General features: G+C 41.2%; 2 protein-coding genes across 2 annotated transcripts; one reads left to right on the top strand and one right to left on the bottom strand.

The window, feature by feature from the left end:
- Window positions 1–12,776: 12,776 nt before the first annotated feature.
- On the top strand, window positions 12,777–19,610 carry C1QL3 (complement C1q like 3; the record flags this gene model as incomplete). Its single annotated transcript, XM_082834104.1, has 2 exons — window positions 12,777–13,364; window positions 19,431–19,610. The coding sequence occupies 2 exons, from the start codon at window positions 12,777–12,779 to the stop codon at window positions 19,608–19,610; spliced, it is 768 nt and encodes a 255-aa protein (XP_082690230.1).
- A 3,217-nt stretch (window positions 19,611–22,827) lies between these two features.
- On the bottom strand, window positions 22,828–51,515 carry PTER (phosphotriesterase related; the record flags this gene model as incomplete). Its single annotated transcript, XM_082845124.1, is given in 7 exon segments — window positions 22,828–23,041; window positions 29,389–29,415; window positions 29,417–29,521; window positions 49,346–49,365; window positions 49,367–49,612; window positions 51,082–51,201; window positions 51,204–51,515. Coding segments are annotated over 7 exon segments (1,044 nt in total).
- Between the last annotated feature and the right edge of the window lie 20,574 nt (window positions 51,516–72,089).

Genomic DNA, 72,089 nt, shown 5'->3' with positions numbered 1-72,089 from the left:
GTAGGACAGATAAAAGAACCAAGAGCAGCTCTAACAAGTTTTGCAAGAGGCCTGTGTGGGCCTTTCTTCAGTGGTGCTGTCAATTTCCACGTCTTTCTATTCCACGTCTCAAAAATCAGGAAAGAGAAGCGTTTCAGTGGCCAATTTTGAGACAAGGTTCTGCTCAGCCAGACATGGGTGGTAAAGAGATGGCTCCTTATGGAAAAACATGGTCACATGATGTCCACCCTGGTTTCCTCCCCTTGATCTCAGGGAACAAGGAGTCAGTGTGAGTGGGACCACCACCCCAACCAGGGTCCAGTCCTCTGGATAAACGTATCTCTTTAGTTGTTGATTCAGAACCTTCCGTTGCATAGTAAGCCTTGTATATGCTTTGATCTTTCAGTAAGTCACAACCAGCCAATAAGATGGTTCTCTTTACCTGTTTTGACAAACAATTATCGAAGACTCGCTTGGTACCCAGGTGCTGGTGTGGATGCTATGGGAGATATAAAAGGGAATAGGATATCTTTTGTTAAAAATACATCTAGTCCCTTAATACGAACTCGTCTGTACAAAACTGGGTAATGTGAGAGAACTGAAAGGAGGCAGGTTTCACTGGATTCTTGGTCTCTTACTTCACCAACCTGAAGAAATACTTTTATCCTTTTTTGGCTTCACCAGTATGAAAAATCATACAAAACAAACAGCCTTCAAAGCAAAGGCTCTCCCTTCCAAAGCAACCATCTCATCTACTTTCACTAGCTCACGTTGCCAAGATCAGCTGTAATGACATCTTGCCAAAGCCCAACATTTTATGTGAGTGAGAAAAATCCTGTAATTTTCCATTTTCATGAATAGTTTACTCCAGAAGAGTTTTCTGACTTGAATCCTGTATGTTTTATTTAAGTCATCGTATATATATCCCCCAACCATCCTGCAACGCTGAGCTCTATCATTGAAGCTAAATTCCACACAAAGATTTCAAACCCCTTTAAAATATGCTTTCTACCATCAAGAGGCCCCTTCATTTTGAAGAACTCAGTTGAGATTGAATTCTCTCCTACTTGAAATTAAAAAGCGTCACACGAATGAATCATTACAACAATTGCGTTTGTAGTTGAAAAATTAAATCACTAATGAGCCCAAAATTAATAATCAGCAAACAAAGGGAGGAGTATATGGAGTTGATGACAGCAAAAATGAATCTCCTGGCCAACAAAACAGGGGAGATTTTAATCTGGAGTTGCCCACACCCAGCTGTCAAGTCCCTGATGAATGTGAGGGACCACAGTTTATCACGAGGGCAGAGTGCCAAGCGCATCAACGGATTTTGACTTGGTAAAGGAAATAACAGACACCTGTATGGCGAATCTCCACCGTTCCTGACTCCTCTCTATTCCTTATTTCCGGTTGCACTGATAAATACCGTAATTGTCTTTTCCCAAGGGTTCCCAGTTCTTTGGAAACGCTCACATTGCTTCAAAGCTTTCCATGACCACGACGAAAGGTAAACGCGGAACTTAACCGTGCTGCCATATTTGAAACTTGAGTTATTTGAAGAAAGCTTGGTTTGTAAAGCCCTCCAAGAAAGAAAGCCAGCAAGTGATTTTTCTCTCTTGTTCAGATTCTCCTTTACTAGTTTAAACCACCTGTATTTATTCTGTCATTTTTATCTCCCTGGCTCCATTCCCTTTTGTGTTGTGGAAGAGTATTTACTCTCCCCCTTTGTATTACATAGTGTTTATTGCTTTGTAAGAGCAGTTTGCCTTTTGCCTTTTATCTTTTGCTGATGGGAGAATGTTGCCTTCTGAGTGGTTTCTGAACCCCGGGTATTAAAGCACTCAGCACAGGGCTGGCTTTACCATCCACTGAACCCATTTCAAGTTCATTTGCATTGCCCGCTATGTATTTCTATATTTGTGTGTGGATCTAAGAGGAGCTGAAAATCATTAACATTCACACTCTACTGCATGCTCAAAAATCTTCAGAAAATTCATTGGCTGTCTCAGGAGTACTGGCATGCTTTTACCTTGCATACACTTGTCCATATTTTAGAGATTGTGAGTAAACATCCAGTGACTTACTCTAGGCTAAATAAAGGAGTTGTTGGGATTGAAATAAATACGCTTACGTATAAATGACCAGTTGAATGTGAAGGGAGAAAAGTGAGTTTTTCATCTGCAGCAAGTAGATCAGTGTTTGCAGTTCACGAGTGCATACAGTTGTTAATTTTTTATATGGGTAGTTCCTGGTGTTCATGAATATCATTATCAAATAGTATATGCAAGCGTTTTCTATTTACAGAGTTGGAGATTTACGTGTGATTCAGTCAAATTCCTATCTGCTCAAAGTTGTTTTTATAATACGAGTAACACTTTTATATCTGTCATAATTCACAGGTCAAAATATTGTAGTCATGACTTGGGAACAACTCTGCCAAATGGTTTAACTTTTTTTTTTTCTGTAGCTAATCACATTTGACTGATCTTTTCAAATGACATACTAAAAGGAAACAGAAATGTAGAATTTATTTGCGTTTGTTTTCGCTGAGTTTTGTCACTCCAGGGATAACGTTTACTGCACTTTTGATTTTTATTTGAAAATAAGTCGTCACCTCTTTTGGTTGAAACTCCACTCTCTGCTCTTTCTCCCATTCATTCTGTTCTTGCTAATTACGTGTTTTCTGGGAGCAGTACTTGCCTCTTATTCAATATGTCAGCTTTCTTTGAATGAATTTCAAGATGTTCTAGTAAGCTGAATAAGATTTGGGCTACTTTAGTTCCTCTTTGGGGAATAGTTCTTCAACCACCTTGACTGTTATCTCTCATATTAGTTCATACCCCCTTCTTGATAAACTCTTCTTAGAATTCTGTGAGAGGAAACATTCTCTTTCTCCTGAAAGACTGATGTTTCTTTTAACAAATCATGAACTAAAGGTAACTCATGGTGTTTCCCTTTTTGCCTTGGCTATTGGGGAACACAGAAGTATTTGATTTTCTATAGAGCAGCTACCGTCCTGGATGTAATACTTATGCTGCAATTTTTTTCTCCCTTGCCTAGCCCTTCTTTCAATCACGTAGCTCTAGTTCTCATATTTTTATTGTAAAGGAACTATTTTATATGTCTTTTTTTTTTTTCCTTGTCAGAAACCTCAAATACTTCTTTGGAAACAGTTGAAGTTTAAAAGAATTGATATGATCATCTGTATTTTAGAAGAAATATATTGTCTCTTTTTAAAAAAATTTTATTGTAGTGTAGTTGACTTACATTGTTGTGTTAGTTTCTGCTGTACAGCAAAGTGAATCAGTTACACATATACACATATCCACTCGTTTTTAGATTCTTTTCCCTATGCATAGGCCATTACGGAGTATTGAGTACTGTGCTATACAGTGGGTCCTTATTACCTATCTATTTTATATATAGTAGTGTGTATATGTCAATCCCAATCTCCCAATTTATTCCCCCTGCTTTTCCCCCCCCGGTAACTGTAAGTTTGTTTTCTACGTCCGTTGAGCCTATGTCTGTTTTGTAAATAAGTTCATCTGTACCATTTTTTTAGATGCCGCATATAAGCGATATCATATGATTTGTCTCTGTCTGACTGCCTTCATTCAGATTGACCATCTCTAGGTCCATCCAGCTTGCTGCAAATGGCATTATTTTGTTCTTTTGTGTGTCTCTATTTGTTGACAGCAAACAGGGTACAGGCAGAAAATGTTTCAACACATCTTAAAGAAAGGAGGGGATGAACCCCATAAAAGATACACTGGAGGGGCTTCCCTGGTGGCACAGTGGTTGAGAGTCCGCCTGCCGATGCAGGGGACGCAGGTTCGTGCCCCGGTCTGGGAGGATCCCACATGCCGCGGAGCGGCTGGGCCCGTGAGCCGTGGCCGCCGAGCCTGCGCGTCCGGAGCCTGTGCTCCGCAACGGGAGAGGCCACAGCAGTGAGAGGCCCGCGTACCGCAAAAAAAAAAAAAAAGATACACTGGAGGATTTAGCATAGGTGATTCATATGGCCATGCTCTCAGACAGAAATCCCTGGGGAATGCATGTTCCCCTTCGGTAATCACAGGAGAATTTTTGCTCCCACCATACACATGTTATAAAGTGTTTTGAAAATACGATGGTTAAACAAACCTAATAGTGTTTTTAAACTGTTGGGACTGGTGCCAGGTATCAGTGAGTCCACCATTATCACTTCCTGCAGAGAAAACACACATTAGGTCTGACATCTAAGGCCCTAATGAGTTTCGAATCCCAATTCTTGTACAGATTATTTCCCAGTTCTGTCGTTTCTTTTTTTTAAATAATGGATACTAATCTGGTTCTTAATATAACATTTTGGGCGGTTTAAAGAATGTTCAGTCCTTGGAAATGTCTCATTTCCAGTCCAGGCGTGTTCGGTACATCCAGATTTCCTCAGTCTTAGAAAGTTCTTTTGCAAACCCTGCTGCTGATTCCCAATTCAGCAATTCACATCAACAGACATGTATTTAGCCCCTAGTAAATGTGTCTGTGGTGCATGTGGGTAGGGGGAGGGGAGGGGTGGGAGGCCGAAGATGAAAGACCTGGACTTTCTCGCAGTCACGGGAGAAAGGACACGGGCCTTTGGCAAAGCAGAATGAGATCAGCGCTGTAAGAAGAAGGAGACTCACGGAGCTTGGGAGAATGATGGGGCAGGAGGGGAGGTGGGTGGTGGAGCCATTGGGAGGACAGAGGCGGCCCTGCAGTGGGGTCCGCGGCGGGTGCTGGAGGAAGGTGCCTGCAAATGCTGCCCGTGAAGCACTTTGCAGGTGGGAGAGGCTGGAGGCGTAGGGAGGGGACAGCCGAGGCCGGCTCTCTTCTGGCCTGTTTTCAATTAGATTAAATTGAATTAAATGGAACACGTTAATGAGAAGATAATAGAAGCGGCTTATCCAGAGACTTCCTTCTAGCTAGTACCATCAAACGCCAGATAAAACATTAGATCGGCCCCTTCTGAGCTTGCTCCGAATTTCTGAGGAAAAAGTTAATTACGTAGCTTAGACCCAATGCATGATTTTCTCTGAAAGACCACACTTGTCCTAAAATTCCTTCTAATTAGCTCCTACTGTTTTCTTCTTCTCTTTTCTGCCCAAGGCCTTTGTAAAAAAGGACCAGGTGGATGCCTCCTTCAACCCTGAGGGAAATGGGTAAAGAGGTCCAACCAGTGGTCTGTGTAATACAAGGACAAATGCTCATGTGTCCCGGGGTGTCAAGGTCATGTTCTGGGGCTTTCAACAAAGAGAAACCACCATGGGTGGTCCATAGCTAGCTCTCATTATCTGACCATGAAGACCTTCTGCCCACCCACGAAAACAATTCCTTAAGAGTAAACGTAGGGCTTCCCTGGTGGCGCAGTGGTTGGGAGTCCGCCTGCCGATGCAGGGGACACGGGTTCGCGCCCCGGTCCGGGAGGATCCCACATGCCGCGGAGCGGCTGGGCCCGTGAGCCGTGGCCGCCGAGCCTGCGCGTCCGGAGCCTGTGCTCCGCAACGGGAGAGGCCACAGCAGTGAGAGGCCCGCGTACCGCAAAAAAAAAAAAAAAAAAAAAAAGAGTAAATGTAAAAAAATCATATATATATATATATTTACATACACACAAATATATTGATATATAAATCATATATATATACGTATATGTATTATGTATATATATAATATATGTACTGCATTACGATAATATAATAAACGTGCCATATTTAATATATATAATTGCGATTTTATATAGAGAGAAATATAAATACATAATGGCATCTATTGGATAATAGACATTTTCAGTTAATCCCTCTAATTCAGCCAATAATTTTAAATTTTCCGCCACGAAAATTTACCAGAAATTCACAAAAGCAGCCGTTGGTAGTAAAATGAACAATCTTGTCTGTGTTCCCACCTCTGTGAAGTTGCTGGCTTTCTGGAATGGTCCCAACAAGGCAGCAGTGGGCAATAAACGGCTAACACACCCAGAATGATTAACATCACACTCAGAATCTGCCTGCCTGCTGGTGTGTGTCAGAAGGGCCTGACTGAAACCAGAGAGCCTTTGTGGATACAGGAAAAAGAAAATCACAAAACCCTGGTCTAAGTAGGATCGACTTTTGCTGACTTTTTCCACTTTCCAGAGCTAAAGATAAAGTAATTAATTGCATTAGGAATCATTACAGGTTCTTTCAATGGGAAATATTGGCGTATTCACCTACTTATATTGAACACGCAGCTACCTCCGATAGGTTAATTTTGGTTTTTCTTCCTTCCAGCTTATTACAAATCTAAACTACCTTCACAATTTATTTTTAGGGTTACGGTTTGAAATTCTATTTTTACACCGTTTAAAACTATTCCCAAGAGGTTGCCTGCATTAAGGAAAAGCTGATATGTCTGTTCACGTACAGCTACCCAAGGGACACAGTATTTCTTCATAGGACACATTGTTCATATTTGAAGGTCAGTTGCCCTGGGAGGAGTAGCAGGGGGCAGTGGGCCCAAGTGCAGCCTCACTTGATGATCACGCCCCCTGCAGCCTAATTACTCTTAGAGCTCGTTTCTGGAATACTGGCTGCTCTCGGCAGGGTCTGGTTCCATCCGAAGCTCTCTGTAACCTCTCCTCTCAGAATGCGTGATGCTGTAGTTTTTTAAAACAAAACAGCAAGACTGCCTCAATTCTTATCACTGCCTGACCAGTTCATCTGTCTGGCGCACAGCTTCTGAGCTGTGTCCCTAGGATGTATCTTCTGCTGGAAAGTTCCCCGCAGTCTAACGGCAGCCACTTTTCGTTTTTTTCTTAAAAATTTTACTGGAGTCTAGTTGATTTACAATGTTCTGTTAGTTTCAGGTGTACGGCAAAGTGATTCAGTTATACGTATACATATATTCATTCTGTTTCAGATTCTTTTCTCATATAGGCTATCACAGAATACTGAGTAGAGTTCCCTGTGCTCTACAGTAGGTCCTTGTTGGTTATCCATCTTATAAATAATAGTGTGTGAATGTTCATCCCAAGCTCCTAATTTATCCCTCCCCCCTCCACGTTTCCCCTTCGGTAACCGTAAGTTTGTTTTCGGTATCTGTAAGTCTGTTTCTGTTTTGTAAACAAGTGCTATTAGTTTCTTGAGTTCACTCATCTACCTTGTATGACTGAGTTGTCCTGAGCATAGCTTAGGAGGACTTGCTGATCTCTTAGATCTCATTCTTTGTAACATTTCAATTCTACATTAAGTAGAGTCATAGGGACCATAATATTTGACCCATGGCAAGTCGAAAATATCATATCCATACTAGAGATTTCATCCTTCTATGCAATGATATAGCAAGAAGTGGAGACCAAGTTGAAGCCGTATATTGTAACGGAGTCTTACGTCATGTGCTGGTTACCTCCCATTTTCTGACAGTAGATCTGCCAAGCTAGCTGTGCAGCTCACCATCTTCAGTGGAGAGTTTTGCGTTGAGAATTCTCTCCTGAGTATGTTTATGACTTAGGTCCCCAGCAGTGTGATCGCTCTTCTGGCTGCCTGTACAAAGCCGCCCTCTCCGGTACGTTTGCTTTGTTGAGAGTCATCTTCCAGAGGCTCGGGTCCTGAATAACTACCTCAGTGATTTTTAAATACACTTGCCACTTGGGATTTGGAGAACTTTCCAGAGGACAAAAAGCACGTTCTAGTGCTTCCCTACTAGGTTCTAAGTCTAAAACCTTGGTCTAGTAGACTGCCGTGAATTCAAATAACCTGGCTATGAAACGTTGTCTTCCTTTGGAGAAGGGTAAAGTGATCTTTATTTTGAGTTGTGTCTTGCTTTGTTTTAGAACACAGAAGGCTGCTCTCCTGGAGAACTTCTGTGTGCTTTCTCGTTCTGTCTAAGTCTGTAATACTTATTGCCCATTGGATGTCATTTGTTTCAAGTCTGACTCTTTGCTTTAACTTCCTTGAGAGCCTTGTGTTCTACCATCAAGTTCATAGACATACACACACTACTCAGTAGACCTACGGTATACTAAGATGAAAGCTGACATTTACTGGGCTTTTCTTGGGCATTGAGTATCATTGTAATTATATGCATTAACTCAGTCTTCGCAACAATCCTGATTTAGGTATTTCACAGAAAAGGAAACTAAGCCTCAGGAAGTTTACAAGTAACTTCCCCAGCTACTAAATGTGGAAGCTAAGATTCAAGTTAAGACTCCTCTGATTCCAAAGCTTCCCTACATAACTCCAAGCAGACCCTGTATGGCTGGAAACCTCCAATTCTTCAGTCAAACGAGTGTGTGTCCTGAAATACAATTTTGAGACCCAGAAATTAAAGATAGCTGATCCGGCCCCCATTTTTTTTTTTTTTTTTTACATTCTTAATATCTATTTCTTTAGATAGCCCTTGGGTCTGTGAATTCATTATTTTTTTTCCTGTTATAAGAAATGCTATTTCTGTTGAAGTGCTGCTGGATTTGGAAATCATTCTCATGACTAAATATTTGTTTGCCTTGGAAGAGCCCGGTGTAGGGCTGTGCTGCCAGTGGGTGCTCAATAAAGATTAATGGGTGGCCACGCACGTCTGTGTGGAAGTCGCGTGTTTAGGATCTGCTCAGTTCTGCGAAAGAGACAGAAATGATGTGGGAGAGGTGAAAATCACAGGGGCATCACCCAACCCAGATCATGCGTTTCTGTTTTTTTTTTTTTTAGTTAAATTTATTTATTTTTATTTATTTATTTTTGGCTGTGTTGGGTCTTCGTTGCTGCGCGCGGGCTTTCTCTAGTTGCAGTGAGTGGGGGCTACTCTTCGTTGTGGTGCGCGGGCTTCTCATTGCGGTGGCTTCTCTTGTTGTGGAGCACGGGCTCTAGGCGCACAGGCTTCAGCAGTTGCAGCACGCGGGCTTCAGTAGTTGTGGCTCGCAGGCTCTAGAGCACAGGCTCAGTAGCTGTGGTGCACGGGCTTAGCTGCTCCGCAGCATGTGGGATCTTCCCGGACCAGGGCTCCAACCCGTGTCCCCTGCGTTGGCAGGCGGATTCTTAACCACTGCGGGAAACCCAGGGAAACCCCTGGGTTTCTGTATTTGACTTTATTATTTAATTGTCCCAAAGGCCCAGGGGCAGAAGGAATGGGAAGATGGAGCCTGGTGTTTTCTTGAGAAATGATTGGGAAGTCCTGTGAAAATTAGATTCCAGGGCCTGCTTCCAAAGCTAATATCGACTGTGAGAGAAAACTTGGTCCTCTGATGAGGACTGAAAAGAACCAAATATTTTTTTAATTGACACATTTTCTATTATTATATACATATAAAGATGATGAGTAATATGCCATATCAGATGGTTTATTCAAACTGTCAGAATAAGGGCTGAAGCGTGAGTAACTTTCCAAAGAACCTTCTGGGAAATTCAAGCAGTGAAAAGTGGCAGGAACCAGCCATGAGTTCATCGACAACCCAGGCATCCCTGAAAATCTTGGGGGAGCAAAGGAAGTTTCTCCCAGAGTACAAATACTTGGTGGGACATTTCTAGAGGAAAGGAAGGAGACGGATCATTTAAACTTCCTCCACTAAAAAGCCAAATGTCCATGCACTGTCGAGGTGTGTACACTCGATGGAAAGACGAGGGTCAGCCATGTGACATGGGGGATGGTGTCCTCACTGTGAAGGAGGACGATTGAGCACCAAGGCCAAATCTCAGCAGAACTTTGAGATGTTAGAGCCCTCACTCGGAAAAATCAGCTCTGCTTTGGCATTAGAGAAAGTAGAAGGAGGAAAGCCTGAATTACTAGGAACAGTACCGCAGGTCTTGGGCTGGGCTGGGCTGCGGTGTACTGATACTGTGTTGTAGAGGAAGGTGTACCAGCAAGCGCATGGGATGACCCTGATTCTACTCGAGGCTTATGGGTCTCAGTCTCACCATCTGCCAAGCGAGCAGGTAGAGACTTGCTTTCCAGGGTCCATTCGAACTCAACTCTTTCAGCCTTGATGGGTTCCTTTATGAGCTGAGGCTTCGTCCATGTATCTTGAGGGTTTTGATGAGAATTTATTTATCCAATTCTACCTTTAAGAAACCTTTCCTTTTATCCCCACTCAACTCTCCTTAGCAATAGAGAAGTCTTATGACATTTGATCATTTGGTGTATCAGGGAAGAGCCTGTTTCATTAATATATTACCCTCCACTGCTGACACCATGTGTTACCATTTTGTACCCCCCTAAAGAAAGGTGACTTTGAGAAGCAGCCCGGAAGAGATTTTAGGAAAACAGGTGTTGTAGCCAGGAGAGAACTTATTATGTGTTTGCTGCTTAAACACATGAAAATGATGCAGCTCGTGTGAACAAAAATAGTGTGAAATATACGTGTCATTATGCCCAAGGTAAAGACACATGTTTATAAAAGCACCCCCCTCAAATAAAAGTTAAAGGTTTGAGAAGTGAGAAGGACTGTGTCCCAGTAGCAGGAGCAGGGCCTGTGTCAGCATCCAGAGAGAGGGAGAATGGAGACGGGGGAGACCAGGGCTGGGCTGGGCCTCACAGCCCAACGCCTCAGTGGTGATTCTCCCAGGAAAGACCTGACGAGCTGCTGACATTTCTCTTAGAAGAATCAATGAATCTTTGTTTCCTTCTGCCTCCTCATTTGACCTTATTTTGTTCTGAAACAGAGAAGGAGGAAAGAAAGGACTGAACTGGTGGGTTGGGGATAAGGGGTGTAGGCCGAAGGCTGAGCGTAGGGGACGTCCGTCCGTGCTGTGGAGCCCACGGACCAGACCACAGGCCCCTGATCGGCGCCGGGGATGTTATTGTTTGCTTACTGTGTAGTCTTATTTGTTTCTGCTTCTCATTTCAATTCTCGCCCTGGTGTGTAATAAGTCACCATCTTCCCAGCCATCATCCCCGTATTGACAAGCAAATGTCACCCACATTTGAGTGACATCCGTTGCTCCTGCATATGCAAAAGTATGATGTACGAATCAATTCTACTTGCTTATTGAAAGCCCTTCTTGTGTGTCTTATATATTTGTTGGTGGGATACCTTGCCTCACGGCTACTCCGGGGGCTTTCCGTTAATATTATAAATCTTCCTGTTTGCCACTGGCAGATGGGAGCTCTCCTCTCTCATACTTTGCTTCTATTCCCCCTCCCCCAAGACACACGCACGCGGGAGATATGCTCCGAAACTTACAGGACTCTTTCTATACCTTAGAAGGCATCTTGACAAGTGCCTATTTCTCATGCCTGTGGCACCTTTAAGTGAATGCAGCTTAGGTCAGTGGCTGAATCTCCTGAAAGGCTGCTAGAATTGTAAGCCTGTAAATAAGTGTTCGTATGTATACACCCACCATCTGCAGCGTTAGTAGAAAGAAGCAGCCCTTCCCCGCTTTGATGCGGTGGGCACGTTCATTTAAATCATTGAGAAGCGGCCTTTGTCTCTTCAACACACCTTACTGTTCTCTGGGAAACATCTTATTTCATTTTGGAAGGCTGGTGAGGAAAACCATAAGGTTAAAAAAAAAAAAATCACATCTACCATCTGGAAAATTCTAGAGGGCTCTCCTTATGTTAAAAGTGGCGTTTTGAACAAACACCTGAAACGCTGATGGTGGGTGAGCCATTAGAGAAATGCTGTCGACCCAGCCACCCTCCTTTCAACCTTCAACTGCACCCTCCGACTGGGGCTGCAGGCAGTGGGGAAACAGGGGACTTAGGTGTGACTCTTGAGTGCTGAAGGCTACAGCACGTCTGTCTCACTCCCCACCCCCATCTGTCCAGCGAGAGCGCCGCCATCGGCTGGGCTCAGCAAGGGAGTATTCAGAATCTCACTGTTCATCCATGTGCAGAGGGTGGGGGGAGAAGAGAGGCCGAGGGGGGGAAAAATCCCACATTGTCAGAGTAATGCCAAACTCCCTTTGAGTGGGATGAGAAGAGCAGATGCCGCAATGAGATGCCAAAGCGGCTCCCCTTCCTCTGCGCCTTGGGTGCCTATAAATTGCTCCGGCGCGCGTTTGTCAGCCTCCTCTTCTCCTGGCAGGTGGTACCCAGGCAGAATTCTGCGTTCAGTCTCTCTCTCGCTCCGCTCCCGGCGGTGAGGCGCTCGCCGCTGCCCGCCAGCCCCTCCGCTCCAGCCCGGAGCCTCCCCGAGCCGCCGGTGCCCAGCGCCGCCGCTCCGCGCCCCCGGGGGGCGCCTGGCCTGAGCTCGCACGCCCGGCGCGGGGTTTGGGGGATGCGCATCTATTAGAGTTCTGGTGGTTGCCGAGGAGGAGAAGAAGAAAACAAAAACAATAAAGGCAGGAGGAGGGCGATCCCAGCGAGCGAAAGAAGAGGAGGCAGAAAAAAGGCAACTTCAGACGGAAAGTTGGTGCGAACTGGCGCAGTCGGCAAAACCGGCAAAGTCGATCGCGGGCGGCGGCGGAAAAGTGTGAGCGGCCCCGGCGAGCGCGAGGGGCTGCGGCGGCTCTGCCCTCCCGGGGGCCGCGCCGGCGCCGGCGGCAGCCACAGGTGCGAAGGGGCTCGCGGGCGGCGAGAGGGCGCCCCGCGCACCCCACCCCCTGCTCGGGGACTTGCGCGCAAGTCGCCGGGCGTCCGAGCTCCCTCCCCAGCCGCAGCCTCGGCTGGGGGGGAGCGAGAGCAGGCGAGGAGCGGCCGGCGCGCGCGCCCGCCCAGGGGACTCGGGGTTCGCAGGGGGCTGTTTTCGGCTCTGAGGAGGTCCCCGCCCAACCTTCAAAATTTTGTCCAAAAGCAGACAAGAGGATCGCCCCGCGCTGAGCCGGCTGGTGGGCAGCAGGAGGCGCCTGATCGCCGCCGGGGCGCTGGGGGTGGTGATGGTGCTTCTGCTGGTCGTTCTCATCCCGGTGCTGGTGAGCTCGGCCGGCACGTCGGCGCACTACGAGATGCTGGGCACCTGCCGCATGGTCTGCGACCCTTACGGGGGCACCAAGGCTCCCAGCACGGCCGCCACGCCCGACCGCGGCCTCATGCAGTCCCTGCCCACCTTCATCCAGGGCCCCAAAGGCGAGGCAGGCAGGCCCGGGAAGGCGGGCCCGCGGGGGCCCCCCGGTGAGCCCGGGCCGCCGGGCCCCGCGGGCCCGCCGGGCGAGAAGGGCGAGCCCGGCCGCCAAGGCCTGCCGGGCCCTCCCGGGGCGCCCGGCCTGAACGCGGCCGGGGCCATCAGCGCCGCCACCTACAGCACGGTGCCCAAGATCGCCTTCTACGCCGGCCTCAAGCGGCAGCACGAAGGCTACGAGGTGCTCAAGTTCGACGACGTGGTCACCAACCTCGGTAACCACTACGATCCCACCACGGGCAAGTTCACCTGCTCCATCCCGGGCATCTACTTCTTCACCTACCACGTCCTGATGCGCGGAGGGGATGGCACCAGCATGTGGGCCGATCTCTGCAAAAACAACCAGGTGAGCGCGGGCAGGCGGCGGGGAGGGCGGGGAGGGAGCGCGGGAAGGTGCAGGCGAGAGGGAGGAGACCCCGGGCACGGGGGTGGCAGCCCGCGGAGGAAGGGCGCGGCAGCCCCGCTCCCGGGAGCCGAGAGCGAGGGGCAACGCCGTTCTACCCCGGGAAGGCTGGGGTCGTACGCCAAAGAGCGCCCGGCGGCCTGGAGACTGTGGTTCCCGAGCCCGGGACCTGCACTTGGTGCGCGCGACCCCCGAGGGGTGGAATCCGGGGTTCGGTCCCCGGGACAGTTTGTGCACCGCGGGGAGTCCCGGAGCAGCGAGTGACCCCCGGCTGCGGGGTTCTCAGCCGTGCGGGGTCACTGTCAGGCCCTGGCGGGGATGGGAGGGCTGGGGGAGCCAGGAGTGGGCGTGCCAGGGTGACAAACCCGGGGGAGAAAGACCGGGGCCCAAGGGAGAAAGAAGGGGCGCGGAGTGAGTCCGAGCCGGGCGCGTCCAAGGCCGAGGCAGAACCACGGGGCCGGCGGTCGCAAGGTCCCTGCGGCGTCCCAGACCCGGGAAACTCACAGATAGTCAGATTCGAGATGCAAAAACTCTGCTTTAGATTTCAGCTGGAGAAGGGGGAGATGTAATGAGTGCTGCTAACAAAAGGAAAAGTTGAGACTCTGGGTTTGTGCCGTAAAGCACGCTCGCAGACACAGAACCCAAACTCCACTGGCTGGAGGCGGAGGGCGCACGGGCAGGTGGTCGGGAGGCCGGGCGGGAGAGCCCAGCCCCGGGGCTCCGGGCCTCACTGCCAGCGAGCCCCAGGGCGCCTGCGTGAGGGTCTTTCCAACCCAGCCTTTTGCTCACAGGCGGCAGTGGCCTTGGCCTTGGCTGTGAAATAGCCTCAGATCAGCCCTCGGCCAGAGGACCTGCTCTCCTGAGCCGAGATGACCGGCGCTGCCACAAGGGCCACTGGTCTGCAGTGTTATGCTGGGGCCACTTCCCCGTTTGCTTGAGAAATTCGCGGTCATTGCAAAACCAAAGTGTGTCCCATCTCTTCATCGGGGGAGGAAAGTAATATTTGTAATTACCTCAAAGTGTAATCAGACCCTCTGCAGGCGCTGAATCAGCAGCCGCTGGGGGAGACCTTGCAGCCTGCGGTCTGGGTTGAATGCCTGGGCTTCAACTTTGCTTATTGGGTGGTCCAGGGAGTGCCCCCCCCCCCCCTGCCGTGGCCAGCTGTGATTTTACAAGGGCCCTCCGGCTTCAGGTCCCTTCTCCCTCGAATTCAGACCTTTCTAGCTGTAACCCAGGTTTCTATTAGCAACATTCAAAGCAGAATTTATTCCAAAGTCCTAATTCACAGTGTCAGAATTCTTCCAAAGTGAAAGACAAATACCCTAAACGTATAAGAGGAAGGACAAAATATCCTGTCCCTCCCGCTACCTACCACCCCTCACTTCTAAAGGAATTCAGAAGTAAGTAGCTTAAGGGACCCTAAGGTCACATAGAACAAAAAGAGGAAAAATGGCCACCAGGAGGCACTGACAGGGTTGTTTATTATAGTTCTTATACACGAAAATAATATTAAGATAAATAAAAATTATTCACAGAGCAGTGGGATAGTTATAGGTAAATGGCTAAAAAGGCCATGACGCATTGTACCAAAATAGAGCTATTGTGTCACCCTAACAAAATGACTTGTGAACAGCCCCTCAGCAGGCAGTGATGAGGCACCCATTTATTTACAAATTGGCTGTCTTCTGACTCAAAGGTTACGTCTGGCAGATACTGTCAGGCTGGAGAGATTGTTTTCAGAGGTATTAATTCAAATAGAATAAGATTCAAGTTTTATCAGTGTATAAAAACACACTTCTTTAAGTATGTGGAAATTGCAACTGCATGAAAAGCTAGGGAACAGTACGTTTAAATTAGTTTAAATGTTGATGCTGAGGCCCAGGTAAAGATTCCAAGGAAACCATTCCATATACGTGTTCTGTGTGCATTTTGGCTTTTTAAAAATTTTTTCATTGTTTGGAGTGTAGCGTGCGTCTTTGTATCATCCTAGCATGTACATTCTATGAGGATGGAGGGGGAAGGAAAAAAAAAAGGCACAACAGCTGACCTTAAAATGTCTCATGCTTTGCATTGGCATATTAAGCTGATACTTCTACAAAAGGGGAGCAACCAGTTATTCAGAAAAACAAATATAGTAGAAAACGATATATTTTCGAGTTCGGCACGGGCTGTTTTGCAAGATGGTTATTGCAATATTACTGTTAAGGAATTCTATATCTAGAATAGAACTGTTTTGTAAAGTCTGGTCTGCAGGCGTTGCAGATGAGAAATCTTTACAAATCCTTTTTTAATTAATATTAAAGAAAGAGTTTTTCCTTGATTTTCAGTTTTGCTCTTGTCTGATCACTTCTTAGTTGGCAGGCAGTTCCCCCCTCTGAGCTGACCTAATTTGTTTTCATAAAACAGAAACTCAGAGATCCATGTCAGCGTAATGTTCTATGGATTAAGTGGATTTGGGAAGCACAGAAAAATTAAACTGAAAATGCAGTTCACTCTAGGATAGAGGAAATGCCTCTGGACGATAACCACATGAGAACCATTTTATTTATGCTTTGTGTTTGAATGCAGGATCACAGATGGAAACATCAAAGGCCAGTAAATTAACCTGATGCGCCACTTAACCTTTTGTTTATGATTCCACAGAAGTACAATGAGAATGAAATTATGAGAGCATCAGTAGCGATTAATTAAATTAGCAAATGTTACCATAAATATTGTCTCTAATGACAAACCCTCCCTAATAAGATAACGCTAAGGCAGCATAGCCTATTACATTCTCACAAACACAGCACTAAAAGGACCACGGTTCTCAGATTCCCCAGAAAACCATCAACCTAAATTTAATCTTACCATGTCTAAAAAGCCCATGACAGTGCATATTAAAGGCAAAAGTTGGACTCAAATAGCTTTCCATAGAGACTGGAAATATTTTTTTAAATGTTTGTATACATTTAGCAGGAAACCTGAATAAAAAATATTGCTATTTGAATCCAATCACTGTAATACCACTCTAATAAGCCAGTCTAATAAAAACTAAAACTGGCTTAAGGTTAGAACTATAAAATAATTAAAGACTAGTTTTTACTCTAAGAATTTATTAGTTATGGCACCATTGAACATGACATATACTGGAAACAAGACAGTTTGCGGGCTGTTATTCATTTATTAGAAAGATTAATGGAATGTCAAATGAATTATCTTTTTAGGGGCTGTGAAACGTGCACCAAAGATCAGCAGAATCTAAATAGTTAACTTACGAGATGGAAAGGTATTAGAGTACATTTAGGTAGAAATGGGTATATCGGGCTAAGGAACGGATGCATCATATCGTCAGAGAAAAGGCTGAAATCTGTGTACATTTAGGAACCTGAAAATAGCCTCCAGGGTGGACGCATTACTTTCCTCAATAGTCTGATGGCTTAAAGGAAGAATTGTTGGAAGTTACTGGGCTGGATACTACAGCTTGAAATTTCAGGTCCCATTATACCTTTAGAGTGTGATCAGGTGAGCGGGCATGCTAAAATCACGCAAGGTACTCTGCAGTATGGCAGGTATTTTAATTGGGAGAGTCTTATGGTTCAAATCTTAGAGAATCACTTTCATTAAAAAGCAATCACACTGGCTTTATCCAACAAAGGAAGTGAAAACCATAAGGGTAACCTTCCAGTCTGTGGGATCATAGTAATGCATTTGCAGGGTTTTGTGGTAACACCTACTGAATAAAAATGCTAACAATTTTGTGGGCTCGTGGTTATATCCCGCGGGATAAAAATTGCATTTTTTATATATATATATATATATATATATATATATATATATTTATTTATTTATTTATTTATTTATTTAAGACTGTTGTCTCTAAATCAAGTGATTTTAATGAACCCCAGTTCCCAAATGCCCTCATGTAGAAAACAGTGTTAAAGCGTAATACCCATAGAACTTAATACTAAATACCTAAAGCACTAAATAAAAACGTGTGTCTGGTTATTAATCATAGGTGAGAAGTATGTCATAGATTGATAATTAGTTACTATATTACTAATATAGCTAATTAGTATTTTATATTTTAATTTTTCTCACCCATTAAAAATCCACACATTAAAAAAAAAATCAGGTCCTAAGAGTACGGTTCTTTCTCCTTGTAGATTTTTTTTTCCCTGGGAACTAATGACTAGATGAAATTAATGAATCAAAGCATCCAACTCCTATAAACGAGTGATTAATTCCTAGGAAATATTATGACATTAAATTGTATTATTACTTAATGGTCAAAACAGATCAACTCACCAAGTCGGTGTATACATTTAAGTCAGTGCTTGTGAGCGTAATTATATTTTGCTTTCATTTTATGAGTGTCAGCACAATGTTAAGAAATTCTGAATCTTTTAAGCCCTTTTCTCCTTTTGCTATATGATAGCCAGGAATAAATTTTTTACATACTACTCAAATTACGAGTTCAGCAGTGTCAAAGAGTCTTCTCCTTTTTTAACATTTCAGCATTAATGTGAGAACATACCACATGAAAATTTAATTTGAAAACCAGTCATTTAAATTTTGATGTCTCATTTCTCTCATTTTGTGAATGAGATAAAATCTCATTCACATTCAAGTGAATTCACATTCAAGTGATAAAATCTCACATACTGCACCCCAAGTCATGCATTATTACGTAGTGCAGGTTTACAAAACCACTAAATCACTTGCTGTGCTATTCGGAGAAATATCATTACAGTGGAAGAGAAACAAGCCACAAAGTAGATGTTTTACTGAAATAAATCAAGTACACGTCTGCCTACTGAGAGTCAGAATCAAAACAGAGCTAAACGGATATGAAGCCTAATTGGAGTTGAGGATGTGACAGAATGTCCATATTACTTGATATGATGGGTGGGCAATTGGACTGTTTGCAAATGTCTGTCAGCTCACTAATGAGATCACAGGCTCAACCTGAGTGGATTAGAAGCCAACCTCCATCCTCAAAGCAAACCACACATTTAGAACCACCTCAATATAAAAGGGTATTCGATGAGATCATTCAAAAGAATTTAGAAATTTTAGAGACTTCAAATTCTAGAAATGTAGTTCCTTCTATAACTTGTAGATGTGTTGAAATTATGTAGCTTATTTACGTACACACATCACAATTAAGTGATAAAAAGGCACAAAAAATAGAAAAAAGAACTCTGAAGACTTTGAAACCAAAGATGTTTCATTGAGTTAAGCTTTGGGTACAGGGGCTTTTCCTTGAATTAGATTTCGAAAGCCCAAAATCAAAATGATTTTTCTTTTTTTCTTCCTGTATAGCAGAGTTACAGGAGTGGGATTTCTTTGAGTCTGTACGTACTGTGGATCTCAATTTTCTAATAATCATGGGGACCAACAGAAATTTGGATTGAACTTCTGCACTCAAACAGCTGGTTAGGATATCGCTGCCTGGCTTTCATTAAAATGCAAAAAAGTGGCCGTTTCAAGAAGTGATTGGGCACAGAGTCACAAGGAATTAGAAGAAGTCATGATTTAGGAAGAGAATAGAGTGGTATGCATTGCTTACCACATATAGTAAAAAGAGAAACAAAGACTGTTAGAATCACCTTCACGAAAGCACTATTTTCTCCTTTCCAATAACATAGTCGAAACTGTTACAAAGATATCCTCATAAAGCCCCAAGGCCAAGGTGGACCTGGCTGTGCTAAATTCAGTGCCATGGCAGCCAGTCTGCTTATGATGCTGTGTGAATGACAAAAAAAAAAAAAAAGAAAGAAGAGAAAGAAAAGAAAGCCTGAGCTTTGGGACCACCTAGAGGGGTGGGATAGGGAGGGTGGGAGGGAGGGAGACGCAAGAGGGAAGAGATCTGGGGACATATGTATACGTACAGCTGATTCACTTTGTTATACAGCAGAAACTAACACACCATTGTAAAGCAATTATACTCCAATAGAGATATTTTTTAAAAAAAGAAAGCCTGAGAATTCTCTCTTACAAATTCTAATTCTTGTCTGTTTCACGCAGGTGCGTGCTAGCGCGATCGCCCAAGACGCCGATCAGAATTACGACTATGCGAGCAATAGTGTGGTTCTTCATTTGGAGCCAGGAGACGAAGTCTACATCAAATTAGATGGTGGGAAAGCCCACGGAGGAAACAACAACAAATACAGCACATTTTCGGGATTTATTATCTATGCTGACTGATCATGCAAAAACTAAGCTAATTACTCTGAGTTTGGACACTGGATTCGTATGGCTAACGTCAGTGAATCGAGGACCCCAGGGGATGCCGGATGCGGGGCGCCTCAGCTGTGTGTATGTGGGGAATTCAAATGCTACCTGACTCACATCTGTATACTCAGAAACATTATGTAAAAAAAAATATTAAAAGCAAGATAAGCAGATGTTGATCACTACCGCCAAAGCAAATATTCCTATTGTTCGTGTCGATGTGAATGAAGTCCTATATAGATCACAAATTTTTATAGAAAAATCTAAGACACTGAATTATTTCTTCCATATATATGATACTTTGGTGTACTGTGATCTTGCTGCTTTTATCCATATGTCAGCTTTGGTTCTTGTGAGTTTACCTGCTTATTATGATACTCGGGGTCCATTCATAGTGTAGGGAAGAATGATTTTGACCCTGCAGGAGGAGGCCTCATTGACATAATGCTGCTTTGTCCCCAAAGAAATTGTCTGCCTTGTACTCCTGTTAACTTTAGAGCTAGACCTGGGAATGATTCAACTTTAAGCCTTAACCTGGAATTTTCTGGATTTGAGGGAATTCCCAAGCCTGTGATCATGTTTCACATTCTTTTTCTTAGGAATCTTCTTTCCTCTCTTTTCGGGTGATAGTCTTTAAAAGTAGAGATTGAACTTGTATCATAGGATTACCCTCTAAGTGTGTAAATGTGTAATTACGTATGGTATTTAGAAAAATCCCCCTGTGTCCACTTTGTCAATAGAATGCATTTAGGTTTACTTGGAAAGTCAGAGAAATTTATTCTTTGGTGTTAAATCAGACTGAGGCTTTTGCCTTCTTTGGAACAAAAGATTATTCGTAACCCAACGCATATAGGTTTAATTTGCGCTGGTGCATGCGTCACCAAGGGGACACTAAGTAAGGCCTTCAAACAGTTACTACAAGTCATGGCCTGAGGTTATTTCAACGTGAACAATTTCACATATAACCAATACGACAATAAAGTGTATATATTTTATACAAATAACCTGCTACATATATATATGTATGTGTACACATATATATGTTAGATGAAATATATATATGGCTTCAGACCGTAGGCACAATGGCTGTATAGCCCCAAAAATTTAATTTAAAGAAGTGTACGTGTAGGCACACACACAAACGTGTATAAGTTATTTGACTTATCTTGGATTGAAATATATTTTGGAAGACAAAACTATACGAAGTAGCAAAATAATTTAGATGACTTCTAAGACTTATCCAGAAAATTAAATTTTATTAGGTTAAAATGCCCCGGAAATCATGTGTCTGTAAATTAGGTCTGTGGCTTCTTTATTACCATATGCCAATCAATACTTTCACTGCGTTCTGTGGCCGACTGTTACTGTTAGGACTGCAGAGCTGAAGTAGCTGTCCTTTGCAGTGTTTATGAAATATATGCATTTGAATGAGCAATGTTTTTCTTTTTTCTCAGGTGGACCGAAGCTGACAGTAAAGTAGATTTTCAGAGTAGTGCAAATCCTTCCTCTCTGGTTAAAGTACACTGCCAAAAGCCATCTCTTTAATCTAAGAAAAAGATTTAAAATGCATGTTGATACGTCCTAACCATCAGACAGCTTCCACTATTACAATGAAAAATCTGTTCCACTCTCAGGTGCCTTTGAAGACTCTTTGAGAAGTAGATTTCAAAAACAGAGATTGAAAAATCTGCCTGTTTTACTGGCGAAGGACATTTGCATTTTTTTCATTTAAAGGAATTAGTTTGGCTCATTCCTCTTGGATACTTTCTGTTCTAATACACAGAAAGCTTGATCATCGTTGATCCACGGAAATATCTTTTATTTAGCCAACCTCAACTTTCCAAAAGAGTTATGCCTGGTGTTCCCATCTGAATGTGCTGTTTGCTTGGTTTAAATGCCTTGGTCTGAGTAACTCTCATGATTTATATGATTAAAAACATGTAAGCCCGTTTATCAAGAATAATGGCTAATTCTATTTGGCCTTTCTAATATGTAAGATAACTCATAAAGGAATTACAGTGGATTTTATTTCCATTTAACAATATGTAGTTATCAAAGAGGAATTAGCAGTAAGGGTTTGGAGATTTTTTTTTAGGTAACAAATCCTAGTAAAGGATTCAACCAAAAGATTAGCTTATAAACAGCAGAACAGGTCAACTGAGAGTTTTAAAAAGGCTTTATTTACACAAAACATCAGGGCTGGGTGTCTTTTAAAGAGTTGGCTCTAGAATCAGACTGTCACTTCTAATAGATCTGACATTTTCTTCAGATAAGTAAGCGTTATTTTCTCCGTTCAGGCCCAAGGAAAGACAAATAAAAGGTAAAGGAAATAAAGAGAATATACATAAGGCAAACATTTCTCCTTTTTTCTTTTTTGCATTCTATATTATTAATTAAATTGTGGCCTTTGTTACTATAAATGTAATGATTCATTAAACTATATTATGTAATATATTTTGACTTTTATGATTGAATTTTTCTAATTGAGTACTATGTCATGTGTTCATGTCCCCTTGTACAAAATTTTCAAAACAACAAAATTTATAGGAAAACTGGATACCAGAAAGCCACAGGCAACAAAACTAATGTATTATCCGTATATATAGATAGGTGAACAGCATATAATTAACCTTCCACAATATTTTTACCATTGTGAGTTGGTAATTATATTACAGTATCTTTTGAAAAAACAGTCTCAAAATTTAACTGCCCTTGCTGCAGAAGCTATTTTGTCGTGCCATATTATTCATTAAGCATTAATTAAAGGACAGCAGGATAATTAGTAGAATCATCAATATTACAGGAAACATTAGATTGCTCCAGAAAGGGGTAATTTAACTAGAAACACTTTAAATTTTCTCATGCAGTGCTGATGACAGATTAAGAAAACAAAACAAAAGGAAGCAAAACTCCACTAAGGGGATGTAGACTGTAAATCGTTGTTTGGATATGGGTACTTTTGTCTTTATTTTGTTAAGGAAAAACAATAGGGCTTAATTAGGCTCAGTAGCTCCCTAAAGGTACAGATGTAATAGCCAGTTTCTGAGAAGGCAGAAGTCTTCTAATTCTCCTAAAAAGGAAATGCTCTGTCAGTCCAATGTAGCTCTGATTAATATCTCACAGTGGGTTTGAAATCCCTGTCTGTTCCCTGCAAGCTTTATACTCAAGGTATGAATTCAGAACAACCGTCCTATTTGAAAGTTAGCCATTGCTTGGGGTTCTCTATCAGTATCTTATCAAGTGCAGCCTCAGTTATGCCTCTAAACAACATTTTAGGAACAGTGTTGGTAGGTATATGAGAATAGCCGCCACCTCCGTATTTCGTCAGCCGATGCTTCGTGTGTATGTCATGTGCCATCAGAATCCGACCTTCATAGCCCTCATCCACCAGAAGACGACGTACCCTGTGAAAAATGTTAACTCATTATATGGCATCGGTCTCACGTTTACAGTTTGCAGGGTGCCTTAAACTTTTTACTCATAAACCTACTGTGTTGTCATAAAGATACCGTCTTCCCTTGCGGCACGTGTCCTGGGAGACCCTTAATAAATATTGTGTGGTGATGATAAAGATATTACCGCGCCCTAGTAGGAACATGACCCTTATTCCCTGCACACAGAAATCCCCAGCTTGTGATATTTATGGCGATGCCTGGCAGTCCTGCATTAGACACAGCTTCTAACAGGACGCGCCAGTTTGCATAAGCGGCCACTTTAGCATTTTATTAAATAACTTTATTCTGGATTTGTACCCAGCTCTCCATTCTAAAATGCCTCGCTTAGTCGACCCATTTTTCAGATTTCATTCTCTCTGTCTCTCCTTTTTCTCCTAGCAAATAAAATCGACGACTGTTTGTGATTAAAATAGGGAAACAAAAGGAATCTTTGTACAAGTAAAACATTCTGAGAGTAAAATCAGTTGGTTTGAACATGAAGGGCATATGATGAGCTTGATAGTTATTTTTAACTATCAAGTTAAAAATTATTTTTAACTATTATTGAAGTATAGTTGGTTTACAGTGTTGTGTTAATTTCTGCTGTACAGCAAAGTGACCCCATTATACGTATATATATTCTTTTTCATATTCTTTTCCATTATGGTTTATCACAGGGTATTGAATATAGTTCCCTGTGCTATACAGTAGGACCTTGTTGTTTATCCATTCTCCGTGTAATAGTTTGCATCTGCTAAACCCAAACTCCCAATCCATCCCTCCCCCACCCGCCACCCCCTTGGCAACCACAAGTCTGTTCTCTATGTCTGTGAGTCTGTTTCCGTTTCGTAGATAGGTTCATTTGTGTCATATTTTAGATTGCTAGTCATTTTTAAAAGGTCAGTTACGGTCCCTCTGCGCTATTCCTTTTGAAGCCGATGGGAATTTTGACTTAGTAGTAGTCTGGGAGCATTGGATTAAATTGGCCAATAAAAATTTACTCTTTCTTCCTTCCATTTCATTAAGATTGCTATAAATAATGAGCTGTTCCTTCAAATTTATAGTCAGTTGACTACAGAATGGCTTCCTGCCTATTGTCTAAACATCTAATCCTCTTGGCTTTGTTAAGTGCTGTAATCTGTAATGTGAGTCGGTCACTTCTGACAGCCACCATCTGTATAGGTCTGGACCCTGGGCAGTGTCTGCCGTGACTTCCATGGGTCTCTGATGGCAGGAGATGCAGCTTGGAGACCATGGCTGTTCTCTGGCATTTTCTGTCTTGTCTTGTCGATCCCTAGATTTCCAAATGGATCTAGATGGATGGGTAGCGCCTTCCGCCAAGGGCTAATTATTTGAAAGGTATCTTTTTTGTTTCAGTAGCATTTCTCGGCATTCTAGTGCATGAGTCATATTTAATAACTACTACAGCAAGCAAAATGTGGGCCACTGCATCAAAAAACTCGAGCACAAAGCCTTGCCCTCTGAGAACATACATTTTAAAAGAAATTATACTTCAAGATTAGATCTTATGTTTGCAGGCCAAAGGAATGCCAGAAAAGAGCCAACCTGGGTGTTTTGTCTAGAAATCTGCATTCACATCACACGTACCTCATGTGTGTCCTAAGAATACTTAGAGTGCTAGCTGTGCCACCACCATTATTTGCTTCTTTCTTTCTTTCTTTTTATTGAAGTATAGTTGATGTACAATAGTATATGTTACAGATGTACAGTATAGTGATTCACAAGTTTTAAAGGTTATACTCCATTTATAGTTATTATAAAATATTGGCTCTATTCCCTATGTTGTACAATATATCCTTGGAGCTTATTTCATACATAATCGTTTATACCTCTTAATCCCCTACCTCTGAATTCCCTATATGCCTACCTACCCCTCTATAGGGGTAGGGCATTACCTGCCTCTCTAACATTTGTATAATGTCCAAAAGTCCTGATCTGAAGTTACTTGTGGAACGAACTCTCTTTAAGGGAATTATTTAAGGCAGTTATATGATCGTTTATGAAAAAAGAGAAAGATTTGACAGATGCATGCACAGTGCTGAAACTTAGTGTGACAAACCTTGATCTGCAACTGAAAAGGGGTATCACCTTACAGGAAATTTTAGGGTACACTTTCCCCTGTGTATTTTCTGAGCATTTCTCAACGTTTTTGTCTCTTTTCCTTGTCTGAGAAAAAGGATATCTTATTACTACAGAGGCACATTTGTGTAAACAAATTCCTGTAAGAGGCCTGTGTCATATCCTGAAGCACAAAGCCACTGAATTGCGCAGTAGTATGGACAGATACTCATTTCAAAATGGGAACCCTTAGAACTCATTAAGTCAAGAATCTGGAGACTAGTTATCTCATGAGAAAGAGAATGTTCTGGCTCTAGACACATAATTATATCCTGACTCTCAGGAAAACTGCCTGGTCACTCCTAAAATAAGAGATCGTCTCATATGCTGCGCCATTGTGTAGAAGAACAGTATTTAGAGAGAGACCGCCAGAAGGAAGGAACCAATACAGAGGAGAAGACCAAAAATCACAGTAATTATAGCAATACAAATGAGTTAGTGTTTTGCAAACAAATATTAGAGAGAGACTACAAAGTGTGAAAAGGCAGAGATATAATAAGATTGAGAAATGGAGCATAAGATTGAAAACAGGTGTTAGACACAGAATTTCTGGTGCTGAAAACCAGAGGTAGGCAGAAGCGTGCTTCTCTGTTCTTGCCCTTCCAAGCTTTGAGATTGCTGAGGCTCAGAGAAGGACTGCTGATGAATGATGAAAATCAGGCGCCCAGGAGGTAGGGACAAGGGGATACACACACAACCCAAAAGTCATTTAGTAATTACCGTGAGGTGTACTTGAGTCCAGGGACTTAATGCATGGTTTTAATTTACAAAGATTAAGGATGCGTACATACACAGATACATAGATATACACAAACACACATGCACATATATATACTTTTTGATGTATTTCCGTACATCTAGAATGTTTACATTTAGCTCAGTGAAAGCTCATATCCCCATAGACCTCCCTCTGCAGATTCCCTCTTTTATTTCAGGTCTAGGAGTGTCATGGAAAGCATAGGGGTGGAGAAGATAAAGCTCACTGCCGTAAACGGGCTTAGAGAAACAAAGCAGGTCCTGGGAGCAAACTTCCTATTTCCAAGATGAATTGTAAAACGTGTGTTGAGGGCATTCATCAGGAAATCATGGTTTTGAGGTCATGAAAGATGAGGGAGGTCTATACCGCACCCCATTTTAAATTCCAGAGAATATTCACCTCTGAGTATGGTCCAAGCTAGTAGGACTCTTAGGAAGCCTGTTTGCCTGTATTGAGTGGTACTCCTGGGCAAGGAAATTAAAATCATAAAACAAAACAAACCAACAAACCAATAAATCTGTTTATCAAAGAACTGGTTTGAGTAGTAGAAAAAACAAAAAAAAGCCCTAGCGATTCTGGTCAGAACAGTCCAAGCAGTTTGCTCGTGTAGAGCTGAGTGTCTCCATATTTATATACAAAACTACCGTAACGTCAATCAACTCTGTCTGATGATATTAAACTTGAAGCCTATTTTACTGTTAATAAGCTCATCAAGGAGGTCTGCCAGTACACAGGGACAGTAGAAGGCATACATGTAAAGACAGACTTCCCGGGGGAAAGACCCTAAGGCTGTCTGAGCTGTGGCCGCTGGCTCAAGACCTCCCCATCAAACCCAATGTACATGTGTTCAACTCCTGCTGCTTGAGCCCCACAGTTTCTGGACATCACTTCTCTGCTCCAGTTTGGCTTTTACTCCCATTCCAACCAGTTTTCTACAGTCAGAACCCTGTTCTGCTCCGTGTCGCCATGGAGAACGACTTCCACTCAACCTTCCTTTCCCCACTCTGACCAGGAGTTCCATCCTTCTACTTTTTTGCTCCCCTTCTTCCACTATCTGTATTCACCCATTTGCTTCAAGCATCCAGGGATTTTCCCCTGCCATGTTATTCCTGGACATCTCTCCATCTCTCTCTACACTTTCTTCCCTCCAGCTTGGACCTCGTGACCCTCGTCTCAACCCCTCCGTGGTCCCCCCAATATCAACCACGTTTTTCAGACAGAATTCCAACCCTCAAGCTCTCTGTCTCCATCTTCTACTTCTATTCACAAAATTTCTTTGGTCCTACTACCAAAACACAAAACATTTTTTAGGAAAATAATCACCAAATCATGGACATTGGTGCCAGTGGACAGTCATGCAGTCATGATCTCTGGCCTCCACTGGGTCTTCCACACAACAGTATCTCTCATTCATTCACCATCCACTCCCAGCCTTCATCCTCCTCTACAAGGTCCTGCCCTAAATCCATTCCTTCCTTCTCAGGAGATGACCATGTCTCCTTCACAGGCGCCCTAGAGATCACACGGGACCATCTGTCCTCAGTTTCCTGTTCCTCTCACCAAAACACCGTTCTGCGCTCACTCCATTACCTGCCTCACCTGCTTTCGTTTCCATGGAGAAAGTATACCTCCTTTCAACCAACTTCCTATTTGCTGCCCAGATTCCATCTCTTTGTCTCCTTAGCAGCCTTCCTCTGTATCTCTTACCTGTCCAGATTTTTTTTCGGTTAACATTGACGGACCACTTCCATAGTCTACCCCAGACACTCAGCTAAACACCGCATATTTTATTTCATATAAATTCTATAATAACCCTGTAGATTAGGCACCACTTCCCTGGATTCATTCTCTCTGTCTCCTAACAAAACCTTCCTTTGGTCCTGTCTGGACTTCTAGCTCCAGCGCTCCAGCCCTGCTTCCCTTTACTATCAAGCTTCTTGAAAGAGTAGCCTCTGTCCTCTTCGTCCCCTTCTACTCGTTCCTCAAGCCTTTTCTGCCAAGACGGCACTTATTGACTGAAATAAAAACTTCCTGGGCTTCCCTGGTGGCGCAGTGGTTAAGAATCCATCTGCCAATGCAGGGGACACGGGTTCGAGCCCTGGTCCAGGAAGATCCCACGTGCCACCAAGCAACTAAGCCCGTGTGCCACAACTACTGAGCCTACGCTCTAGAGCCCACGAGCCACAACTACTGAAGCCTGCGTGCCTAGAGCCTGTGCTTCGCAACAAGAGAAGCCACCGCAATGAGAAGCCCGCGCACCACAAGAAAGAGTAGCCCCCGCTCGCAGCAACTAGAGAAAGCCCGTGTGCAGCAACGAAGACCCAACACAGCCAAAAATAAAATTAAAAAAAAACAAACAACTTCCTGATTGTGAAATCCAATGGATACTTTTCAGTCTTTATCTCACTTGATATCTGCCACATATTAGAAGTGTTCAAGCCCTTCTGCTTTAAGTATTCTTCTCCAACAACTTTCATAAAAATGCATTTCTCTGATATTCTTAACGCTTTGAAAATTTCTCAACCTGTCTCTGAGGGTCTGTTCCTGAGTTCATCCCTTAAGTGTTGGTGGTCACCAGAGCTCTGTCCTCATTCTCTTCTCTGAGTGATCTCATTCATTCCCACGCTTCCAGCTGTCACATGCAAGCCAACAATGTCTAGATTTATGTCCAAGTCTCTGTCCTGAGCTTCACACCCTTATCCCAGGGCCCCACCAGATAGCAACAGGATATTCCCAAGATAAAGTCATCCTGTCAATCCCAAATCTATTTCTCCTCCCACATTCCAATGCACTTGGTGCATTCAGTCTTCATATCACCATGTAACCAAGACAAACCAGGTAGCATCCAGCCTTGACTCCGGAAATTTTCCACTTGGTTGCAGAGAATGACTTGTACAATTATTTGCTTTCACCCCCAAAATATTGGACAATTTTGAGAGGTTGGATTTTATGTAATGTTTGACCTTTAGACATTATACTTATAGCCTGTACGTTGCAGTCACCTCGTCAGTGAATATTTTAAGTAAAGCATTTCAAAAATTAATTATAGGAGGTTAGGACCTCAGGTGTGGCCAACCTGAGACAGAAACAGCTTACTTCGTTAAGAGTAAAAAAGAGGGAAATGTCTTCTGTTCTTTTATTGTCAGAGCAGAGATTGAGTATTGCCTGTATTTCCTATCAGCTGCCCATCTGCGCTGAACTAAGGCTTTGCGAAGCTTCTGCCTACTTAGGCTGATTCATTTTCTCCTCAAAATAATATATAGAGATTTGCCTTCCTGAAACAGCATTGGTATATTTTTCTCTGCAAGTCCCTGTTTCTGCCTGCTTACTGTTTTCTGAATCTTTGCTAATACCCACCCAGATAAGAAAATCCAAAAGAAATGGTAAAAGGAAATACCATGAGAGATTTCATCATGTTTACCTTTCAATTCTTTTATTATCATTGGGCATCCGGGTTGAACTGATAATGGAAAAGTTCAGAACCAAAGAGATCATATTCCAAGTAACAGCCAAGTTGAGCCAACTCCAGTAGTTCCCTCTTGTCAAGGAGAGTCCTAGAGACAATAAGACAGACATATTGTTACTCTTCGTTTGTTTGTTTGTGTACGGTACGCGGGCCCCTCACTGTTGTGGCCCCTCCCGTTGCGGAGCACAGGCTCTGGACTCGCAGGCTCAGCGGCCGGCCATGGCTCACGGGCCCAGCCGCTCCGCGGCATGTGGGATCTTCCCGGACCAGGGCACGAACCCGCGTCCCCTGAATCGGCAGGCTGACTCTCAACCACTGCGCCACCAGGGAAGCCCCATATTGTAACTCTTAAGAGCATATTTTCCAGGTACTTCCCTGGTGGCCCGGGGGTTAAGACTCCAAGCTTCCAAATGCAGGGACGCCAATTTGATCCCTGGTCGGTCGGGGAGCTAAGATCCCACATGCCACGTGGTGTGGCCAAAAACAAACAAAAAAACAAGAGCGTATTTTTCACATATACAGATTCAAAGTTTTAAGCACACCATGTACTGGAATGTAGTTGAAATCAAGTAAAAGAACTTTTAAGTTGGCTTTTATGATGTGACTATAAAATAGTTCAATTTGTTACCGGAAATTAGGGAGAATTCCCATCCAAAAGGGAGTTTTCCCATCTCAAGGACTTGGGAACTATAGACATTTTAATTATGCTGCCATCTCCGAAGCAATTTTGTAATTCTTTTTCAGAATTGTCTTCAGGATATGCTCCGTATTCCTTTGAAAATCCTTAGTGGGACTGCTGTGAACTGTGGAAACTATCAGAGGAAATTTGGCATCAGGACTGGAGAATTAGGTGAGTAACACTGATCTGGATAAAACAGGAAGCCAAGGTAAGGTAACAGGGTGATTTTCTTGTGAGGATCTGTTCTAAAATTAATTCCAAAGCATATGTGAATATCACTGCGATTTTTTTTAGAAAAAGGAGGGGCAATACTCCTACAGATATTTATGTTCTGGTGTGTTTATTTTTTAAACAGAATTTATTATTTTATGATAATTTTACGGCTATCTTCTCACTTCAGTAGAGATCATAGTAAAAATATCGCTCTTTGTAAGACTGTGTAAATGAATGGGAAAGGAGAAAAATATAGGATGAGTGCAGGCTACAGACAGAAGAGTTGAGTCTGGAACGAGTAGATTATCTCAAGAAATTGAGACTCTAACAAGTAAAAAGGAGGCCTAAAATTAACTCCCAAAATGCCATCGTAGAGATTCAAGCACAGAGAGAAACAGGAAAGAAAGAAAGAAAAAATCCTACCAGGAGGCAATATGGAAAAAATGTGAAGGAAAAAATACACCTCATTAAACATTGTGTGAAGGGAGTTAAGGACCTAGAGGAAGGAAGTGATTGTTTGGGATCCAAGCTGGGCTTGGAGGAGAGTTGCAACGTCAGATAATCCTTGTCTTATTAGGGTTTTATCCATTCTGATATCCTATTACTTTGGCAATGCCAGGATGCAAGGATTAAAGCACTATTGTATGCCTATAAATCTGCTTCTAAGGGGTCAGAAGTATTTTCAAAGCCTCTCTTCCAAACCCTAGGAGGACCAATTAAGCCTCTGTGTCCGAGTGTGAGAGGGCTCTGCTGTCCTGGGCTGCTGCCGGAGAGTTGGTCTCGACCTTCACTCAGCCATCATATCGTAGCTGGCTCGTTTTTATTCTGTTCACCCGTGTAGCGTAACTTAGAGTTCACGCTGTTGTTTAAGGCAGGGAGGCTAAAAACGTCTTTCCTTTATGCTATAAAATGCACATTAGCTCTGTGCTACCTTCTATTAATACCACTCCTTTTCTATCTTCTTACCATGGAGACCATTTTTGCTTCCAAAATTACTAGGCTAAAAGAATATGTGTTTTACTATAGTAAACATATTCTGTTTTCCCCAAAGAACCATGCTTAAAAATGAAATATACACAATTAAAATAACATAAGGGGGAAGAGATAAGTTTAGTATTTTTTTCCTTTTCTAAAATTTTTTATTATTTTTGTCTGTGTTGGGTCTTCGCTGCTGCGCGCGGGCTTTCTCTAGTTGTGGCGAGGGGGGAGCTACTCTTCGTTGAGGTGCGCGGGCTTCTCATTGCGGTGGCTTCTCTTTGTTGCAGAGCATGGGCTCTAGGGTGCGCGGGCTTCAGTAGTTGTGGCTCGTGGGCTCTAGAGCGCAGGCTCAGTAGTTGTGGCGCACGGGCTTAGTTGCTCCGCGGTATGTGGGACCTTCCCAGACCAGGGATCGAACCCGTGTCCCCTGCATTGGCAGGTGCTTCTTAACCACTGTGCCACCAGGGAAGTCCCAGTGCTACATATTTTATCCTCAAAGGACATTTTCCAGAATTACGTTGACTTTGTGTGCACACTGTGTGTTTTAATTTTTATTTTGAAATGTAGTTCCCTCCCCGCAGTACCCTCAAAAACTGCATTTGAAAAATGCAAGTTATCCAAAAAAGTAAGAAAGGCTTAGTTTGTGGAGGTCTTCAATCAGTAGCTCAAAGCATAACGACGTATAATAGACAGGATTTGACCATTACAGGTATTTTGGATATTTCTAATAATATGGTCAGAGGAGGAGAAGGAACTATATCCATTGTGACCACTGCTTACTTTCTTACTAGGAGCCTTATGTTGCTCTAAGCCTCTTACAAATACTAAGTGGCACATATTAAGGGTCTTCTATAATGAGGTCCTCTGTCCTGAAGTTCAGACCTGCATGCCTAGTTGCTTGCCATCTCTACTTGGTTGTCTAATAGGCAACTCAAGCTTAACATGCCTTGAACTAAACCCCTCATGTCCTGCCCCAAACCAGCTGCTCCAACTAAGTTGATGGCAACTCCATCCATCCAGTGCTCAGGCCCCAAATCCTGGAGCTTTGTCCTCTTTCTTCCTCTGAATCACTCTACATCTAGCCCATCAAGATAGACTTTTGGTTTGACTTTCAAAATAGGACCAGAATCCAAATACATCACCACCTCCCCTGCTACCCTCCTCGTCCAAAACACCATCTTCTCTTGCAGGATCCCTGCAATAGATTCCCAAGTACTCTCCCTACTTCTCTACCTTTCCTCTGTTACAGTCTATTCCAATACAGCAACCAAAATCTATCTACACACCTAAGTCAGATCAGGTCTCTCCTCCACTCACAACCCACCAATAGCTCCCCATTTCCCTCCGAGAAAAGGCCAGGGCCTTAGCAGTGGCCCACGAGGCCCTAGGTGATCTTCATGGATGTGGTCTTCCAAAAACCTCATCTCAGAGTGGGCTGGGGAACGTAGGCATCTAGATCTCCAGACGTCAATTATATATAAATCCTGCCTGTACTGGAAATGTTATCGGAAGAATGGTACCATAGGTAGGGATCACCTTCTAGAGGAAGACGAACATGTTCAGTAAGATTCATCTACACGTGGAAGTTTCAAATGTAATCCCTGGGAATTCTTACCCTGTAGAACAGCACGTAGAAAGGAGTGTGTCTCTGAGGGAAATGGTCCCTCTGTAAAACACTCTTAAAAATTTCACAGTCATATGTAGGCGAGAAGATTTCAGAAAAGAAGCAGTTAAGCTGATTTTGACCATCAGGAGAATGCTGTTTAAAAAGGAGGCAGACAGATTTGCTGTCATTAGAAAGCCAGGATAAATATACACACACACACACATACATACATACGTACACATACATACAGGTATGTACATACATACATACATATTATTATTATTAGTGACAGTTGATGATGTGACACACCCTAGATAACTGAACATTAGTGTGAAGGCAACTAAGATATGAGTACACTTAAATTCTCCCTATTGAAGGAGGAAACATAGTATAAAATCCATGGGAAAAAGTAGGTCAATGATCAGACATACTTTTCAGAAGACAGCCCTGAAAATAAAATGAGTTTGGTATTAGATATTAATGAGGCGGTAGGATGGAGAAGTAGGTGAAGCAAGAAAATGAAACAATAATCCTCAGGCAAAATAAACGGCCCTTTCTCATTTAATCTTTACAAAAACCACATGAGAAAAGTATGATCATCCCCATTTTATAGATGAGGAAACTAAGTCTCAGAAAAGCTTGTAAGTCTCAACTTCCCAAAGGAGGAGGTGGTGAATAAATGCAAATTGCGTTCATCTTCAGAAGCCATGTTCTTAGACCCGGCTGCCCCTTTTGTGATGACAGCATTCACCCGCCTCAGCTGCTCCATTCCTTACGTCAGCACTTACCTATGGAGAAATACACCCCATCACAAAAGCATCTCGCCTTGCACCGTGAATGTCTAACAAGGTGACTTAACTACATTAAACTGACATTCAGCTGGATGACTTCCAGGGATTGTCAAGGTGCTACTGAAGTTGCATTTATGCATGTGAATTTTTTTTCACTTGGAGAAAGGATTGACCCCAGATGTCAAAATGGTACCAGGGGAAAATGTACTCTGCCTGACGTCTGTCAGAAGAGGATTAAACGGAGGTCCTGCCCCTCAATGATCTCACAGCACTTCTTATAAGAGCGAAGGTGTCAACCGCAGCCAGTTTTCCTCATTCCATATTCTATATCCATGAATAATTATATTCTCTCTTATTCCAGTCTTCCCCAGCCTTTAAGGTATATATCTTTCACCTCTTGCCCTAAATAGTCAATGAGGTGACTCTGAGATGCAGAAGAGCTACTGCATTTCACACTGGAGAAAGTCCCTTCTTCCAGGTGAATGAAGTTGATTGCAATGTCATTTGTAAAATGTCCTGAGATTTCCCAAGAGGAAGATGAGGTGCTCGAATCAAGTATTTGTTCTTGTTATTCATACTATATCATTTCTTTTGTTGCATGTTTGACACTTTTGCTCTTCAACCAGTAAACAGATTCTCTCTATGTAAGGAACGGGCTTATATTTATGACACATATATTGCTATTAACTAAGAAAATGGTTCTCTGATGCCATTTGGCTATCTTCATTTTCAGAATATGGTTATCACGTACGTACATGTTTTAAGGCCAGTATTAAAACGCAAGAAAGTTGATTCTGTTTTTCAAACCTCTTTATATTCTAGATCTGATCCAAGAGCTGAGGGGTGTAGTTTAATGTCAAAATGCACTCTGAGTGGGAACAAGGAAGTCTGTGTGAAGAGATAATTTAGACAAGGAGCTTTGCGCTCTCTGGGAAGCGAGAACTAAGAAGCAGAGGAAAGGATATAACACGTGGTGTAATCAAGATGATGACATTACCTAACGTTTGTCTTGGTTTTTACAGTTTCAAGATACTCGCAAATACATGATTTCATCTCATACATTCAAGCACACCTTCATGAATTAATGCAGCCAACATTTACTGTCTTGTGCTATCACCTACCCCGTGCTAGCCTTTGTGCTGGGGATACTCTTATGAATAAGAAATTTAAGCTGCTGTCTCAAAGAACTGAAAGTCTAGGGAAGGAGATAGATATCTAAATTAATAATTACAATTAAATGTGCTGAAAGCTTTTTATAGTACAAATACATACAAAGTATTATGAAAGAATAATGAAAGAGGTGACTCCTTTGAGTTGAGTCTTGAAGAAAACTATTCAGATGTAGGTTGGTGGGGTTTGAGTGTCCGGTGACGGATGGATGATCCAGGAGGACACCTATTGAGAGGTAAAAGAGCTTGTCATTTCTAGAAGATAAGGCTGGAATTTATCAGAGCTAAAGTGCATGAGGGGAGACGCATCTATCCATCCATCCATCCATCCATCCATCCATCCATCCACCCACCCACCCACCCATCTAATAAGAAGTTGTTGATCATCTACTTACTATGAAGTATGAGCTGGGGAAAAAAAGACAAATAATACAGGGTCTCATCCTTCAAGAAGATCAGTGTCTATTAGGGAAAAGAGACATGGAAACACAGAATGGCTTTTCAGACCTTACCAAGTCTAAGAAAGTACTACTAGGAACTGGGTTGACACAAAGAAGGAGATATCAAACACTGCTTGGCTCATCCAGGAAAAGCTTCATAGAGAACAAAATCTCTGATGAGTTGTCTATTGAAGAAAGACTCTGCCTAGTAGAGCAGAGAATAGGGTATTTCTACCAGACGGACTAGGTTGGAAATAGGTTACTCAAAGTCACGGGCAGTGTGGCTTTAGCCCAGATTCTGCCTATGCACTAGAGAGGGTGGGAGATGAGATGGAGAGATGGGTGGGGACCAGATGACCAAGATGTTTGGATTTTGTGCTGAAGGTGACACAGAACCACTGAAGGATCGTAAATCGGGGTGGGGGATGTAATCAGATGTGTGTTTGCAAAGATCCAAATGATGGCAATTTGGAGGCTAGATTAGGGAGCAAAGCTAAGGGGGTGGTTCCTGTTTGGAGACAATTACAGTAGTTCAGGCGACAATGAGGACCTGAATTAAGTGAACAACAGAGGAATAGATCAGAGGGGCTGTATTTGGAGATCTTAGTGTGGTAGACAGGTTTTAACATGTGGGGCTGCAGAGGGGAGGGGACTTTAGACTAACATCTGGGCGAATAATACTGTCATTGACCAGAATAGGGCAAGAAGGAAGAGTAAGCGGTGGGACACGGTCTCCATGGTGACAGAAGTGTAGAAGGAGAATCAAGGGCCTGCCACGGGCAGTTCATTAGATGTTGGCATCATTAAATGCTACCACGAGCATGGAAAGGGCAGGTTCTGAAACTCATAATGAACTGGTGAAATACTGATGCTGCATATTAACACGATTGCAGAGATGAAGAAACTAAAGCTTGGGTCTTTTAAGTGATCAAGAACCCAGGAATTCCAGGAACTCCTAGGCTAGTGCACTTTCCATTATACTGTGCAGTGACTTTGTTGGAATTCATCAGGTACTCCAGTCTGTGAATTCCAGGGCCTGGAGGGTAAGCGCTGTGAGTGTCGCTGTATTTTGAGACTGGACTAGCTCAGGGCCTGACACGTACAGAAGCACAGAATATCTTCAGTGCCAAAACTTATGAACTCGACCAAGTAATTAAAAAAAATTTTTTTAACTTAAAAATACGATAATAAGGAGATGCTTATCTATAACCGATTTATTTAAAACAATGTTTAATTTCAATGACTGATTATTATAAAAATTGTTTACCACAAAAGAACTCCAAAAAAGTCCTGTCTCCCTCTTCACTGAATTTCTTAATTTAAAACCAATGAGTATTTGTACGGATAGTGTCATGTGGGATTCTTTATAATTTTATGAGAGTTCTTCAACAACCACTTAAAAGAATTATTAAACTCACCTAGAATTGTTGATGTAACAACCTAAAATAACTTTTAAAATAGTTGTAATACAATGTTTAAAAGAAATTAATGTATAAATTACTATAACCTAATAAATTCAATGTTAATATAATTTTAAGACACTACGTATATTTCTGTACCATTAACGGCAGTTGCAACTTACCTACAAAATCTGAAAAATTCTTAATTGATGAATTTCAATTAATTTATTTTTTAATGTCAAAAATAGAAACTGAATAGAATGAAGTAAGTTTTTAATGTACGGCCTAAACATCGTCTATGGCTAGAAAGTATAATTTATTATTTCAATTAAATATTTACCAGGAACTCTGGTTTCACACAAACTCAAAGCCATCAATTCAGATGGTGCATTCACATTAATATACTAGTTTATTCCCATATATGTAGGTATTTTAAAGATTCTTTTGTCTTTTTTAGAGGATTTTTTTGTGATAAAGCATTACTTGTATGGAACAGTCTTTTCAACTGTAGGAGTAACTGGGAATGAAAAGCAATAGAAAAATAATTCCGATTGCAATGTATTTATTTTACATATTCCTCATTATCTATATCTGAACAGGCGTCTTCCTCCCACGTGATTCAGTTCTCTTCTTGGGTCTTTATCGTACAGACATGTTTAATGATGTCATAGGAGGGAATGACGTCACATTTTCAATATTATGACATAAGTGTAGGCTTGAGGAAGAGGAACAGATGGCTGCAAGAGAAAAAAACTCTTGTTTAAATTACACCAAAACCAGAAGTTGGCTCTGAATTGCGAAATGTAATTAAAACCTCATTTTAAAATGGATTTCACAGTTTATCCACCCTAGGAAGAGCTTTTTACCATATGAACTTTCCAGCTACCACAGAGCACAAAAGAGGTTGCGTTTTTCATGTAAGCGATACACAGTTCAAGGAATGATGGTATTGAGGAGAGTGAAGATAAATCTCATGGACATGGCAATCCTTTTTGTTATAATGTCACATTTCACGGGAATGGTGTCAGAGTCGTGAAAAATGTCTCTAGAAGAAAAAAATTACTTGTGGAAGCTTTTGGTGGGTATAATGTATCAGAGAGAATACAGGACTGGTGCCTTCGTTTGCTCTTGACATTGGGCTGATTCGCCCAAGTGTCTCTGTTAAAGAGTGCGATTTAGGATACTCAACACATACCAACTACCAGCATAACTTAATTGCATTTTATTCGGCACTTTTAGGTATATTAAGTAGTTTTGCTCCATTTCAGCTTGTCCAGTATTTGCCTGGATTTTCTATTTCTTTTAAAATAAGTTTTGCAATGAAAGGAAAACCATGGTAAACGATAATCGGGGAAATTTGCCTAACACATGAAGGGTTAAAAAATAATTTTTCTTAATGCCTTTTGACAGCCGAGCAAAAGACTGGAGGCTTACAAGACTTGCTGACGGTCACTTAGCAAGTAAGTGCTGGTGTCAGAAATAGAATCAGACACTGTGACCCCAGCACTCCCTCTTTCTCCATTGTCCCAGGCAGACATAGAATAGGCACTGCATTCATGAAAGAATGGCTGTGGCCAACGTCACCACACGACATCACACAGAAATGTGTTCAAGGTTTGTGTTTCTTTGTCACTGAGTGCTCTCTACAAACCGATGTAGACTTAAAAACAAATTTTTTTTATTGGAGTATAATTGATTTACAGTGTTGTGTTAGTTTCTGCCATACGGCAAAGTGAATCAGTTATACATATACATATATCCACTCGTTTTTAGATTCTTTTCCCATATAGGTCATTATAGAGCCCCGAGTAGAGTTCCCTGTGCTATACAGTAGGTCCTTATTAGTCATCTGTTTTATATACAGTAGTGTGTATATGTCAACCCCAATTTATCCCTCTCCCCCTTCCCCCCATAACCACAAGTTTGTTTTTCACATTTGTGACTCTATTTCTGTTTTGTAAATAAGTTCATTTGTACCATTTTTTTAGATTCCACATGTAAGTGATATCATATGGTATTTGTCTTTCTCTGTCTGACTTACTTCACTCAGTAAGACAGTCTCTAGGTCCGTCCATGTTGCGACAAGTGGCATTATTTCATTCTTTCTATGGCTGAGTACTATTCCGTTGTATATGTGTACCACATCTTCTTTATCCATTCTTCTGTCGATGGGCATTTAGGTTGCTTCTGTGTCCTGGCTATGGTGAATAATGCTGCATTGAACATTGGAGTGCATGTATCTTTTCGAATTATGATTTTCTCTGGATATATGCCCAAAAGTGGGATTGCTGGATCATATGGTAGCTCTATTTTTAGTTTTTTAAGGAACGTCCATACTGTTCTGCATAACGGTTGTATCAATTTCCATTCCCACCAACAGTGCAAGAGGGTTCCCTTTCTCCACACCCTCTCCAGCATTTGTTGTTTGTAGCTTTTTTGATGATGGCCATTCTGACCATTGTGAGGTGATACCTCATTGTAGTTTTGATTTGCATTTCTCTAATAATTAGTGACGTTGAGCATCTTTTCATGTGCCTCTTGGCTACCTGTGTGTCTTCTTTGAAGAAATGTCTGTTTAGATCTTTCACCCATTGTTTGATTGTTTTTTTTTTTGATATTTGATTGGGTTGGTTTTTGATATTGATCATGAGCTGTTTGTATATTTTGTAAATTAATCCCTTGTCTGTCGATTCATTTGCAAATATTTTCTCCCATTCTGTGGGTTGCAGTGTAGACTTTTATGTAAACTTTAGCTACAGTCATACCTAATTCTATGCCAGTAGCCATGATTGCATGTTTAAAAACATCTCGTTTTTCTTACATCTTCCTGTCTCATGCCATACGGGTAACAGAAGAAATGTCAGTGGAAGTTAGGAAATGAGAAAAGGGCACTGTTGCTAGTAAATATTTTCTCTTACCAATTCTCACGTGCTTCTCAGGCCCCTACTTTGTTGCCTGAATTAATGTCTTTAATTTCTCACTCCGTAGTTGGATCTGAACTGATATGACTAAGTAAGTTGTCTTTACTATATATAACATGTACAAAGTATATACTCTACAAGATGTACTCATTCCTCTCACCACACGCTGTGCATTTTGCCCATAATGCATGCATACACAAGATCCTAACAATGAACTGTTAAGAAATACAGCACCGTATGCAGAGGATTCTAAGTGTTATAAACCATTTCATGCGCAAAACATTCCAATTGTTCTTTTTTTTTTTTTTAAAAAAAAAAAGTACCTCCATGCTATTTAAATATATAAAAATATTTTGGTCAGTTTTAAGTTTGCCAGACTTTTGCCTGGAATTGTTTTTGGATGGTTTCACATTCATTCACTAGTATTCACAGGAATTAAAACTGTACAGTTCAAAGGATACCAGATGATTATATTTTGGTGCCTTTACAAAGACACCATAATTATAATGAAGTAAGCATGCTGAAGGCAGAAAATGGGTCTCGTCCCCTGCTACATCCTAGTGTCAGGTATATATGGTAATGAGGCACTTAACAAATATTTGTTGAATGAATGAATAAATGAAGTGATTTTCCACTCACTCACTTTATCTAATTAAGAGCATGAAAAGAAATGTATCTAAATTGTGTCCTTTAAGGAGGTGGACGAATTTGGCCTGAATAATCAGGGGTAAAGAGCCCATCCACTGCAATCTGCCTTCTCCTCTTTCAGAAACCCTTGGGTCAAGTTCCTCTCCCTTCCACAGGGAGAAGTTTTCAAAGAGAGAGATGTGCTATGTTCCTGCACTTAATTATCATTGTGCCTCTAGTCAAACTCTAGGCCCTGGATTTCCATGAAAGCCCTTTGGTTTGTTAAATCGGTAAGTAGAAGAAAGATTGAGGCATAGCACCTGTCTTTGGCCGTCCCAGTGGCTCCGAGTTTGATCAGTAAATAGTACCCAAATACCTTCCGGCCATGTTGCTCTACCCAACTTGCCTTGGTGATGACAGAATTTGGCTGTCATAAAAATACCTACAGCTACTCTATAGTACATTGCAGAGAAAATTCCTTGGAGGCGGATGGCAAAAAGACCCTCCATGGGTTATCTTCTTCAATCCCATATACCCTGTATCAAACCAGGGGCAGAGGCAGTGCTGTGATCATATGCCACCTGGAAATGTGGCTAGAGTTTTAACAGGTAGTCAAGTTTTAATACGTGATTAAAACACATAAAGCCTTTGTGGATTAAAAGCCCAAACGGGAACACATAAGTGCTGGTGTTATTTTTCGACAAATGTTGACTTTGGGCGGCTGTAACTGTCAAGGGCAGCCCCCTACAATGTTCCCCAGGGTTACATCCACCGCAGTCCACAGGCACTTCCACAGGCCTGTATTTCTTAAAGAGAACAGATGGTTAGGGGAGGGGCCCAGACACAGAAGCAGATTTATCTTGTCAGGCTGTGCTCTCCAGGCAAATGACCTGAAGCAGGTCACAAGTGGTCACATGACAACAGTGTGGTTCAGAGGTGTCCTAAGGTGCTGGCCATTCCTTAACTCTTCCCTCTCAGGGTCTCAACTGCTTCTTTTGGATAGGAACATAGCAGTTTTGTTGTCGTTTTATGTGTGTGTGCATGTATTTTAAGGTAAAATGCCTTATTATGAATGCTAGTGAAGATTTATATATCTTTAAAAATATTTAATTGTTGGTACTTCCCTGGTGGCGCAGTGGATAAGACTCCATGCTCCCAATGCAGGGGGCCTGGGTTCAATCCCTGGTCAGGAAACCAGACCCCACATGCACGCCGCAACTGAGAGTTCACATGCCACAACTAAGGAGCCCGCGTGCTGCAACTAAGGAGCCCTGGAGGCGCAACTAAGGAGCCCACCTGTCACAACTAAGACCCGGTGCAACCAAATAATTAAATTTAAAAAAAAAGATTAGAAAAACTTAAAAAAAATTTAATTGCATCAATGGATTGTGGACACCTGGAGATATTTTGTATTCTCAAATGACAGAAATCCTACCTTTAGGGGGACGAATGAACAGTTTTACAGGTAGTCAGGCTGAGCGGCAGTCCGGCTAGAAAGCCCAGTGTCCTAAAAAGAGTTGCAGGACAGAGCCAGCATCTTACCTTGCTACCCACAGTCACAGCAGCCTGTGGGTTCAGAACCTTCTCTTTCAAGCCTAAAAATTCCTGTTGTTTTCCGGGAGGCTTTGTTTTCAGGATGCTCTTCTTTTTGTGTGTTGTATTGCATTTTGTTGCATGAAATACATGTTCTTTTGTGATTTGTCCCCATTATAGAAGCTGAAGTCCTTGCCCTTTCAGTACAGGTCAGATTGTGTATGCAGCCCAGCAGACCTCAGAGAGTCTGTGAAAGGCTGACCTAGTCAAACGCCAGCCTGGCAACTGTCTTGCTGTGAACACTCACATCAAAAAGCTAAAGTTGCCTGCCTCTGCCTCCCTGAATTTTTTTTTCTGTTACTTTATTTGGTTTGTTTTTCCAAACGCACTCCTTTTTCTAAGGCCATTTTCCCTAGTTGCCTGTCCTCTGAAATGTTCATACTTCTAGGTATAGTATTTCAGGCCTGGACCCCTGAATAATCCATAATATAGGGACAGAATGGCTGGCTGTCCTAGAATTGGTCTCAGGATTTTCTAGGATGCTCTGAGTTTGTCTGATGTCAGTTCAAGCTCGCCATTCCATCCTGGGCCATTTTAAAAGGAGGCATTGAAATGGCAGCCAACGAATCTCAGATACTGTAGCTTTATTGTTTAAAAGAAAGTACATATACATATGTGTATATACATTTTATGTACCTATACATGTGGTTTGATTTTATGAGCAAGGAGTACACACACACACACACACACACACACACACACACACACACACACACACACACACATAGAGTTTGATTTTATGAACAAGGAAGTCCTACTGTTGTAGAAGTTAACGTTTATTTCACAATTTTCAATGAAAGATTATGTTCTGTTAATGCCAGGCCTCATTTTCTCCCTTACCCACATGTCTAAGTATAAACAAATAGAGTTAGAAAGATTCTTCTTTAAGAATTAGTATAAGCCAGTTCACGCAGTAGGGCAGGCTAAACGTTCACAGGATACCTTGCCAACGTAGTACATGTAAAATAATGAATAAAATGAAAGGGGACAAAGTATCATATTTTTAAATGCCTGGCTAAGCTGGTAGGAAAGTAAAGGACTTGTTCAGGGGGCAGAAACAAAAGAGAGAGCAGAGAAAATAAGGAGTAAGGGGTGACCTAGAGCAGCCGTTTGCATGTTTTTTTTTTTTTATTGAGGTATAATTGGTATACAATATTATGTAAGTTTCTGGTATACAGCATAGTGATTCACAATTTTTAAAGCTTATATTCCATTTTTAGTTATTATAAAATATTGACTATATTCCCTGTGTTGTACAATATATCCTTGTGGTTTATTTATTTTATACATAGTAGTTTGTACCTCTTAATCCCCTTCTGCTGTCTTGCCCCTCCCTGCTCCCTCTCCTCACTGGTAACCACTAGTTTGTTCTCTGTATCTGTGAGTCTCTTTCCTCTTTTGTTATATTCACTAGTTTGCTGTATTTTTTAGGTTCCACATATAACCGATATCATACAGTACTTGTCTTTCTCTGTCTATTTCATTAGCATAACACCCTCCAAATCTATTCATGTTGTTGCAAATGGCAAAATTTCATTCTTTTTTACAGTTGAGTAGTATTCCATTGTTTATAGACATCACACCTTCTTTTTTTTTAATTTTTAAATTTTTTTTACATCTTTATTGGAGTATAATCGCTTTACAATGGTGTGTTACTTTCTGCTTTATAACAAAGTGAATCAGTTGTACATATACATATGTCCCCATATCTCCTCCCTCTTGCGTCTCCCTCCCACCCTCCCTATCCCACCCCTCTAGGTGGTCACAAAGCCCCGAGCTGATCTCCCTGTGCTACGCGGCTGCTTCCCACTAGCTATCTGTTTTACATTTGGTAGTGTATACATGTCCATGCCTCTCTCTCGCTTTGTCCCGGCTTCCCCTTCCCCCTCCCTGTGTCCTCAAGTCCATTCTCTAGTAGGTCTGGACATCACATCTTCTTTATCCATTTACCTGTTGATGGGCACTTAGGTTGCTTCCATATCTCGGCAATTATAAATGATGCTGCTGTGAACATTGCGGTGCATGTATCTTTTTGAATCAGTGTTTTTGGCTTTTTTGGATATGTATCTAGGAGTGAAATTGCTGGGTCATATACTAGTTCTATTTTTAGTTTTTTGAGAAACCTCCCTACTGTTTTCCACATGACTGAACCGACTTACACTCCTGCCAACAGCGCACAAGGGATCCCTTTTCTCCACACCCTCACCAGAATTTGTTATTTGTGTTCTTTTTGATGGTGGCCATTCTGACAGGTGTGAGGTGAGATCTCATTGTGGTTTTAATTTGCATTTTCCTGATGATTAACAACACTGAGCATCTTTTCATGACCATCTGTATGTCTTCTTTGGAAAAATGTCTGTTCAGGCCTTCTGCCCATTTTGTAATTGGGTTGTTTGTTTTTTTGATGCCTGGGGGGTTTTAAAGGACGAAGTGAGAAAGAACTGGGGCTGAATAGAAATAAATCAGAGACATAGCCTCTGCCAGCACATGAAGGGAGTACTCCTCTCACCCAGAACAACACCCATGTGGGTGGACTCAGTGCAAATCTGGCCCACAGAAGGAGTCTTGGGAGATTATATGTCTTCCTCAGTCTTGTCTTCTGGTGGAGGGGAGGCAGTTGGGAAAAAAGTCTTCCATGAGAATCTCTAACCACAAACCTGCACTGACTGAGTTTAGGGGCCAGAATTCATAGCACCTGTGTGGTTCTAAAACCCTCAAATGCTTAAACAGTCACAGAAAGATAAATACGGTATGATCCCACTTGTATGACGTACCTGTCGTCACATTCGTAGAGACAGACAATCGAATGGCGGTTGCCGTGGGCCAGGGGTGGGGGGATGGGGAGTTGATGTTCAGTGGCTATAGAGTTTCAGTTGTGCAAATGAAGAGAGTTCTACATATCAGTTGCCCAACAACGTGAATGTACTGAACACAACCAAACTTGACATTTCAAAATGGCTAAGATGGTAAATTTTATGTTATGTGTATTTTACCACAGTAAAAGTTGTCTTTTAATTTTTAAAAATTTAAAGTAGTCTCAGGTTGGTAATGCCCCCTGACAGCCTATAAGAAACAAACATAGCAAACTAACAAAAGGCCAGGAAAAGACCCTCCCACCCAGGATTTGTAATAATTCCCAAGGAATCTACGATCACAGTAATATTTTACAAGGAAATAATGAATGAGGGCCAGAAGAACCAACACACTGTACACTCAGAATAAAAAGACAGTGGGAATTAGATTTATTAAGTGCAAGGTTAACATTGTATGCTTAATTTTTTTTTAAAGATGAAGCTGAAAGCATGTTGAAGGAAAAAGAAATTATCAAAATTAACCAAGGAGATTTGAAAAGTAACCAAATAGAACTTACAGAAGAAAAAATAAAAACTATAGTTCTTAATATTATAGACCAAATTGATAGACTAAGCAGCAGATTGATTCCACTGGAGAGAGAAGAAGTAAATAGGAAGATGGAACTGAAGAAATTACAGCTCAAAGATGCAAACGGATGGAAGTATGAAGTGCAGGTATTAAGATCCTACCTATATCAACTTACAGTTTACAATGTAAATAATCTGGAAATATGGCTGAAGCAATATTTGAAGAGACAATGGCTGAGATTTTCCAGAAACAATGAAAAATACCCTTCTACTGAGGAATTCCAAGCATACAAAATAAAAAGGAAATTCACACTGAGATAGATCATAGGGAAAATACAGAATACCAGAGAAAAAGATGCTACAAGTCATCAGAAAAAAAAAAAAGACAGGTTACTTCAAAGGAAGCACAATTACTTTGAGCTGATATAACAGCAATAATACTTGTCAGATAAAAATGGAAAGGGCTTGGAGAGAATAACTTTTAAATAGAATTATCTATTCTAATTCACTATTATAAATTATCTATTATATTAAATGATCTCTTATGAATGAAGGAATAAATGCATTTGCAGACACATGAAATCTAAGCATTTATTACCAAAACAGACCCCCAGTAAAGGAACTTCAAATGATGTACCTCAGGAAATAAGTAATAATTTAAGGATAAAGGTCTGAGATGTGAGAGGAAGTGATAAGCCAAGAAAAAAAGCAAAAAAGTTCATCTAAATCTACATTAACCATGTTTTTTAATAATAAAATAATCTCTTATCACTGGGATTAAAAAAAATCAAGTAGGGAATTCCCTGGTGGTCCAGTGGTTAGGACTCCACGCTTTCACTGCCAAGGGCCTGGGTTCGGTCCCCAGTCGGGGAACTAGGATCCCACAAGCCGTGCAGTGTGACCAAAAAAAAAAAAAAAAAAAAATCAGGTAGACCCCACATGCTGGAAAGAAAATATAGCCTAAGACTTAGATGGTGAGTAACTGAGGTTTCTAAAGTTCTTGTATTACTAGGAAGGAAGGAAGGTAAAATTGTTTACTTTTTTTTTTTTTTTTGCGGTAACACGGGCCTCTCACTGTTGTGGCCTCTCCCGTTGCGGAGCACAGGCCCTGGATGCGCAGGCTCAGCGGCCATGGCTCACGGGCCCAGCCACTCCGCGGCACGTGGGATCTTCCCGGACCGGGGCACGAACCTGTGTCCCCTGCATCGGCAGGCGGACTCTCAACCACTGCGCCACCAGGGAAGCCCTGTTTACTATATTTTAAAATGTTTAAATTTGCTGTGTTAAATATACATGTTAAATTTTCTACTATAACTACTAATAGGATATAAATCGTACACATACCTTCCAAAGAAGTAAAGAGGATAAATAGAATATGGAGGTGGAAAAAAAAAAAAAAACAATAAAAAGAAATCAAGAAATTTTAATGATAACTATGACAAAAAAAATGAAATAAGCATATCAGTAAACATAGTCAATGCAAATAAACTGAATTTAGCATATAAAAAAAGAGAATGGGTAAAACTCCAAACCCAGCCATATGCTTTTTATACAAGACACATGTAAATTATAAAGACAAACACAAAAAGACTGGTACAGTCACATTAACATCAGATAAAACAGCTTTTAAAACACTAGTACTGGGCTTCCCTGCTGGCGCAGTGGTTAAGAATGCACCTGCCAATGCAGGGGACACGGGTTTGAGCCCTGGTCCGAGAAGATCCCACATGCCGCGGAGCAACTAAGCCTGTGTGCCACAGCTACTGAGCCTGCGCTCTAGAGCCTGTGAGCCACAACTTCTGAGCCTGTGTGCCACAACTACTGAGCCCACGTGCCACAACTACTGAAGCCCACGTGCCTAGAGCCCGTGCTCCACAACAAGAGAAGCCACCGCAATGAGAAGCCCGCGCACCTCAACAAAGAGTAGCCCCCGCTCACCTCAACTAGAGAAAGCTCACGTGCAGCAATGAAGACCCAACGCAGCCAAAAATAAATAGAATAAATTTATTTAAAAAAAATAAAATAAAATAAAACACTAGTACTTACATTGCAAGATAAAACAGCTCCATATATGTTGATATGAGTTTCAATTCATCAGGAAGATATAATAATTTGTATGCATGTGATAACATAGATTCAAAATATATGAAGCAAAAACTGAAATATGTACAATCAGAAACTAAAAATCCACCATGAGAGATTTTAACATACTTCTCATAGTAACCAATAGATCAAGCAGTCAAAAAATCAGTAGGAATATAGAATATTTGAACACCATGATTAACAACTGTAGTCTAAGGGGCAGATAGAGAGGATTTATATAATAACAGCAGAATGCAATGTTTTCAAGAACTTAATAAATATTTTTAAAATTTTAAAATATATATTATCGATACTCTTTTGTATGCCTGATATACTTCACACTGTTTAAAAAGAATCAAAAATCGTCCTTATTGATTAAAGGTGCTACATATATTCCATATCATACAAAAGTATATTATCAAATACATTATTTTAAATTCAAATGAAGCTACCCAAGATTGCATAGCAAATGGTGGAGGCAAGATTTAAAAGCACATGTCTCTGGGTCCAAAGATTCTATTCTTCACACTGCGATGCACTACCTCTGTGACCAGTATCCAGAAACATCCCTCTGTTTTATCAGTACAACCAGAAGATTCCTGAAGATAGCCAAGTATTGATCTCAACAGCAACCCAGCTGCCAGGGCAACTGCCTCTACCTTGAGGTCCCTCAGGTTCCCTGTTAACACTGGCTTCTCTGTTCTGCCACAATTATAATATGTTTTATTTTTTTTCCGCACAGGATTTTACAGTATTTTTATTAAGATGAAGCATTTTACCAATACGTTCTGTAGGAGCATTCGTTTATTAAATAACAGACTGTCGGGTCTGATGATCAGGATTTATCAGTCTGCTAACATGGCTGTATTCCACTTTGCAAGATAGAATTAATTGTAACGTATTATCAGTCTCATCGGTACTGTGTTAATTCTTTCATCAGTTCAACGTGGAGGCCGATGTCTAGCCTCTGCAGCATTGTTAGGCTTCTTCATACAAATAACTGCAGCCAACGTCTATTTATATAGTCAGTTATTTTGCTGAGCCCTACGGATCTAATACAATATGAGGGGGTTGAGTGGTGGACCTCAGAAAGACATGTCCATGTCTCAGCCCTCTGAATCTCTGAAAGTGACCCTATTTGGAAAAAGGGTCTTTGCAGACATAATTGCGTTAAGGATCTTGAGATGAGATCATTCTGGACGATCTGGGTGGGCACTAAATCTAATGACAAGGGTCCTCATAAGAAGCAAAAGAGGAGACACAGACGAGCAGGAGGAGGCCATGTGAAGACAGCAGAAACTGAAGTTAGGCTACAAGCCAAGGAAAGCCTGGAACAACCAGACACTAGAAGAGGCAAGGGACCCTCCTCCTGTAGATCCCTGGAGGGAGCGCAGCCCTGCCAACACCTTGATTCCAGACCTCTGGCCTCCAGAGCTGTCAGAGGGTACATTTCTATTGTTTGAGGCCGCCCAGTTTCTTATAATTTGTTACAGAAGCCATAGGAAACTAAGACATAATACCGCCAAACAAATAATATACATATTACTATTATTTTTTTAGCCGTGCATTTTCCAAAATTAAGATGATTCAAACCACCAGTCACAACAACACACCTCAACACTTCTATGTGTGTGTTTATTCTCAGGGTGAAAGCCATTCAATTCCCCTTCCCTTTATATTTGCAGATAAATTTATCACTCTTAACTACTGGCAAACACTGAGCACGTGGAATTAGCACCAACTGTGACATCATACCCTGAGACAAAGTGGGGACACCAACTGTGAAGCATTATGAAGGATTAAGTAAATTAAAAGAAATGCCTTGTGCAAAATACCTAGGATACTGACACGGGGTAGGGACACAAAAATGGCATTGGTGATCTTTATTAACGTCTATGGTAAAACTTTATAAATACTATCTTCCAAGTAGTTCGTAGTTTTTTTCTAGTGCTTTATTGATCTGATGATTTTATTTATTTGATCATTCATGAATCTTGCGATGGTTCGCACTAATTGGTAGATGGTCTGCTTACCTATCAAGGTGTGACATAACTTGTTTTGGAGGTGTCTGCTCCAGCCTCTTGCAGCACTCGGCTAATCTGAAATGGTGCACTTCGATTCCTTCCCGGGTGAATAATAACAGGACAGCCAAGCTGAGCCTGAGCGTGAGCTGTTGCCTGTAGAACCTTTCTTTCACTCTCAGTCAGAGGGCAGGAGCAACCAGTTTCCCCAGTAACACCACACTTGATACTGGTTCCATCAGCTCCATGGAGAATTTCATTAACAAGGACATCAGTAAGCTAAGGAAGAGAATGAAAATTGATAGATTGGATTTTATCAACATAGAGTCACCACAGTATGTGAATGAATTTAGTCATTCAGTCACTCATCCTTTTAAAAATGTATCCAACATTCATTCAGTTAGTATTGGTCAATGAGAAAGGCATTTTACTGACCAAATCTCAAATTCAGCAAGTTACCGTAAAGGAATTTGAAAAAGAATCGATAAATGTATATGTATAACTGAATCACTTTGCTGTACACCTGAAACGAACACAATATTGTTAATCAACTCTACTCCAATATAAAATAAAAAAAATTTTTAAATCAAAAAAACAAGTTACTCTAAATCAACGAGTCCATAAAACTTACTGTGATTATTTACCAAGAAATTCATGGCTTTAGGAGGCTGCAGGGGAAAAAGTGACTTAATGAGAAGTGCATTCATTGTACATTCGTTCATTGAGATAAAAATCTGTATTTTAACCTAAGGGGCACCCAGAATGTAAAAAGACTGCCTCTGAATCTACGTCAACTGTAGCAAGTAATTCTTTCATTTTCTCTTATTCATTCTGTCCTTTATCCTATACAGCAAAGCAAATTCACAGCACACACAATAATACTTACATTGAGTGGTTAGAAGAATGTGTAATCCCTGATATCGGGATAGTCTTCAAATAATATAGATGTGTAAAAGGGAAAGGCCTGACTGGAAAAAAAATGCAGATAAAATTTTGAAATATTAAGTATTTTAAAGATTAACTGACTCTTTGCAAAGACTGCAGCTGACGTTCTATGCCTATGAAACAGGCAATGGAAGATACTATAAATATATACATATATGTGTAAACACACATCTAAAAGTATATTCTACGTATATATAGAAGGAGAGCACACACACATACAAAACGGCTTCATGGCTTATGCTTTCTTTTTGTCCCTGAAAGATTTACTTTTCCTTCTGCCCATTCTTGCTTAAGATCCTATTATGACAAAAACAGGAAAATGGATTTTCTTCTACCCCTCCTGGTTTGTAAAAGGAGAAGGAAACATATTCGCAACTGTGCCAAGTCTCTGCCTGCCAGGTTTCACCCGACAGTGAATTTTTATTGCTGGTTATTATAAAATCCAGAAAGAAAATTGAGGTTGCATAACTGAAGCTTCTAATGGAACACTGAGGTTTACACACAGACTGTGCCACCGCTACTGCGCACCATGAGATACATGAATCTAAGTATTACCCCATTGGGTCTTCCGGTGACCAGTGCATTAAGATCTCCTTCCTGGATGCTTTTTCTTTATGAAGTGAAATGTTCCTAATTTAGGTCCCATTGACAGATGCCTTTGCTAGCTAGCAAACTTCTACAGCGTGCCTCTGAGCCAGTGACATTTCCAAATGTAGATGACACGTGGGGATAATCCACGGTCTGAAGTTCTGATGATTCTGAATTTACACGCAAATATTGTCCAAGAAATTAGGGCTTTTGACCTGCTCCACTGACATGGCTCTGGTCTCTGAAGAGCGAGTTACATCCACATAAAACCCAGTTCCGGATGTGATGCGGACGCCAGTCTCTTCTGCAAAATCCGCTTCAAGGTCTGCACATCTCAGCTGATCCCAGTGGTTGTGTTTTCCACCAAAGCTCCTCCACCTTGGGCTTTAAAATCCAACAATTCTTCCTTGATGCCTTCCGTCTCCTGATTCAACTGCAGATTCTCTCCATGGGAATAAGGGTTTTTCTGGATCCAAAATAAATTTTTCATTGTAATAGGTTCATTGGAGATCACTTCACGGCACAGAGGAGGTGGGTAGTAAGAGCAGTCAAAAGTCATTGTCAAGTGTTCGTGGGTCAGGGTGCAGCCCAGTTTGCTTGGCCCCACAAGGCTCAGAACAGTTTGGACTTTCCCACTTAAGGAAGACATTTCTGATGGGACCAGGAGATGCTCTAAAAAGAGTGCTTTCCGGAAAAAAGAAAACTGTAATCAGAAAATTTAACACACACATAAATTCTGTCCATAGGGGATATGAAGCTGTGAACGTATACCGGTATAAGAGAGAGAATCAATGAGACCAGAGATACGATCTCACTTATCATCCTGCCAAAGTCAGAGTCTGCTGCTTGTAAATTGCTTAAGTTCACTGCAGCTCTAAGTGACATGCGTGGCGTTAAATGTCCCCCAACCACTTCCACTGGGACTCCTCTGCCTAATTTAATCCCAATCTACTGGAAGTATCTCTTGGTATTCAGTTCACATTTTTCTTTTGCTTCATTTTACCTCATTAGTCATAGCTATGCTGCCTTGGATAATTCAAAAATAATCTCCGTTTAAAAAAAAAACAAAACTTCATAATCAATAACTTGTCTCAAAAGCAGCCACGTATCAGAACTGTTTCATTTGTCATTTTTCGGCTAAATTAAATTTACTGAAGCTACTGATCATTCCATGACTCATTCACTATCCACGTGAACCAATTTCCCTTGAAGGTCCGCCATGTAGAAATTGGATATATAAAGAGAAATACGACAAAATCTCTGACTACGACGATTTCACAGATTATTCCCCCCGAAACAGCTGGAGGGACTACATCTAGGTTGAATAATGAAAAAGAAAAACAAACTCTCCATTCTAGATGTTTTATTTTGCCTAGGACACACCTCAGAAATACACTTCAAAAATACTGAAAAGCAAAAATTCTTAGGCGTAATGAGCGACTCTGAGTTACTGAAACTGAAGTCTGTTGTCTCTAAAAAGAGCAAATACCTCTCTGTTTATCCTCTGTTTACTTTCATTTGCGACACAAGGTAAGTGTGTACCAAGTTTCTATCAGTGACAGCAAGGACCCGATTCCAGTGCTTTTCATTTCCAAATTGAAGGGATTTGGCTTGGAAAGAAAAAAGACGATCCTGAAAGTGGTGAAGGTACATAGTCAGGGGCAAAACCACGGCCAGAGACAGTGTCCCACTGGAGCACCAACCAGACACACCCAGACGGACGGTGGAAAACAGTCTGCTGGGAACTGAGTAAAACGGTGTCTTTCGAAGCTCTCACATTGTTCCTTTTTCTTTTTTCCTCCTCTCCCCTCTTTTTAATTGTGGTAAGATATATATAGCATACAATTTGCCATTTTAACAATTTTTAAATGTACAATTCAGTGGCATTAATTACATTCACAATGTTATGCAACCATCACCAGTATCTGTTTCCAAAACTTTTTTCATCACTCCAGACAGAAACTCTGTAAACATTAAGCAATGATTCTCCATTCTCTCTTTCCCCAAGGCTCTGGTAACTACCAATTTACTTTCTGTCCCTATGAATTTACCTCTTTTAGATATTTCATTAAATATTTGTTCTTTCACGTTGTTTCCTTTAAAAGACATTCTGTGACCATTTTCCCCCTTTGATGGGGGAGGCACATCCCTCTGATGGCCTTCTCTGACTTTCTGAGAATCAGTTTTCCCATCTGTAAATTAGAACAACAATGCACATTTCATAGGCTGCCATGGGAATTAAATTACATAGCACAGGTAAAAAGACCGGTAAGAGTGTCTGGCACCCAGCACACACCTTCAAGAAAACAGTAGCTTTGTTACGCTCCTTCTGGAAACTATTATATATGTCCTGGGTTATTTCTTTCTAGAGGAAGTCGTTGACTAGAGAAGCAGTGGGTATAGCACAAGTTTGTGATGGGTGTAGCGCATACATAAGACAAGGTGAAAATAAATCAAGGGTGGAGAAAGAGGAATACTGAGTTATGGGGCCAATTTACATCAAGCCACTACAATGATCTGGAATGCAGGTGTTTGATATATACTAGCGTGCAATGCATGCATGATTGATTTAGACTGTTTGGCAGAGAACTTTAGGACTTGTGGCTAGCATGGCCATTAATATTTGTCTGAGAGTGGTCATCTGCAAGCCAGGCTTCCAAAAGCTAAATACTTCACGTGGTGGGCACAGCAGAAGAAGATCGTATCTATTTAGAGAATCAATCTGTAGCTACCAGTCACTACAGACAGCAATATTTTCCACTGATGATGTCTAGGGACTCACTGTTCGATGCCTTATTCCTTGTTACTGTAGCTAGTTCTGAAATCAAAGTACCATTAGTAATAGACTCAATATCCCATATGGGTTCATTTGTTCTTTCCCTCCTTCTGGCTGATGGCCTCACCGATGTGTTCCTAGAGAATTGCCAGGGGCCAGAAACTTGGATAAACTGACGAAACACTATCACTTTTACTAGAAAAGCACCACACTGCATATTTAATTGATATAGATTTGAAAGAGCAATGTTGGTAAGTTTCAAACTCACAAGCTGCGAGTCTTCGTGAAAAAAACATCACCTAGGAAATGTCATCTCCTCTGGGAAATTCCTCTAACACTCTCAGGCACAGCTAGTTGGTGCTTTCTGTGATCATACACAATGTAACCCACACTTAAAAGATAAAAGATTAAAGAACTATAGCCAACATCACTGTATGCTAGAATGTATCTTTTAGTGGATTAAAATATGCAGGTAGATTTCCTAGTTCCTCTGCAGTGAGGGAGCCCTTTTGGGTCTATATTCACCCTGGAACTTGTTCTCAGTCAGCAGGCAAGGGGCTATTAATGGCCCTCCTCCATAGAGAGAGTGCACAGAATACAGACGGTAAGTGGGCAGTGAAAGCTGCAGTGCACAACTGTGCAAACAGGAGTGACCCCCCCCACCCCATGCAAAAAGGAGGTTTCAGGCATTTTACAGAGCATCTGTGGCAAGCTGCCACACTGTATACACCTGCACAGAAGGTAGCGGGAAAAGGGTTAGCCAGAGCTATAAACACATCGGCCACAAGCTTTGTTGTACTTCAGGTATGAAAGCTGAGCAGTCAGAGAGACTGAGGACAATCTTCAATTACTATGACAGCCTGACCAGAGGAAACAACTCTTCCAATTCCAATGGGTATGGAATTAAAAAAAAAAAAGAACATAGAAATTTAAAGAAGAAAAAAGAGGAACAGAATCAGAGAACAGCACTACTATACCACTGAGCTGGCAACCAGAGACAATATTGCAGGATTGGTCTTTTTGGAAAACATATGCATAAATGAACTTTTATAAAATGTATAGCAGGGCTTCCCTGGTGGCGCAGTGGTTGAGAGTCCGCCTGCTGATGCAGGGGACGCGGGTTCGTGCCCCGATCCGGGAGGATCCCACATGCCGCAGAGCGGCTGGGCCCGTGAGCCATGGCCGCTGGGCCTGCGCGTCAGGAGCCTGTGCTCCGCAACGGGAGAGGCCACAGCAGTGAGAGGCCCGCGTACCACAAAAAAAAAAAAAAAAAAAAAGTTTAGCAAATTGGCTAAATTACTGGAGTTGGGTGGTGAGTAGGTAGTTTGGGAGCAATTTTAGTTTCATTTCACTGAAATTGTGCCACAGCTATTTCACCCTAGCCATTACTCTTAAGAGTTTTTTCTGTCTACCTAGGGTGGAGATCCATTTCAATTATATTTCATATTTCAGAGAGTAGGACTTCTGAACCTCTGAATATTTAACATATGAATGTGTGGAATTTCTTTAACAGCCATATACTGTCCAATTTCACAGACATAAGCCCTCTTCCTGCCCCTACATCTGCTGTACCAGGTCCTAGACCAGATTGGAGATACACAACTTATAATTTTAGAAGCAGTGGTGAAATTGGCAAGTTGATGTTGGATGAACTGATTTTCAGTTCACTTGTTCAACAACTGTGTCAGTTCTAAGCTCTGTAATAAATCCCTTGGTCCATTTCACTGATAGTTGTTTCCTTTCCCTAATCAAACCCTGACGGATTAGAAAAATGGGAAAGCATTCCAGAGTTTTATGCAGGAGAAGATATGATCTGAATAACCTGGCAACTGTGTGGAGAATGGACAGAAGCGGGGCCAGTGTGCCTGCAGAGACCAGCGGGGTGTTGCTAGAATCTGGACAGAATCCAGTGGTGGCTTAGTCTGAGCTTGACGCCAGTGGAGATGGTGAGACAGCAGAAGCAGAAAGAAGTACAACAGATGGAAGTTTCTCACTGGCCTTGCTGGTGCTATAAAAGTAGTATCCCCCAAATAAATGGGCTCCTTAGAGAAAAGTGCTGTCTCATGGAAATGTGTGGGCACTTGTATTTTTTTATGGGTTACATCATACGGAGCAGCCAGTACTCCATAAACGCTGCACTTAAAGCTGACATTCGATTTGTGACTAAAATATTTTAAACACCGCATAATACTTTTGGAAGCTTGTTTGAATACTTCCATCATGTGCAGGTTCAAGCCTTTGACATGCCTTCTCTCCAACAGCATCCATCCGGCGGCCGAACAACAGTGACACGAGGAATTTCTCCTCACACACGTCCCCACATGTCCACTTGCCCAAATATTTCTGGCTAAGTGGTTCTCCTGCGTGGAGATTTATAACTTTTCATATTAAACACTGTCCAGAGATCAATAGCCATGTCTGAATAAAGAGAAAGAAATCCAGCCACCTCAGTACACAGAACAATATGGGGACCCAGCAAGCTCTTCAAACTGTGACATACATAAAACAAAGCTACTCAGAGATACAAAGGAGCAACTTGTGTCTGGAATTCAGAGGAAAATGGCGGGTTTCATCCGCAAGTTTTTTTGTTTTTTGTTTGCTATTTGACTAAGGAAGTAAGAGAGACACACTCAGGATATTTCCAAATCTCAAACAACAAATATGAAGATGGTGGCAGAGATGTACACAGGAAGCGACATTCCTAGAAAAATGCGGTCACAGGCAGGTGTGCTTGGGAAAGATGCCCCCCGCCCTCTGGCTCAGCTCGGCGCTTCCCCATCCTGTGCTCCTTGATGAGAACGGTTCATCTAAACCTCTCGGTCAAGTCATTCGAGTGTTTATTAAACTCAGAAATTACACCGGGCTCTTCACTGAAGGGATGGAGCTTGTGGCTTCGTTGACTCTTTAATTTAGTCAACCATGTGCTAACTAGTCAACCCTTCAAGTCATACACACTGTAACTTTGGTAAATTGTACTGCTGGCTTCTTGAATCCATTACCTGTTCAGTCAACAAACGGTAAATATTTTCTCCTCAATAAAAGAAAGAGAGGAAGGATGTGGGTGTAGGGGGAAAAGAGAGGGGGGAAAAAACAACATTTCTTTCTATGGAGGTCAAAATACAGTATTGCTTACTACTTATCATAGTAACATAAGTAATCGTTGTGCAATGTTGGCAAAATGCTGCTGTCTGCGGAACTGAACGGACCTTCGTGTTTTTCTTCATTTGAAAAGCTAAGATCTTAGCTCATCTTAGCCCTTCTTATTCTCAGAAGAAGGTTCCATACTCAGTGCTTTGAGGATGTTTGATGAGACTTTTTGATTTTGCTAACATGCAGTCCTGGAAGAGAAACATACACCAAGTTACCGGATACAATAATTAAAACTTCTTTTTCTTCGTAAAGAACTCTGAGGTGAAGTTAGTTCTCAGCTTATTATAGAGGGCGTTTTTTTTGGTTTTTTTTTTTTCTTCCATGGATTCCTAGCAATAGGTTGTCTCCTGGAAACAACAATATTTTGAGCAAATTGCACAGCTGGTCCTTAACTGTATTTAGTCATTAAGGATCTTAAATTTTGTGCTAATTTTAATTCTTGGCAAATCAAATTAATGTCTTGTCCACAAAATATCTATATTCCTCACACAGTTTCATTTGGGAGGCTATTCTTGAGGTGGCCTGGTTTAGTTGGAAGAATGGTCCGGTCAGAGTCAAAGCTCTTGGCTTTTTCTCTAAACAGCTGTGTGACTTTGGGCAAATAACTTAACACTCTGAGGCTATTTTCCCATCTGTGAAATGAAGGGGTTGACCAGATGACTTCTGAATGACATCCATGCTTCTGTGATAGCCTTTAACTTGAAATGGATATTATTGACTTTCTAGAAATCATTATCAATGAAGGTTGTACTTTAAGAACAGTTTTTAAAATGTGTATTTTATATAGATATGCATACATACATATAATAAGAGAGAATGAATTTCATCCATTAAATATCAATTTCACTTATTAACTATGAATAAAGGCTGTACTTTAAGAACGTTTTTTAAAATGTATACTTTAGGGAGGTCCCTGCTGGTCCAGAGGTTAGGACTTGGTGCTTTCACGGCCGTGGGCCCGGGTTCAGTCCCTGGTCAGGGAAGTAAGATCCTGCAAACCACGCAGCCAAAAAAAAAAAAAATGTACATTTTATATACATGTGAATACTTACATACATGGAGAGAGAGACAGAGAAAGAGAGAATGAATGAATGAATGAATGAATTTCACTTTCAGCTACTTCTAAGCTTAAAAGAGAACTCTCCAAGAGGCTAGGAGGGACGGATGGTTTGAAAGAACCCTGAACTTGACGTTCTGGCTCCAATGTTTCCTACCTGTGTAATTGTGGAAAATTTTAAAGCTTACAGTGAGTTGAGTTGATCTCCTCACTTGAAAACTGCAGTAGATCTGCCTGATCTACTGCTTTAGATTTGAAACGAAAAGCAAATAAGATAGTACCTAAAAGCGTTACCTAAATTATAAAGCCCCAGACACATGTCCTGAATTATTATCATTTGCCAAACTTTGAATTCTTTTCCAGATATTTGCTGAGTATCCTTAGGCAAATGAACCTAAACTTGTTCTCTAAAAAAAAACTAACAATAAGGGGTTGGAGTTGATGAATCAAACTGAGGCTCTAATTTGCTTAGAAAGGAATCCCTTCACTTGAGGCCCATGATTTTTAGAAGCAGATTGACTGTTTCAATTGACATCACAACTCACTGGACTTTTGGAAATGACCCACTGAAGTGACTACAGCTACAGGAGGCCTTCATTATCCACAGAGAACTGGTACTGGAAATGCCTTTTTAAATGAAGGGACTTCAAACAGTGTATTAGCTGCTTTCCATAGCTGGCTTTCAGTGAACTGTGCTTTCCAATATTCCTGTCCTGGGGCAGCAGCCTCTTTCCAGACTGAGCTAGCCTGTGACTGGCTTTAACCAGTAGTGATGCTGTGTCAGTTGGGGAAACAAATTTTTGGAAGTAGCTTATGCTTTTGTGTTTTGGGGAACCTTGAGCTGCAATGTAAGAAGTCTGGCTACCCTCTCATGTGGAGAAAGAGGGACCTTAGGACTACGTGGATAGTGGGAGAGGCTCCTGAGTCACCCCACTGAGCTCAGCCTTGTGGCCGTCCCTGGGAAGGTACCAGACAAGTAAGTCATCTTGAACAACTGAACCTAGCCAAGATCCCACATGACTGCAGGCCTAGCTACAGCTAACCTAGCAGAGTCTGGCCAACCCACAGGATTATGATTATGGGAGATAATAAAATGGCTGTTACGTGAAACCTGTGGTTTGGGGGATGGTTTTGCTACACAGCAGTGGGTAATCAAAATGTACAGAGACCAAAGCTGAATAGTAAGTCATATTTAAAAGACTTGATTAAAATTTCAAATTAGAAAAATAAAATATTGTAAAATAAGTCATAATTATCAGTGTGCCGTAATTGTTGGAACAAAAAATTAATTGAATGTTGGATTTTAAAAAATTAACTGAATGTATAATTTTTCTGATGAAATTAGGTGATATGACATCCTTTACTTGACTTTCACACCCCAGTTATGAAAAAGGTTATTTTTGCCAAAATATTTCTGAAGACTTTATCGTTTTTTTTTTTTACCCAGGTCCCCTATTAACCAGTTTTATGCTGCGTATTCTCTTTTGAAGCACTAATCCATGTTAATTTCTCCTCTTGGGTTGTTAAAGGTCTAATTCTGTCACATCCTTATTTTGGGTTTGTATGTATTGTAGCATTTCTCCAATATCACTTTTCTCAAATCATGACAAACTGCATCTTTTTTTTTTTTAATTTTCAGTTTTACTTTGCAGTCTATTTGCATCATATCCCTTGATACTGATGACTATTTACAGCAGTCAGCAGAGTTGAAGAAAAAGATACTCAGATGCTAGGCAGGAACAGAAATTAGGATTAAGGAAACAGGAATGCTAAAACGGGAACTAGTTTTTGAATGGTCAGTTCATTAGTGCATAGATTTGGTTTATCTAAACCTCTTAATGGCGGGGACGGGCACTCATAGTGAGTATATCATAGAGTGAAATTTAAAAGTATATCCCAGCAAATGTCACATTGTACTGAATTGATCTATTAAGGGATTTGTCTCCAATTGACTAGGTGCTCTGTGTGTGTGTGTGTGTGTGTGTGTGTGTGTGTGTATAGGAGGGGAAAGGGGGAAATCTCTCTTTTCTCCCCTGTACTTACATAGTATCTAGCGTTTGGTTTGCACCTGTGAAACTGGACTGAACTAAATAGAGTCATCTGTTTATGCCCTAATGAGTGAAACAGCAAAAAGTTTCATCCTAAAATGAATAAAGGAAAATTTACTATAACTCTATCATTCCAATAAGATTAAAATCCCCCCCTTTTTGTTGAAGTTTGCAAGTAGAAAGGGCACATAATATGTACAACTATACTCCAAATCCCAATGGATTATCCCACAAATAGTTACTTTTTCTTTTATATACAAACAAATGTGACAGTCTAGTTTAAATTATGCCTTCTTAGTGAGAAATGAAGACAGAAGTGGCTACACATGTAAAATTCTCAAGCCTACAAACTAAACCTCAAGCATGATGTATTTTTTAAAAATAATTGCCAATGGATACAACATAATGGAAAACTGTCCAAATATCAAATAAGATACTTATTTGGAATTGCTGCCGCCGGGTAGGCTCTAAAACATGGTGGCAGAGAGGGGAGCTTGGTTTCAATTTTGTGTGAACAATGCTTAATAATAAAAGTACTTAAAATGTATACCACATTTAAGGAACTTAACTTACACTTGAAACACAGCTAACCATTTGGAATTTGTCATAGATAGAAATCTAGCTTCACATTAAAAAAAAAAAAAGCTTTCCATTCTAAATGGCAACTGAGTCCTAAAAGTTAGCAGAAGTGGGCACATTTTTGGGGATCCAGTAGAAAGTATGAGTTGGGAGATGGTTAAAACACAGATGGCTCATTCACTGTCTGGCTTGTGAGAGATGAGTAATAGCATAGTGAACATGGTGACATATGGCTCTCCTATACGTAACCCTAGCAAAGTGCCAACTTGCCCAACTTTTCTGAAAAGCAGTTTAGCAATATGTAGCTAGAGTTTTTAAATGTTATAGTGCTGCTGGGGATCTGTCTTCAGGAAATATTTAGATACCTGTAAAAAATATTTATGCCCGAAGTTTTCTTTTTGGCATTATTTAGAATAGTGACCAAAATATCCAGTAATACAGGAATGTTTCCCTCTGTGATGGAACATTATGCAAACATTCAAGTTATAGTTTCAAAAACTAGTTAGGGATAGAAGAAAATGCTCTCATAACATGTGAAAGAAAATACAAAACTGTAAATTTATGGTGAATGTATATGGCTACATAGGAGTAGAACTTAAAGTGTATTGTGTATCTTGGGCAATAGACAGTAAAGATAGATAATTTCTTTCTTCATTACAATGTAATGTTATGTTCCAGTTTTTTAATGTATATCTGTTTCATTTATATCATTAAAAGGGAGTAAAATGAGAAAAGGTCAATCTTACCAGTGTAAACCTATACTATCGTATGCCTATGCTATTGTCACCTGTAAAATAATAGGGTATAGATTTTGGTTTATTTATGTATTTATTTTTATTGAAGTATAGTTGATTTACAAGGTTGTAGTAGTTCCTGGTGTACAGCAGAGTGATTCAGTTATACATATGTATGTATATTCTTTTTCATATTTTTTCCATTATGGTTTATTACAGGATATTGACTGTAGTTCCAGGTGCTCTACAGTAGGACTTTGTTGTTTATCCATTCTATATATAATAGTTTGCATTTGCTGATCCTAAACTCCCCATCCATCCCTCCCCCTTTCCCCCTCCCTCTTGGTAACCACAAGTCTCTATGTCTGTGAGTCTGTTTGTTTTGTAGGTAAGTTCATTTGTTCATCTGTGTCATATTTTAGATTCCACATATAAGTCATATCATATGGTATTTCTCTTTGTCTGACTTACTTCACTTAGTATGATAATCTCTGGGTCCATCCATGTTGCTGCAAATGGCATTATTTCATAGAATATAGATTTTGAATCCTCAGCTAAGACACACAAAGATTTATTAACTCAAGAGCTATTTCAGCTTCTTCTTTATTATCACAGAATTGCTAATTGCCAGTCGAGCCTGAGATTTGATATTGTTCATGTGCAAATACTTCTGATCAAATTACATGCCGTTGCAGTGGCTATGGTTCGCTTTGATTACATTCAGGCTCTTTGACCGAGCCCTTCATGGATTGAACTTGACTCTTGTTGAAATCCTGGAGCCCAACGAGAATTTTGGAAAAGCTTCAGCAGCCTGAATAAATGTTATCACAGTCAAGCCACTCAAGGACCACAAATCCCACTATGCAATACGCTCCTGTGTGTGGTTAGGGATGCAGATGGGGGCATAGTCAATGAGTCATTTCATAGGAAATGTCGGAAATGATGAAGTATGGGTCATCATTTATTTATAAGTGAAAAAGAGGGATCAAATGATATAAATTTTAAGTAAAGATAAACCATATAAGGACAAAACCATAAAATAATCTTTTTTCAAGGAAGGTTAACAGCCTTTGACAGGTTAGCAGAAAAACAAAAAGATGAAATAAACATAGTTATCTATCCACTGGGTCCCCCTCCAACTTGTTCTCCATAGACTAGGGATCCTGATAAAACATAGATTTGATCATTTCTGTCCCTCCTTCAAAATCCCCTGGAAGTTTCCCATTGCCCTTGGGATACAGTCCAAAATACTTGGCATAAGCTATCAAGCATGGCGTGATCTGGTTCCTTCTCCAATCATTTCACTCCACCCTACCCTTTCTCCCTGACCCCTCTCCTCCCTGGCCTTTCAGTTCCTCAAAAATGCCAGACTCTTCCACTCACGATCTTCCTACAGACTCTAAAGTTTGTGTTGTTTTCTCCCCCACTGATGTTGTGGCTAAACTCTCAACTCAGTGTCATTTCCTTAGAAGCTTTCTCTATTATCAAGCCTGTGTGGTCCTGAGGGCACCTGAGACTTGGTCCTAAGTACATTCTCCTTGCCCGCCCCTCCCCCCTTGTCACAATGCACTTCAGGTACCTTCTGCCACAGCCCCATCCGCCTCTCTGCGGAAACCTCCACAAATTAACCCTTTCACATCCAGCTTCTCCATCCTTTTAAAAAAGCCAGTTATCATAGATTCCATAAATATTTCTTGAGCATCCCTTAAGTGTAAGATCCTGTGCTTGGCAGGTAGAGCCTATGGGAGATACTCAACATGCTTGCACCTGTCTCAAGTCTCTGACTGTGTTTCTGCCTCTTTTTTTCTGAGCTGACAGATCCCACCTACTCCCACTCTACTTCCTCAAGCCTTTTCCTATCCTGGCTAACTTGTACTAGGCCTTCAGGATGAGGCTTTGGCATCATTTCTTTCCTTTCTTTTTTAAAAAAGGACCTTGAAATGCTGAAAATAACAACCTTTTTTTTAAGTATCTTAAAATTTTTTAAATTTATTTTTGGCTGCCTTGGGTCTTAGTTGCGGCATGCAGGACCGTTGTTGAGGCATGCAGGATCTTTCGTTGCGGCGCACGGGCTTCTCTCTAGTTGTGGCATGCAGGTGTTCTCTTCTCTAGTTGTGGCGCGCAGGCTCCAGGGCACGTGGGTTCTGTAGTTTGCGGCACACGGGCTCTACTTGAGGCGCGCGAGCTCAGTAGTTGTGGCGCGCAGGCTCAGTTGCCCCGCGGCGTGTGGGACCTTAGCTCCCTGACCAGGGGTCGAACCCGCGTCCCCCGCATTGGAAGGAGGATGCTTTACCACTGCACCGCCAGGGAAGTTCCTTGGCATCATTTCTAACTGGAAGGTTTTCATGATGTTCCTCCTTGTTGCTCAAGCATTCTGGATAAGATGCCCACTCTAGGTGCTCTCATAGTCTGAGTTTACCCTTGAAACTCACATCTTGTGTTAACGTCTGTCCATCAGACTTTGAGCTCCTTGAGGGCAGAGCCCATGTCCTGGCTCTCAGTCCTCAGCCCCTGGCAGTGCCTGGCACATAGCAGTCCTTAATTAAGAGCTATATGCTTGCTTGTTTGAATCCAGCCCTATTCAGCGAAGGATTTGAGGTAACTTACACAAAAGACACATAAAGCAAACAAATATTAAAACCGAAGCAAGGAAATTGTAAACGGAAGGAGAATCAGGACCAGAAAAGAAGAACAGGTTCATGGTTGTTAGAAAAGGGCTAAAAAATTTTTTCCTGGAATATTTATTCATATGCATCTAACAATAAATAATTCTAAGATCATAGCATGTCCCATTTATGGTACATCACGTTATTTCCCTAAATCAAAACCACTAAAACTTATTTAAAAGCATGGAAAACTGTTTTCCCAAAAGTTTTGGGGTTATGGATTTTGAGGCCATGTTTGTTTTTTCAACTTTCCTGTATCTTTGCACTCTAAACTCTCAGAAGATAGTAAACATGCCATTGTAGCTTATCCTTCTGCACCCAACACAGTGCTACATGGGAATACATACGCTCTTTTTGTTTTTTTGTTGGTTTTTTTTTTTTTGCGGTACGCGGGCCTCTCACTGTTGGGGCCTCTCCCGTCGCGGAGCACAGGCTCCGGATGCGCAGGCTCAGCAGCCATGGCTCACGGGCCCAGCCGCTCCACGGCACGTGGGATCTTCCCGGACCGGGGCACGAACCCGTGTCCCCTGCATCGGCAGGCGGACTCTCGACCACTGCGCCACCAGGGAAGCCCACATATGCTCTTTAAAAAACAAAACAAAACAAAAAAAACTTTCCCTTACGAAATAAGAGCAAGACTCTTGAGCATATAGAAACAATGTCAAGTGATTTCATCTTCAAGGAAGTTCCTACCTGAATTCGTAGACACCAAATATAAATCCAGAAACTAAAAATACTCAGTAAAATTACTGCAGGTGATTCAGAGCAGTAACCGTTCCTTTATAAGGAGTAAAACTGGATAATGACTCTTAACAGCTAATTTTTTAAATGTATAGACCATCCCCCCTAATTTCTTTTTAAGAGAGTTTAATTTCAAAATAATTTTCCTGGAATCCCAGAAAGCCTTTCTACTGCACGAGTAGCTACTATCTAAAAGGCATTTCCCACAAAATCATCTCAGGTTATTTATTTTGAAGACCACACCGTAGACTGTCTTCGAAAAGTCTTGACTTTCACTATCCTGCTTAGCTGAATTAGCTAAGCTTAAAGAGAATCAGTACCATGTATGTGCTTTTAGATTGTCACATTTAGCCTGTTTGGTGTAAAAAATGGTAGGCCTGCCAGTTCTCCTGCAGAAAAAGGTCAAGGAGAGCCAGAGGACTCTTCACCTGATTGTAGCCCTCCTTGTCTTGTTCTAGAGACTTCCAAAACATGATCTGTTTTCTACCCAGATGCCTATATGAGAAATGCCACCCATGCTTGAGGAAGAGGATTTATACATATAACTACTTTTGCTTTGAACACTACTTCCCACACACGCAGAAGTAGGTACCACCTCTGAGCTATATTAGTTATGGGCAAGAAGCAGATGCTCAAAAAGTGTCTGTTCAACCAATGAACAGCTTGAGTTCCATCCACCCTTCAATTCCACACTGATGGAACGTAATTTCAGCCGGAAGCAATCTGATGTTCTCATTGGCATTGTGGCCTCGTTCTAGGCTTGTGACCAGCTACTGTTATAATTTTCGAAATACTAAGAAAAGTAACTTTGATTTGTAGGTTTGAGGGGCTAACTTGGTCCTTGAATTCTCAGAGCATAGGAAGGCAACATAAGGGAGCCTGCCTCCCAGGCGTCCACAGATTTCACCTGAGTACATTTCAATTTGGTGTTACAAACGTTTGCTGAGGATCTGCTGATCTCCTCTGGAGAAGGATACTAGGGTAAACAAAGATGAAAAAGGAGCACTCCTGCCTTAGGAAGCTGAAGCGTTCCAACACGAGTGCCTGCCATAGGGTGAGCTTCCAATGTCAAACTGATATTTTCTGTGTATTGGTGGGACAGCTATGATATAAAGCAGAGTGCAGTAATTGTTCGAAAAGAAGTACAAAGCAAGTGCTCTGGGGAGTATTGTCTTGACAACATTCATCAGTACTGGAGGGGCTGTGAGGGCTTCCTGGAGGAGGTGACATTTAGGCAATGCTGCAGAACATTAAGAGGATTTTCGCAAGGAGGCATTCGGGTGGCATGAGCAATGAGCAATGTTGTGGGGTTTGTAAGCAGTCTCTAGAGGCTCATGCATGGATTGCATGGCAGGTCTGTAGTAGAAAATACTGACGCATGGGCTGGCCCCAAAGGATGAGACCTATATTAGGATGATAATTAAATGGGCAGTGTGAGTATAGGCTGAATGCTGGAGACTGGAGGCTAGGATGAGTTAGGAAACAAAAGCGAATTTTCATTGTTCCTCAGGGATTTTAAGAGCAGGAGTACGTTTCAGGGGAAAGGAATCCTGGATGGGTATTCTCTTTTTTTCCCCCTCTCACTTACAGAAGTGTTAAAATGATAGCTGTGTAAAGTACTTTTCCCAATCATAGTTTGAAAACACAACTGGAAAGTCTTAAATGTTGACTGAACATAGCATGACTTGAATACTCATTGATCTCTCACACATGTTACTTATTGATGGGAAAAATGAAATCAAAATACTTAGAACAATTAGAAAGTTCACAGTAATTGAACTCTCAAACCCCACAATGATGACCACTATGAACATCACACGGTATGAATGTGTCTTCATAAAACTCTAACTGCATTGAAGCCCCAGCTCTCTATATTGCTGGTTTCATTACTTTTAAGAGATTATGGAATATCAAAAGTGTGATCTACAATAATAACGTCGTGTGTTTCTCTGAAGAGCTCAGGACGCTCTTTACACCTTAATTAAATCTCCTAATGTCCTGGTGAAATAAGCAAGGGACCAGTGAATGTGAGTCACCGAAAAGTACCCAACTAGACTTTGGACCATGGGACATACTTTTAGATGAAATCTGCTATTCCTGTTATTGTTCCCATTTCACCAATGAGGAAGTAGGGTTTATTGAGACAAGGATCTTCCATTTTCACTGAAGGCAGAATACACTGTTCTAGGCTCTGTAAGCATCCCTTGGGAGGCCTTTAAAAATAGTATAAGATCTCTGAGGTTTCTCCTTTGAGATTCAACCAGTACTTTTTTTTTCTTTTTTCTTTATTTATTTATGTATTGGAGTAGGTTTACAATGTCGTGATCGTTTCTGCTGTACAGCAAAGTGAGTCGGTTATACATATACATGTATCCACTCTTTCTTAGATGCTTTTCCCATATAGTCAACCTGCACTTATTAATGAACACCTAAATGCGCACCAAAGAAAATAGACATCCCCCTTTTCTTGCCAAAGAACACAGGATGAGAATCCCAATGTGTCATGATATGTAATCTCTTAGCTCTCATTGGCTGGTTTATCAGGAGCTTGGCTGAGATGTCTCACAGCTGCCTTCCCTGTATCTGTGTCCTTCCCACAGCAACAGAGAGATGAGTGGGTACCAGTCTTAAGGGGGTTGATTGTGTTAAAGACACGGTACAAACTGCAAGAGCTATGAAAAAAGAAGACTAGAAAACGGTAACTCCTGACTCTTGGTTCTATACTTAGGATAGTGGTATAGATTCTAAAGTGAGACTCTGAAAAAGAAACAGACATGCAGTTATCATACATGATCTAGTTTATAAACCAAATCCACTTCTTAGGAAGGAAATTAAAGGGCCCAAACCATTTTAACCAGACTGTGGTACCACTGTCTCAATCTTACCACCTCCTGACATCCTACAAAACACAGGCATAGCTCCCAGAGAAACAGAGATCCCAGTTTGGGGGAGAAAAAATCAGAAAAAAAGATAGATGCTGTCTTGGTTTTAGGTAATAATTTCTTATCATTGAAGTCTGAAAAACAAATGGGGATACAAATAATGAAATTTTATGGCAATATTTGGTTGTAAGATGCTTCTAATGATCCGGACTATGCTTACAATTGTTTAGATTATCATAAAAATGAAAACCCAAAATCAAACATCTTTGTTGAGAATTTGTGCCTCCTCAAGTTTGAGAAAAATTGCTTTAGAGACAATTTTTACTGATGGGTCTAGGAAAGAAGGCAAGGCAACAAATTTTGCCTCGTCCTAAGAGACTGTGGCACCTGACACAGAAACCTCTTTGGGGGAAAGACAGGTATTTGATGTACTAAAAATAAAGTAACAAACAGCTTATTTCTACTCCTGAAAACTGATTTCCGACAGAGGCACCAAGGGCAAGTCTGTAATAAATACATGTGTCATAGAGCAATAATCACTCCCTCCCAGTCTTTGAGATGGCAGGAAAAAAATGCTCTAAAGGAATTCTAAATTCTCAAGATAAAAAGCCTCACAAAATTAGGAAAATTCCCTATAGCCAACTAACAAATTTTTAATTAACCAGTCCCTAGTCATATATATGTATTTAAATATAAAGGGAATGTAATGCTTATTTATTTTCCTCATAAAAATAAGGTACCCTAAAAGATTTAGAAAGGTTGTCTAACATTATATTTTAATTTGGTACTTCAGTCACTGCTGTTACTTGCTTCGTAAGAATTCACAGAAAGTCGTATATTTGAAAGACTATTCAACACAGTATTTATCTATGTACTTGTACAATTATGAAAGCAGAAGTTTCCTTTCACTGTAGTTCTAACTGTACTTTAACAAGTATGGGTATACCAAAGCACTATAATTTTAATCTCTTCTTTGGATTAGATTTATATCTGCAACTTTAATAACTTTCATCAATTTCCTAAATAAAACAAACATTTTAACTCAAATTACAAGTCTGCTGGAACATGTCAAATTATTAGATACATCTAAATAAGGTATGGCTTTGAATTTAGGTTAATGGTTTTGAAGCAGGTAAAATAATTTTTTTATTAATATTAAATATTAAAATGCACATTTGTAATTAAAATATGAAAGTTTCAATTAATGTTAAATACTATTTGCAGATTTTTTTTTTTTTTTTAAGAAAATAAAGACCTACTGTATAGCACAGGGAACTCTACTCAGTACTCTGTAATGGCCTATATGGGCAAAGAATCTAAAAAAGAGTGGATATATGTATACATTGTTTTTGAATTTTATTTTATTTTTTTATACAGCAGGTACTTATTAGTCATCAATTTTATACACATCAGTGCATACACGTCAAACCCAATCGCCCAATTCAGCACACCACCATCCCCACCCCACCGCGGTTTTCCCCCCTTGGTGCCCATACGTTTGTTCTCTACATCTGTGTCTCAATTTCTCCCCTGCAAACCGGTTCATCTGTACCATTTTTCTAGGTTCCACATATATGCGTTTTGAGCTGGAAGGGACTACAGAGCTCACTTAATACAAAGACTTCATTTTTAGATGCAAAAACTGAATCCTTACTTTTTGAAGGCCAGATAACCTAGACCAGAACGCAGTCTCCCAGCTTGTTAGTCCAGTGCTCACTTTATTTAACCACGTAGATATTTGCTATAAACACCACGTTAAGTTATCCTGGTGTCCATTTATATGGGAACAGTATTCAGAGGGAACATCACTCATTGGCCTAAGGAAGAAGCTACAATTATCCAGGACCAGAAAATCAAATCCCAACTCCATTGTAGACTGCATGGCATGAAGCAAGCCATTTAAGTGCACTCTGCTTCCCTTTTCCTAAATATTAAAAAAAGAACTGGAAGAAAAAAAAAAGGACTGGAGTAATTTAAATGTATCTACCTAAATTGGTTGTCGCAAGAAGTGGTAATAAAAATAATGACCAAGCATACAGAGAATCTCTAAGTGTGAACTAAATAACAAAAAACTCATCTCAATTATATTTAAACCAAACAGTAATAACCACTCTGAGTCACTATCAGGAGGGAGTGTATATTAGCTATTGCGTGTCCTTATGCCATGCGAACAAGCTAATGCAGGGGTTTATCTAACAAGTTCAGCAGCTCCTAAACTTTCCTAGTTTTCCATAATCTGTCTTTATGTTGACCTAAGCCATATAGTAATTATCAATCAAGAACAAACTAGCACTCTATGACTTATCAAATGCACTACTCGTTACTAAACAGACAGAAGTGTTAATGAAGCCTTTGTAGTGTTAACACTGTGGAACCATCCTGTAACATGTGCAGAGCATAAACCCTGCCAAATACTATTCCCTAATAACAAAATATAGTTTCCTGGGTGACATGTAAAGTCATCCAGCTTGAGCTGACCTTTAAAAAACAAAAACTTATCAACTGGATTCTCTGGGATAAGAAATAGATCTTGCGGGGGGGGACCTTCAAGATGACGGAGGGGTAAAACGTGGAGATCACCTTCCTCCCCATAAATACATCAAAAATACATCTACATATGCAACAACTCCTACAGAACACCTACCTAATGTTGGCAGAAGACCTCAGACCTCCCAAAAGGCAAGAAACTCCCCACGTACCTGCGTAGGACAAAAGAAAAAAGGAAAAACAGAGACAAAAGAACAGGGACGGGACCTGCACCAGTGGGAGGGAGCCGTGAAGGAGGAAAGGTTTCCACACACTAGGAGCCCCTTCGTGGGCGGAGACTGTGGGTGGCGGAGGGGGGAGCTTCAGAGCCGCGGAGGAGAGCGCAGCCACAGGGGTGCGGAGGGCAAAGCGGGGAGATTCCGGCACAGAGGATCGGTGCCGACCAGCACTCACCAGCCCGAGAGGCTCGTCTGCTCACCCGCCGGGGCGGGCGGGGCTGGGAGCTGAGGCTCGGGCTTCGGTCGGAGCGCAGGGAGAGGACTGGGGTTGGCGGCGTGAACACAGCCTGCAGGGGGTTAGTGCGCCACGGCTGGCCCGGGAGTCCGGGGAAAAGTCTGGACTGCCTAAGAGGCGAGAGACCATTGTTTTGGGGTGCACGAGAAGAGGGGATTCAGACAACCGCCTGTTAACCCCATAAGGTTAACAGCTGATCTTCCAGCAGAAATTCTGCAAGCCAGAAGGGACTCGATGGACATATTTAAAGTGATGAAAGGGAAAAACCTACAACCAAAATTACTCTACCCAGCAATGATCTCATTCAGATTCGACGGAGAAATTAAAACCTTTACAGACAAGCAAAAGCTAAGAGAATTCAGCACCACCAAGCCAGCTTTACAACAAACGCTGAAGGAACTTCTCTAGGCAGGAAACACAAGAGAAGAAAAAGACTTAACAAAAACAAATGCAAAACAATTAAGAAAGTGGTAATAGGAACATACATATCAATAATTAACTTAAATGTAAATGGATTAAAGGCTCCAACCAAAAGACATAGACTGGCTGAATGGATACAAAAACAAGACCCATATATATGCTGTCTACAAGAGACCCACTTCAGACCTAGGGACACATACAGACTGAAAGTGAGGGGATGGAAAAAGATATTCCATGCAAATGGAAGTCACAAGAAAGCTGGAGTAGCAATCCTCATATCAGACAAAATTAGACTTTAAAATAAAGACTATTAGAAGAGACAAAGAAGGACACTACATAATGATCAAGGGATCAATCCAAGAAGAAGAGATAACAATTGTAAATATTTATGCACCCAACACAGGAGCACCTCAGTACATAAGGCAAATACTAACAGCCATAAAAGGGGAAATTGACAGTAACATATTCATAGTAGGGGACTTTAACACCCCACTTTCACCAATGGACAGATCATCCAAAATGAAAATAAATAAGGAAACACAAGCTGTAAATGATACATTAAACAAGATGGACTTAATTGATATTTATGGGACACTCCATCCAAAAACAACAGAATACACTTTCTTCTCAAGTGCTCATGGACATTCTCCAGGATAGATCATATCCTGGGTCACAAATCAAGCCTTGGTAAATTTAAGAAAATTGAAATCATATCAAGTATCTTTTCCGACCACAACACTATGAGACTAGATATCAATTACAGGGAAAAAACTGTAAAAAATACAAACATGTGGAGGCTAAACAATACACTACTAAATAACCAAGAGATCACTGAGGAAATCAAAGAGGAAATCAAAAAATACCTAGAAACAAATGACAATGAAAACACGACGACCCAAAACCTATGGGATGCAGCAAAAGCAGTTCTAAGAGGGAAGTTTACAGCAGTACAATTCTACCTCAAGAAACAAGAAACATCTCAAATAACCTAACCTTACACCTGAAGCAATTAAAGAAAGAAGAACAAAAAACCCCCAAAGTTAGCAGAAGAAAAGAAATCATAAAGATCAGATCAGAAATAAATGAAAAAGAAATGAAGGAAACAATAGCAAAGATCAGTAAAACTAAAAGCTTGTTAAAAATAAAACTAAAAGATGTTAGAAAAAAAAG

This window comes from Leucopleurus acutus (genome assembly GCF_964270905.1).
Source record: "Leucopleurus acutus genome assembly, chromosome: 1".
Classification (NCBI taxonomy): Eukaryota; Metazoa; Chordata; class Mammalia; order Artiodactyla; family Delphinidae; genus Leucopleurus; species Leucopleurus acutus.
This window is presented reverse-complemented; position numbering and strand designations above follow the sequence as displayed.